At 33.7% G+C, this 64,294-nt stretch overlaps 3 protein-coding genes across 3 annotated transcripts; all 3 read right to left on the reverse strand.

The window, feature by feature from the left end:
* Positions 1–9,102: 9,102 nt before the first annotated feature.
* LOC146924095 (flocculation protein) lies at positions 9,103–15,110 on the reverse strand. Its single transcript, XM_085709126.1, has 4 exons — positions 14,475–15,110; positions 14,279–14,394; positions 10,931–11,174; positions 9,103–10,766 (listed from the first exon to the last, which is right to left on the reverse strand). The coding sequence occupies exons 1-4, from the start codon at positions 14,865–14,867 to the stop codon at positions 9,438–9,440; spliced, it is 2,082 nt and encodes a 693-aa protein (XP_085565252.1). The 5' UTR covers positions 14,868–15,110; the 3' UTR covers positions 9,103–9,437.
* Positions 15,111–19,387: 4,277 nt separating this feature from the next.
* On the reverse strand, positions 19,388–22,536 carry LOC146924096 (Microsomal signal peptidase 25 kDa subunit (SPC25)). Its single transcript, XM_085709127.1, has 5 exons — positions 22,351–22,536; positions 22,083–22,234; positions 21,237–21,318; positions 19,857–19,999; positions 19,388–19,724 (listed from the first exon to the last, which is right to left on the reverse strand). The coding sequence occupies exons 1-5, from the start codon at positions 22,429–22,431 to the stop codon at positions 19,628–19,630; spliced, it is 555 nt and encodes a 184-aa protein (XP_085565253.1). The 5' UTR covers positions 22,432–22,536; the 3' UTR covers positions 19,388–19,627.
* A 1,508-nt stretch (positions 22,537–24,044) lies between these two features.
* On the reverse strand, positions 24,045–30,593 carry PXN (Mitochondrial substrate carrier family protein). Its single transcript, XM_085709128.1, has 11 exons — positions 30,330–30,593; positions 30,152–30,229; positions 29,442–29,516; positions 26,973–27,103; positions 26,834–26,888; positions 26,608–26,718; positions 25,658–25,726; positions 25,495–25,587; positions 25,299–25,367; positions 25,035–25,089; positions 24,045–24,555 (listed from the first exon to the last, which is right to left on the reverse strand). Exons 1-11 carry the CDS (start codon positions 30,408–30,410, stop codon positions 24,362–24,364), a joined length of 1,011 nt encoding a protein of 336 aa, XP_085565254.1. The 5' UTR covers positions 30,411–30,593; the 3' UTR covers positions 24,045–24,361.
* Positions 30,594–64,294: the final 33,701 nt, after the last annotated feature.

A 64,294-nucleotide genomic window follows, 5' to 3' on the forward strand; every position in this document is an offset into this window, starting at 1 on the left:
TCATGTGCTACTAACTCCTTTCATTTCATGTTTCATCATTTCATAAGCATCTCCATTTCATCCCATATTCATCTCTATTTTCCTTGCAATTTAATTTGTACCAGAGTTAGAATGTAAAGATTTAGGAATTCTTGTAATATTTTACTTTCATGCTTTTAATTTCTTGGCAAAGAGGCCATAGAATGTATCTAGGGTATGATGTAATAAGGACAATGGACTCTAATGATGTACACCGACACAAGCACCGACACATGCACACACATCACTATATAGCTAGAATATGCATGTTTAGATGTATGTTTAGGATTGTATGTTTAGATGTATGTTTAGGCCTTATACTTAGAAAAATCTTTTTTCCAAAAAAAAACTTGAACAAACTTCACTCAAACGTTTTTCACAATAAACCTTGGGGTCAAGACCCCATTGAATTTTCCTTTTATTTTCTTAATCAAACTTCAATGAAAAATAATCAAACTTTGACTTCTTTTACAAAATGACTAATCAAACCTCACTCTTTTCGTAAATTCTCATGCCTTTAAGGCCTCTCTCTTATTCTTCAAATTCCATTTTCAAACTTAAAATCAACCAACAAAAACAAAAACATCTTTGGAAGAGAACTACGGTGGATTTGATCCCTTAATCGGGTACGTAGGCAAGGAACAATATTCCTTCAATTCAACTAAAATAAAAATCCAAAAACATTCTTCCCCCTCCAATTCTTCACTTAGCAAACTTTAGGTGTAAATATCATTTCAAAATAGCATTTAAAAATAAAGCGCGCGCGTAGAAATTAAAGACGGTTCCTATAGGATACTATAGTCGTTATGGGTGCCTAACACCTTCCCATAGCGAAAACAACTCCCGGACCTCGATTCTCAAGGGTTTTGCTTACTTTTTCCCTTCCCAAGAAAAAATAAGATATCACCGGTTAAAAGGTTCAAACGTAGTCAATGTTTGACACCCGAAAACCAAGATAAAACATTTTCAAAATATCAACATCACTGTATTTTTTTTTTTATCAAATCAACATCACTGTATTATTTCTCCAAAACACTCTTGCATACTTACACTGCACTCATTGTAGAATTTAAGTGCTTATATCTCCAAAATCAAATAAAAAGATAGTCGTCCATAGTTATCATGATAATATATTGACTTTGAAAAAAGGACAATTATTCCAAAAAAAAAAGGACAATTATGAAATTTTATTGAGTTTCATTTTTTATATATTGTTAGTAGATTAAAAAAAACAAAATTTTTTTTAAAATTTTCCTTCAAAAAAAAAATTCAAAATTAAAAGTATTCTAAAGAATTATTAATTTTGCATCCAAAAAACAAATAAATTTGTTATATCCATCTATCCATGGAAGTGCAGATTTGTTACAATTTTTTTTTTAGAGAAAAAATTGTCTTCACCTTTTTGTTTTTAATTAAAAAACAAATAACATTTTGAAAAGTATTCTATAATTCCATATTATTTGATTTTAATTCAGTTAAAAAAAAATTAGATTCTATATTTATCCGCAAAAATTTGTTAGATTTGTGATGACCATTATCCATAATTAATTTAAAAAACAATTAAATTAAATTTTGCAAAATGACTATTCTGCACATAAAATTAAGGAGATTATGAGTTTTAAAGAGGACGATTATGAAATTTTGCTATACTTCAATTTTTATATATTGTTAGTAGATAGATTACTCTAAAAATGAATGATATATAAAATTGTGTAATCTATTTAGATTTCACCAAATAAAAGAATGAGTGTTAAAAAAAGAAATATAGGGTTACTAGCATTTCAAAACATTAGAACTTTGTCACAAAAAAGAAAACCTGTGAAGGGAATGCCTCATGTTTAGTGATAGTAATAACGCCTTTGTCGTTTATGTCACTCCGACTCTTTTGTGACATTATTTTTACAAGGTATAAAAACAAGAATTCCTCTCCAACATGTGTATATATAGATTCAAAAATTAAAAAAAAAAAAAACGAGTTTGTGAGATGATGATTATTCCCACTTATAGACACTTGTTCACGATATCTCTCATCCAATATAAGACTCCTAACACACCCTCTTACGCTTAACAATATTGAGCTTCATACAATTCTTTGAATATGCACTAATATCATTTTAGATTATGGTTGAGGTGATGATTATCACCACTTATAAATACTTGTTCCAACAATTTCTCATCCGGTGTGAGATTTTTAATAGAATCAAATGAGCTAAACTCAAATTATGTTAATTTTTTTTGTCAAGAAATTATGTTAATTTAACTTGTTTAGTTCATAAAACAACTTTAAATAAGAGATATATGCATTTTTTTTTATTAAGCGTGTGTTTGGTTTCACTTCTAGAGATGTCAAAATTGATTTTAAAAGTGTATAATTGATCCTGACATGTTTGATTGCCTAAGAGTGAAGTTAAATTTGTCTTCAAAATACATTCTACGTGAAGCTATGATTTGTAGCTTTTGATTTTAGAATTAATTTTTACACAAATTTATAGTCAACTCACATTTACATGAATGTATTTAAACACACACCACTTTACTTTTCATCTAACTTTTAGTCAAAATCAATTTCACAAAACCAGTTCCCTCAAAATCATTTTTTATCATTGCAAAACCAAACATACACAACGTTGATTTTAGAAATTGTGTGGCAAAGCTTCATGTACAAGAAAGAAAAATAGACTCGCTAATTTAAGACAACAAATTATATGGTTGAGGAGTGAACATGTACGAGCACCAAACTTGATATACTGCATCTGACTTTATGCTGCAAACTATTAAATGAAGATAACAACTTTCTCTCTTAATTCAAGTTTAAGAGAGATAAATCAAAAGATCCATCTTGTTGGACAGCGTGATATTTATTTGATAATAAAAATAGATAAAGGTTACACATTCATGCCAAGTTCGCAAACGTGGTCCTTCATAATTTGGAAGAACTACGTTTCACGCTCATATCTAAAAACTATACATATTTTTGAAAGTATACTCTACTTTTCAAAATATATAGTTTTAGATTTGCACATCCAAATGCCCCTCAGGGTGGGGAAAGTTTTAGCCCTAATTTAACAAATGACGTATTGCATATGGTCCCTCCCCTATTCCATCTAGCCCAAAACGAGGTGGATGATCAATTGTGGATTTGGATGCTTCAACGGCTGCGCCTGTTTTCTCATAGAATGTTACTATTACTAGTGTGTTTGTGAGAATTTTTTTTTTCTGACCCTGTTCCCAAAAAAAATTTCAAATCTGACCCCCTATGAGACTTATTTCCCAAAATGACCCACTTTCAATTTTTTTTTGTCGTTTTCCTCATTCCCGCCATTTGAAACGGCGGGAATGAGCCGCCACTGACACATGTCACATCGTTACAGGTTTGCTTCTTTTTTTTTTAATTTTTTATTTCGGTCCCGCCATTTCAAACGGCGGGAATGAATATTTAATTATTTTTTTTCGTTTTTTTTATTTTTTGACCAATATTTGTTTATTTAAAACACAAATAAAAACATATTAATTTATTTAAACATATAATACATAACGTTATTAACTATGAAGCCCGGATACTCCAAAACGGAGACGTACCCGTACCGGATACGTATCGGATACCGATACTCCACGGATACTCGCGGATACGCACCCACGAAGTATCCGAATTAATTATTTAAATTTTAAAAAAATATTTTAACGGATACTTATCCGATACTCCGCAGATACCCAATGATACTTATAAGATACTTCACAGATACGTATCCTAGAAAAAGATGAAGAGTAAAAAAGTGAGACAATGTTGTAAACATTCGGTGGAGATATATATGATTCAATTTTAGATATGAATCACTAGAATTGTTTCTCGATGAACCGCTTAAAATTATACTTCTTGTGAATGAAGGTAACGAGAGAGAGATGATTCAGTTAATCAACATTAGATAAAATTTGTGTTGATTTCTTTTAATCAATGTTTATTTTCTTAAATTATTTTACATACATATAAGTTTTAGTATAAAATTTTTGTTGATGTATCCTAGCCGTATCGTATCCTAAATTTTGAAAAATTTGCGTATTCCCGTACCCGTATCGTATCGTACCCGTACCGGTATCCCTATCTGGGCTTCATAGGTTATTAACTATCGGTTATTTATACTCGGACAATTTCTCCTAATATGACCGGTATGCCGACACAACCCACACTGTCTCGGTGTCGGAGTCTCCTCGTACCCGTACCGGTATCCGTATCTGGGCTTCATAGGTTATTAACTCTTGTCCTGGACTACTTTGAAAGCTGTGTTGTAGATGTAGTAAACACTCGTTTTTGAACACAGCTGGAATAAGGGACCGTCGTATGGGAGCCAAATCGTCAATAAGGGACCGTCGTATGGGAGCCAAATCGTCAATATTTTATTGGCTCCCATACGACGGTCCCGTGCTTTGCCATAATTCAAACATGCGAAGACTAAAGAAAGGTCGACCCAATAGTACCCACATAAGGACTGAAATGGACGAGGAGGTGGTAGAGAAGACTCTGACACCGAGACAGTGTGGGTTGTGTCGGCATACCGGTCATATTAGGAGAAATTGTCTGAGTATAACTAACTGATAGTTAATAACGTTATGTATTATATGTTTAAATAAATTAATACTCCATCCGGTCACTATTATAAGCAAATTTCTACTTTTTACATTCATTCAATAAATGATGTATGTGGCCTACAATATAGACCACATACATGATTTATTGAATGAACCTAAAAAGTCAAAATTTGCTTATAATAGTGACCGGAGGGAGTATGTTTTTATTTGTGTTTTAAATAAACAAATATTGGTCAAAAAAATAAAAAAAACGAAAAAAATAATTAAATATTCATTCCCGCAGTTTGAAATGGCGGGACTGAAATAAAAAATTAAAAAAAAAAGAAGCAAACCTGTAACGATGTGACATGTGTCAGTGGCGGCTCATTCCCGCCGTTTCAAATGGCGGGACTGGCAGAAAACGACAAAAAAAAAACCACCAAAAATTGAAAGTGGGTCATTTCTGTATTTTTTTTTCATAGGGGGTCAACTTTGAAATTTTTTTGGGAAACAGGGTCGGAAAAAAAAAAATTTCTGTGTTTGTAGCACACTTTGCATTTGTGATTTGGAAATTGATAGTCATAGGAAAACATAGCCTTGCAGAGATTTCACGGCCGTCTGTTTGCTAGATACCTTTCCTAACTTATCCTCTGTGGGTTGTTCATTAATGGAGGAAAATTACTCTAAAAAGAACTAAAAGCTACAACTATCACTATGCTAACAAAATTAATTTCTTCATTCATTCATTTGATAATGATTACAATCACCATTCACTTATTTATAGCATTTGCATTCTAACAATTTCACCTATGACTCATCCTAATAGATCCTTCTAGAATGCATGACTCATCACCTAATGTAACTTGGACCTATCCTAATCAATTGAGCTTAGCTTAGGTCATTACATCCTCCCTTGATTTTTGGCCAAGAAAAAATTTCATTGGCTAAAAACTTTTCATGGTATAATATACGTCGAGATATATAGCAATGCTCTCTTAATTTTCATCATTAACTCAAGATAATGATGTAATGACCAATTTGTAAAAAGTTCTTACCATAATGTATTGACTTTAGAGAAATTATTGCTCCATCCGTCTGAAAATAATTATCACATTGATCATATTATTCACATAATTTACTTTGATCATTTTTTTTACTAATATATAAAGACACATGTTAGTAAATAAGATGTTAGATTTGTCTCAATGAATATTTTTAAAATATAAACTTTTATAACTTTTGCTGATAAATAATTAAAAATATTATTGATCTAAGTTGTGCATTAACATGTATGAAATTTAAATTGTGACAATTATTTTGAGACAATATATAATTGAAAATTTCTTGGTGAACATATGTGTGGTTGCTATAAGGAATTCAAGGAAACTCAAATATATTCTGGTAAATCCAAAGTTTTAAGTTTTTGGAATACTTTTTATATTTTGGAAAACTTTTGATAAGTTTGTACCGGTATAATTTTAAAAATTTATCCACCTATAAACTGTGGTTTATGTAAGATATGGCATATGAATATAACTGTGGGGTAAAATCTTAGGAATTAAGAGGTCCAAAGCAATATGATTGTCAATGTTGGGACGTATAAGGTGGCCGGTCACAAATACTATGAAGAGGTACTTGGATTAAGACAAGACCTTAGACCCATTAGCTTAAATTTGGAAACCACAATTGGCATCATACGTGGGTGGCTTTCTTTCTTCCTTCCTTCCTTTGGGTTCTGGAAATAAAACCTTGACCATAGTTGAAATTGTCATGTTTTATCATTTATATGAAAAAGGTTACGTATGGTACCATTTCATCAGGACCACGCCCTCCACTCATTTTCATCTTCATAGGCCACACACTATTGATTTTTCTATACTAGTTTGATATTTAGTGAGAGGAATTAGGATAAGGGATGATGATATATGACTGTTTTTCTTCAATTCAACTAGAAACCCTAATATTTTTATGATGTGGACTCCGTTGATACTCTTATAGGTAGCGCCAACAAGTCAGTGTTCCACAACCACACAAAATGAAGATGCAACATCTTCAATAAATATTTCAGGCTTTAGGTGTATGAATAATCTCTCTTACTTGTTCAACATTATTTAACTCATTCATAATCGATGTGAAACTTATGACTCACATTGAACCCACCATCTTCCCCTTATACGTGAGCCACGTGTCACATATATGCACCACCATCACAACTAATGGAAGACACCTCTTGGCTACCACTTGTTGGGAGTCCTTGTAGAGGGGGGGGGGGGGGGGGGGGGGGGGAGGGAGAGAGAGGGAGAGAGGGAGAGAGGGAGAGAGAGAGAGAGAGATAGAGAGAGAGAGAGAGAGAGTACATCTACACTTAAAACCTTAAGGGTTTAGATATATGGACACCTCTATTATAAATTCAACATTTAGCTTATTCATAGTCAATATGAGACTAATCACACATTTGAACGTGATAATGATTATTGGTGTTGGTTGAAATTCAAACACTTTAAAATGTCCCACGTTGTCTAATATTTTAAAAGAAGATGGACGCCAAACATAACATGGTATGGGTTGATGACGATGGAGGTAATGGAATGATGAAACTAAGAAACCTAATTTGTTTAGGGCTATGAAAAGAGGAATTAATTGTGTCCGCTTATTTTCATTAAATTAGATCATACGATTGTAGTTATTTGTTCTCAATTCTTATATTAACAAAGTGTCTTAACCAGAGTCTATATATATATATAATCGTGGGAGTTTGAGAAAAGTCTACGAGTTATAACAATCTTCACTTAGTATTTATTTTTGTTTTGACAACAATTGTGGTTTTTTTTTTCTTCCGACTTTAAAGTTTTTTATGTCGTATTCTTGTACTTTGATTGTGTTCTTTAATTTATCTTTGTTGTGTTCTCAACATTTGGAACCAAGAGCTTTGGTTCACCGTGATGTATAATTTTTAGTATGATTTATGGTTGCATCATTATTTGATATTATAAAAGCGTTGTTTAGGAAGGTTATAGCAAGTAAAGACTGGTATTTAGTGGTGTATTGTGACTCGGTTCTCTTTCCACAAAATTGCTTTGTCAAATTTTTCAAGTGTTGTGAAGTTTGACTTGGGGAAATTTAACCGAAGAATCAAGTTTAATTTGTTAGTAAATACAATTAAAGTATGTGTTGATATAACTAGAATTACTGATGCTGAAAGGAAATATTTTCAACATAGACAAAGAAAAGTAGGGGAACTAGATATCAGAACTGCTATTACAAAAATATTGAGCTTCGAAGAAGTTTGCCAAAACAAATATGTTTGAAGAAAAACAATTGAATAGTGAGGATATCACTTCATCATTTGTGTAGAAAACCATGCAATTATTCTGTTGAAATGTGGAAAACCTGAGTGTGTAAGGTATAATTGCCTTGTTGAGCAACATTAGAAAAAGCTTTGGGAGAATTCTAAAAACCTGATGGTGAAACTTTCTAATAATTTAAAATGTTATGTCCTGCCGTGGAAAAATACAACTTATTGTTATAATATTAGAAAATGCCCATCAATTAACATTAATTCAAAGTGTATTATGAGATTACGTCGGTGGTTGAAGAACTTCTTGCTGACATAAAAGTTGTAAAATAAGTTTTTAGCTCTATGAAATTTTTTAGACGTTTATCTTTAAGTGAAGTTTCCTTCAAAAAAAAAAAAAAAAAATCTTTAAGTGAAGTATACTCTTTATGGTAGAGTATGATAACTATTTTGAATTATGATTGTCAGTCATATGATAGAAGCAGAATATGTACCAAATCAAGATGGAGATTGTTGGTGTTGTTTAAATTGAGCATTTCGAAGATATTTCACATTTTCTAGTATTGTATACATAGGTTCTAATTCTTCATCAAAAGACCCATTAGTAATGAACACAGTTTATATATGAGTCTTTTCTTTCTCATACTCTTGTTTTATAGTGTTGTGAGCCTTTTCTTTCTCATATACTCTTGTTTTATAGTGTTGTGAGCCGTAGATTATATGTTTAGCTTTCAAGAGTGCAATTGTACTACAATTGTTGGATTTTTTTTTTTTTTTTGTGGTGGCCGGAGTTCGAACCCCGGACCTTGCATATTTTATGGTTTGTTCCTACCAGAGCTAAGATCACGAAGACAATTGTTGGGTGTTTGAGAGAAGTATATGTGTTGTAACAATTTTCACATAAGGTTTTTTAATAGTAGTCATTAAACAATCGGGATTATTCAGCTTTAGATTTTCTACGTTATTTTCTAATATCGTGATTGTGTTCTTTAATACATTTGTTGTTTTTCCTATGAGACGAATGACCTAAATCATGAGTCCCGCACAGACAACTTGAGTACTTTGACTGATAAACTATACACGGTTGAAATTTTGAGGAAGAGCCCCAAAATTCAAAGTCTATATGTTCCAACATAATCAGATATTGATTTAACTTGACTATTACAGGTCGGAGAGTAACCATAAAGGATTTCTAATCTATTAAAGATCAATAAAGAAATACTACATAGGAACATGGCTCGGGCCATGAAAATTGCACTAATTCCATTAGGTGATCAAGCAATGACACTTTCTAGTTTTAAGTGAATGATCGATGGCCACTCTTTGCATACTACACATGGTTACTCTTTGCATACTACATGGTTACTCTGCAATTTGGAGAGTAACCATAGAGGATTTCTAATCAATTTAAGATCAATAAAGGCATACTGCATGGGATCACGGTTCAAGAATCGTGAACCTTGCACTAATTCCATTTAAAAGGGCTACAACGCATATCTACATTTTCTGGACACGAATGAGATTAACAAATGAAAAAACACAATTGCATTCCGAACCGTAACTACTTGGAATCCAAGGAGGGGCCACCCTCATCTGAAAAGGCACCACCTGCATCATTGGAATTCTTCATTGCTTCCAAAATTCCGTAGTTGCCACATGCCTCCGAATCACCTTCATTTTCTCCATTGGATACCCCAGATAATGATACTAATCCCATAGCAGCAATGCTGTTTGCAATTACATTTATATCTCTGGTTCCTGTGTAAAGACCACGACTGCCAGCAACAAGTACATTGTTTTGGTTTTCATCCAGATTGGTTAAAATTGCAGGCAAAGGGTTCATCATAACCTGTTGGTTACCCTGGCTCGAACCACTAATCAGCAACCTTAGAGTCTCTCTTGCACCTTTCACCACAGCATCAGATTCAGAAATCAGTGGGTTCACAAGATTTGGATGCAGTGGTGGAATACTAGTTGACATTGCAGGACCAGCACTCACAAGATAGCCCTGCCCCGAAGAACAGACATCAATTATTGGAACATGAACAATTGAATCACACATTAGTGGTGTGAAAGTGGGAATCTGTTGAGAAGTTGGTAACGACATCCTCACTAACGGTTCAGGAAAAAAAGGAGGAAAGTCCATTGAGGAACCAAGATTGAGAGGCTGTATTGGTTGAAACAGGCTAGCAGCAAGAGTGTTGGGTATAAACGAGGCACCTGAGGCAAGAGGCTGTGATCCAGCAAATGACACAGGAGATTGTGGAAGTGCTGCTGCAATGGATGGAAAGGTAGAAGAAATCCCAGGTGGACACCAACAATAGTAGGGGGAAAAAAGAGGGGACACTACAGGGGGGACTTCCCCACCTGTTCCAAGGCTTGATGGCACGCTATACATTCCTGCTGATCCCATGAAACTTGGAGAAAAGGCAAGAGTTTTTGTAACTTCTGAAGCTTTGTCATGGTCAGAAGTTGATGATAAATCCAAGTTGTCAGCTGCTAGCGGCTGGGTGTCACCACGGCGCTTAATCTTCTCCCTAGCAGCAACTCTATGGGAAGACATGTTTCTTGGGGGAACCTCTTTAAATGAACTTGACCTCGGACTAAGAATACTCTGGTAAAGCATTGAATCTCCCTTTGTCGTCTGTACAATATGTCGAGATCGAGGAAATTTTGATGATGATGATGAAGCGTGTGAACTTTCAAATGCAACATCACAGTATGTCGAGGAATTTACAGACGTCGAAGCATGAGCTGAACTATCATGACTACTCCCCGCTGTTGACCCCACAAGAAAAGCACGAAGCTGAGTTGCAAAACAATCAATACGCGACTTGCTAATGCCACTCAATTCAGCAATTGATGGTTTCCTCTTGAGTAAATCCTTCATCTGATTTATTGGAAAATGAGTTCGATGAAAAAATATAAAGAATCAATGATAGAAATATTCAAAAATCACCAGAAAAAATGATAAATTGTGAAGAATGCAGACTAGTTATTGTATGATTCATATCTAATAGCATGCACTAATTAAAAGCGAATACCAAAAATTACCTTCAAGAGTAATTCAACTCCTAGCAGCTTAGACTTTTCAGAGCACCAGAAGAAAAATGTTCTGTCATCAGGAGTGGTAACATGGAAGGATCGGCCAGAGCTGTCAGTTGGGATTCCCTCAACCACGACAGCAGAGCATTGGGATGTGCTAGAAAGAGTAAATAATCTCTCTGTTTTACCATCATCCCCAATGAATGAGAGACGAAGATCAGAACTTGGAAGTAGAACAAGTGTCAAGTTACCCCTGTGAACAAGTAAAGTTGAGATGTTACCTTATAAATGTGTAATTAAGAAGATAACTAAAAGAAGAAACCAAAAAAAAAAAAAAAAAAAAAAAAAACTACACCCTGAAATTGTGATGCAGAGCCTTCAAAGTCCAAAACCTTAGCCCACAAATTTTTTTATTCTAAAAACATCTTCCAATTAAGCATGTAATTTTACATCATAAATAAAAGACAAAAAAATGTACTAATATTAATATTTCCCCCCAACAAAAGCACAGACTGTTCCTCAAAAAAAAAAAATAACACAGACTACTGTTTTCATCACTAGAAACATAAAATATAACCAAAATATTTTCTGATATGTAAGCTAAATCAGGTATAGAAACCAAATGAGTTTGTCAAAGTTAATTAGCTAACACTATTTTCCTTAAGCATGCCTAAAACCAAGGCATGTCCTAATAGAAGTTGAAAATCATTGGTATCTTTAAGAACAAGTATTTCTATTTTGTAACAGAATACTAAACACAAAAGTTTAGGGCACAAAGCTCTTGGCTTCCAAATGAAAAATCATAGTCAGTGACCAGAAGGAATATTTAGATAGAAATACAGCCACATAATTAAAGAAACCAATCTACATTTCCTTAACAAATTGAACCCTTTTCACCGTAAATTTTCCTGAGACAGAGTTGAACCCTTTTCACCGTAAATTTTCCTGAGACAGAGATAATCCTAAATACTCTAATCAAATGTTTTTCAAAGTTTAGTTTAGAACAGACATTAAAAAAATAGAATCCAATAGCAAATAAAATTCAAATCAAATCTGGCTAACACAGACAATCTTTGTTCAATCAATCATATTGATGAAAAATTTAGGATGGGAAGGGGTTCACCAAAATAACATAATCAGCATATCAATTTAAACATGTATAAAATGGAATATCATATACACAGAAAGGCACAGAATACACAGAAAGGCTCAGTATACAAATATGCAAATAAATGACATAACACTAATTTGCATATAACCTAGTCAATTAGTTAATTTACTCCATACGAAAGTGTCAAACCTATAGTGAAGTGATCTAGAAATCCGAACAGTAGCAGTATATATATAGGATCATGAAACTACCTTTACTTCCTCTTATTTCAGAGATCATAATAGAATACGTCCAGTTACCTACAAGTCAAAAGACATTTTTACTTGGAAGAAAGAACATATTACCATCAATGAACTAAACTACAGACTCCAGTAATCACTACAGATTAATTAAAAAAAAACCTATATATTTCAATAAGATTATATTAAAATGAGTGATGAAAAATAAAAAGCATACAACTACAAAGAGATTTTCACATTGTGCTGTAAACATCAGTAGGAAGTAATGGTAAGCAAAGTTGCTACATAATAGATATCTTAGTTGGCATATAGAAAAGGTAAATGCTATTTCAATCTTCAAAACAGCAACATGGCAAAACAAAATGCACAAGTAATTGGCTATAACAAGTAGATAAATCAATTACAGTTATGGATTGGCTGCCAATTAAAGTCAGTGTTAAGGAAAGGTCTACAAGGAAAACAACATTTTTGAATCTTAAACTATTAAAACATAAGCGGAATCAATAAAAAAAAATACCAGATAGAACAACAATCAAGCCTTATCCCACTAAGTGAGGTCGGGTACATGGATCAAATTACGCTATAATGTTCCTATCATAAACCATATTTAGGTCCAACTAAAAAAAAAACTACAGATAGAACAATGGAAGTATATTAATTAGTGGCTGCTGGGAAACAGATTCAGTGTAAATAAAACTCATTAATCCTAATGTTTGTTATAAAAATCTAGATCAGTAGATCTATAAAATAAGGATTTCAGTTTGCACAAATCAGGCCTACTTCTGACTACTTTTCTCTTCCAAAACCAAAAGGTCCACAAGTGAAACCAAGTACTGGCCCATTGCCCGGCCCTGAGTTCCTTTGGCTGAGGATTCTACATAATCTGAACATCTACGGACTTATCACTGTGAACTCTGTTCTTTCTTATGAAGCGATCATACCTTAGCTTAGGAAATGAAAGAAAAACAAAAGCGAGCAAGGAATAATGGTGGCCCAACATGTGATGTAAAATTAGGGGAACAGGGAAAAAACTGCCACAATTCTGATATTTCAGCAATTCATAACAAAAAAAATGCAGAAGCGCATATAGGAAACCTATGAAGAGTAATGTATTCGAATAATACATACATGCATGAGTTGAAAGTAACATGGGGGTCTTATTATACTCTACGGTCACTCCACCTCATCTCATGTGTTGTCTTGTTCTAGCAGGAACTATATAGTTAAGAATCCCTGATAAATAATGCATATAGTTCTCTCCTTGCTAGTAGAGGTTTCTAATAGTTCTCTCCCAGATTTCCATCCCAACCTCAAGATCATAGGACAACATCTTCCAACAGTCATCCCTCTTAGCTCTGCCCAGCAAAACAAACCTGCCACCATAGATAGGAGGCTAGAGTCCTATACTTGTTTATATTAATATGCTGCTACCAGGGTGTGAACTGTGTGTGAAACCAGCATCCGTCGAAAGGCACGCCAATAAAGGATCACAACTCCCTATTTGATCAAAGGTTGAGTAACCAGTAGACACCCTCACAATTTCCAGTCGCTGGCATCTCGTACATAGGTTATTAATGATATTTATTTAAATTAATATGTGATATAGTAATTTTTTTTAACTGCCTTTACTGATATAAGAACTAATCAAGCTCAGACAAACAAAAATGAATTTACTAATGTCAATTTAGCACAATGCTACTCCTATGGAAAGCATTATGTAAATAAGTTGCTAAACGAACGCCATAAAATTATACTTTTATAGTTGAAAAGATTTGTCCCTTTCACCATAACACAGACACTTCAAATCGAAGGTGTGTCTGGTGAAGACGTGTCAGATGACCGAGTCTGGCATAGACACTGACATATGCGATTACAATTACTTGTGCTATTTTCTAAAATTTTCACAAATTATCGTTAGTGTCAACGTGCCAGTGTCTGTTTCATAGGTCCCCTTCATATGGGGAAACAATAGTGAATGTCCGCACAGTTTTCAAAAGGTATTATTACCTATTAGCAGTCGGACACAAGCGAGTCCCTTCCTTGCTGATCTTCCCAACTCGAATCGAAACAAGCGGCAAACAGAAGCATCTAGCTAACATCCCAACTTCCGATGGCTCAAAATGCTGCAAAGAACACGAAGACACTTTATAACAACCATCACACGGTCACATCATTCATCATCAAGCCTCAAGATGAACCTAACCTGAATCAATTGAGTCAACAACGGATCTTCAGAAACGCCAGAAACACTATTCATCTTCAACAACGGTTTCAACCGTTCATCAGCTCGACACGCTCCCATAACTTGCATATCAAGCGCTTGCAACCACTGCATCAACCGATCTTCACAATTCGTCGTCTGAATCAACAGATCACCATCAGATTCATCAACAATAATATCCGTCAACCGCTCCGTCAATCCAATCTCACTCCTCGAACCACCATCACCACCGCCGCCGTCATTTCCCGTCGATGAAATACTCACACCGGAACCACCTCCTCCGTACGATTCAACAGACGAAGAATCGTTCAAATCGTTGAAATCAAAACCCTCACCGTTCGATGATTCCAAATCTCGTTCCCTACGATTGGCCATATCAAATTTCAAGAAAATTATCCAAAAATCAAATCAAAACAAAATCCGTAACCAAACCCTAGCTTTCGTTACAAAATCAGAATCAAATGCTTCGAAATCGTTGTCGAGAAATCACGCACAGTACAATGAAGAAGATTGCGTTGTAAAGGGTTTTAGAGAGAGAAAGAGATAGCAACAACAAAACGGTTTTTAGAGAGAGAAATAATATCTGCAACAGGTGGTAGTGAGAGAAATGATCGAAACAGAGATAAAAAAAGTGAGTTGTTGCATAAATAGTAGGCGAGTAAAGGTGACGTGGCGGATTTGAAATGGATTATAGAGTGAGTTTTGGGTTAGTTTGAGTTCCAGAGGCAGTGGTTGGTGGGGTCGATCTCCCACGTAGGATTTAAGTGGGTCCAATATGTGAAGATTAGGGTGTGCCACATTGGAAGCTATGCTATGGCCGACTTTGTTTATCTGAGTTGGTTGAAAACGACAGCGTTGTGTAAGGACGGTGATACTGATTGATGGGGCCCACTCGATGGGCCTACCCTGAGAAATTTTTACAGGCATCTATTTCTTTTGCAGATAGTAAAGACTAATTTGATGTCACCTCATTTTTTCCTTGGATCAAATTACTACTACTCCCTCCGTCCCGGTTTAATTGACTTACTTTGATTTTTCACACAGATTAAGAAAAGTGTATAAATAAAGGGGAAAGTGGAATATATTGTATTGGAAATGATAAAAGTAGTATTATTTAGTGTTATATTGTATTGAGAATGATGAAAGTTGTATTGAAAATTGAAATGAGTCAGTTATTTTGGGACACTTTTTTTTAAAAAATAGGTCAGTTATTTCAGGACGGAGGGAGTAGTTCATAGGTTATAAAGAGTCAGAAATTAATTGTTTTTTTTGAGGGAAGTCAGAAAAATTAATTGTTACCTCCTTCCCGTTTTATCTGAGTCAGTTTGGTTTTTCACACAGATTAAGAAAAATGTATAAATAAAGGGAAAAGTGAAATATATTGTATTGGAAATGATGAAATTAGTATTAATTAGAGTTATATTGTATTGGGAATGATAAAGTTGTATTGAAAATTGAAATGCCTCAATTATTTTGTGACACTTTTTTTTAGAAAATGGGTCAGATATTCCGGGACGGAGGGAGTATCTTTTTTAAAAAGTTTATAGATTAATTTGAGTATTTTTTTTGGTAAGAAATATAATAGAATCGGGTCATAATTTTTTTTTAGGGAAGAAGACCAGATTGACTGTTATGAAAATTTACCAGAAGGATGGTGTCGTAGTTCAAGAAAATCTTAGCTCAAAATATCAGTCACAAAGAAAATTAATAGTCATATTAAAGTCTTTTATTTTTACCAGCATATTGCATTCTTTGAAGACTACAAAATATTTGAATTTTAATATCAACATTATTGCTGTAATATATAAGAGAAGTGTTTGTTATTGATGCTCGAATTGTAGTTCATTATAGAGAAAATCTTTGCTCAAATATCAATTAAAAAAGGGAAATGTTAGGGCACTGGTTAATGCATTAAAATTTTGTAATTAATTTATAATAAAGTCAAAAACAATTTTTTTTTATGGTAATAATTCCCTTTTATGGTATGTTAAACCAGTGCTCCCAAGACACCGGTTAGTAGGACCCATTAAAAAAATCATCTTTTAAGAGAACATAATATTTGAACTTTTATTTTACATTATTAGGGAAGGTATGTCTCATAGACTTGCTTCTTAATGTTATTTGATCATGAAAAATTGAAGCTACATAACATATTCAAAAAATGTGATATGTTGCTTAAAAAAAAAACAAGAACGTTGTGTATTTAATAATTGTTAATTAATAGTATCTCCTAAATAAATATAACTTTTATGAATTATTTTTATAAATAAAACTGGTTCATCTTTTTTCGGTTAAAAATTAATTCAATTCAATTTCTGTAACCAACAAATTAGTTCATACAAACATTCATCAAAATTAAAAAACAAAAATTATAAAGGGTGGTAAACAAGTATGACATCCTTTCTCCCAAAAAAATGTGACATTCCTTGCTCCGTATTTTTTTTATTTGTTTGGTCTAGTGGTTATAAATTTATCTCTTAAGATAAATAAATGGAGAATTCGAGATTTGAACTCTGACATCTGTATATTGCAATGTCGTTCACAAGTGAGTTATACTCACGAGAACTCATATTACATATCTCACAAGAATTTTAGTTTTAATATTTGTTTTTTAAGAAAAATTTGTTCAATTCAATTTAACAACAATTATTTTTATCTCAAAAAATAATTGTTTTTTTCCCTCAAAAAAACAATTATTTTTATCTTAATAATACTTTTAAGGCTTTTTCCTAAAAAAAAAAATACTAAAGTATAAGTAAAGCTGTCTTACACCTTGCGCAAGTGTGTTTTTACCATTAGATTAATAAGTTATATCGTATCTTATTCAATTTAATGAATGAATCTATGGGCGGATGATAAAAACTAATTTGTGTACTATAAAATCGGCTTACTTTGAACTATTTATTACATGTAGAAATAGATTCAGTAATATAGCAAAATTCAAATATATATCATAATGACAATTAATTTAATCCAAGAAAGAGGTGTTAAATAAAGAAATGCACATCAAGCACAAAATGACCAAATGGTATCCCAAAGTTTAACAAACTCCACAATAGTTCACATAGACACAGCAATTACCTGTAATAAGACTTGGTGGAATGGTGGTCCAGTGGCTTAAGATGATCTCGCTTGTCTTATTAATCTTCTTTTTACTTATTTTCTTCTTTTTTTTGTGTGGTTTAATGCGAATCATTCCAATTTTAAGGAGTTAAATTATTGTGGTAGGGACTGACTGGATTACTATAATATATTGATCAGGGGACCATTGATGACATGTATGGGCCCTCGTTTCCACGGATATCTCTTTCTTGTAGGTCCCTCCAATGCTACTTGCATGAACACATTTTGCTTTGATATTGACACAATTGTGTGAAGCAAAACCACAAGGAAATCGAAACATAAGATAAAAGAGTAGCAGAGAAGAATAACAACACACTATATTGTTTACTTAGTTCGGTCCAATATTCATCTACTTTAGGAGAAGAGAACAGCTTTTTGTCTCGCCGTTCCACTGATTAAGAGAGTGACTTTACAAAAAGATTCCAAAAGAAATTACGAGAGTCGGTCTTTAAACTTAATTCTTGTGGCCAAGAGACTAATGATTTTTCTATCTAAGGTGTTTACAATTGTTTCTCAACCCTAGTTTCTATCCTCAAAAGGAATCAATCTTTAGCCTTTAATTCATAAGAATTTTCTCTTGTGGTAAACCCTAGTTTGCCTCAATCTCACCTCTCAAGTGTTTCCACCCCATGAATTTCTCTCCAAAAGGCATCGACAATTTCCCAAGAGTTCATTCTTATAGCTCTCTAAGATTCACATTTTTTTTCACACTTAAAACTGTGTTCAAACTGCCAATTTATAATTAACATAATAACTAAAGAATTTTTTTAATTATCTTCGAAGAATTTTAATAAATAATACTGTAATGATAGAGTACCATTACAGTATTTGTATCATGAAAATTTCAAAATATTTATCTCAAAAATCTTACTTAGATTTAAATGGTCTTACATCCAGAACTAAATACACCTATCACCGGGATGTTGTCACCTTACATGTACCGGAGCATATGGGTGCATGCAAAAAGACTCCATCACACTCAAATTAGTAACGACTTTAGTAGAATAATAGTATTAGCGAACAAAGTATAGAATTTTACAAGCACATGAACATCTCAAACTAGTTCTGATAGGATTTCTCAATAATGAATCTTTTATAGAGACAACATCGAATCACCTTTGGAATTCAATTTGGTATCGATGGAGATTAGATCGAATCGCCTTGAGGGCAAAAATCAAACTAAAAATCAAATCGGCGAGACATCTTCTAGATTATTATAGTTTAACTAGTTTAATTTATTCAGGCATTATGATTCAACCTAATACTACATGTGGGATTGAAGTTTGGTTGAGAATGCCATCGGAGGAAGAGGATGGTGACAGAGGGATTGGAGATATAATGGGAAAGGAGAGGGGCCAATTTGTAATTTCCAAAAAAATTATAATCTAAACTATTTTTTAATAAAATAAAAAATAGACGCAAAGGTTCAGAGTAATGGTGTACAAAAAGGACACCACCACCTTTGGTCGAAATCATGGCCAAAACTGGGCAGTTAAAATCCATGGATGACACTCCTCCAATGCAAAAGCAAAGTACTCCAATGAAACCTTGAATCCAAAGTAGATTGATAGCATAAGATTAGACAGACACCTCAAGTTGAGATCCCCCAAAATGAAAGCACTTAGTTAAACTAGCCACCCAACACAAACCTTTAGGATTAGGGTTTTTCCATAGATAGGGGTTTTTCCATAGATATCAACCGAGGAAGAGAGAGAGAGACCAAACTATTTATTTTTCTACCAAGCATAGTCTAAATATAAAATATTATAAGATAACCATCAAATGGATTTCTTTATAAGAAAAATTAAAAATAACCATCAAATGGTTATAGGAAACTTTTCCTGTAAAATAAACCGATGAAAAATGGGAATTAATTGTGTTCTAAAGTTACTGAAAGCTTAATTTACTCACTTTCGTTCTAAATGTTGAAAATGTATAGAAATGTAAACCACATCCAAATACATGTTTATACTCATAAAAGCTCTTTGCAGAACTAAGTTCATGACTCCATATCACTTGCTCTTCTTTGGTTCTTTCGTATATTGAGCGATTAGAGCTTCAACATCCTTCCAGAAGAGGCCCTCAACCAAGACACCATCCTTAGTGAACCTGGAATCCAAACAAAAAACAGATTGATGCATTTTGATTACCAAAAAATCAGTGCACGCATTAATACTGATTCATATGTCCGGTGTCTATGTGAACGATTTTATAAAGGGATGAAGGGAAAAAGAGAAATACCACTGGGTAACACTTTTGGTAAGATGTACTGGTTCGTTTGCAGAAACTGATTTTGGATCTGCGCTTTCTATGGTAAGCGTATACATGTCAGAAAATCTGGGTAATTTGGAGGAAACTACCAAACCGGTACTGGTAAAGGAACCCTGTAAAAAATAAGATATAAAAGCCAAGTTGGAACACACAATACTCATAATTAATGTATGTCTTAAACTTCTGCCGAAAGAATAAAATCAAAAGCATTACTTGATTTGTTGACACAGTTCAAAGACAAACCTAAATCATTTTTAGATAAATGAAAATAATATATTCTATCACCAGCAGCCACTACAAAGACAAAACATGAGATATCTACAGTCTACACCACACAGTTTGCATCATTACATGTGACACTAATCGATATATGTCATAACTTACCCTCTTTAAATCACTATTGAAAAATGAAGCAACATCCAAATTAAGATTCAAGGCAACTAAAACCATAAAGAACTTTAATAGTTTAGGTCAACTCAAATTTCATATGAAAATGAAAGAAAGTTGGAATAACATAGATAAAGGCAAGTACTATCCTGGTCAAATTCTCAACCTAAAGACATGCCATAATCTGCATAAATAGTTTGGTTGCCATGTTTTTAACCCATGGATGTGAAAAATCATCCTGCTGCAAATAAAAGGATGTAGAGAACATGATAAAGTGATACCAGATTATATTTACCCAGAGGATTGCTACTCTTTTTTCAACACTCACTCTAACATCCACTCTCTTATTGGGTGTAATCAATGTGAGTCCTACACTTTGGGAATGGGTTTCACATAAAGTGGTAGGATCCACATTGATTTCATCCAATAAGAAAGTGAGTATTGAAAAGAGTGTCCCATAGCATTCATTTATTTGCCCATACATAATAAAATGTTAAATGCAACTAAATATCAAATAAATATTACTCGCTTATCAAACCACGATTAGTTTCAGCTATTTGTCAACTTCGTGTAGCCCTGTTTAACATGGGTGCTTCATGTTTATCATGGTTATTGAGCTGAAACAGTCATCTTCAAATAAATGTATTTGTATGTATCTTTATGCCTTACTATAGCACAGTCCTAAATAAACTAACCAGACATTAGCATTATTTGTCTCTCCAGAAGACCAAAAGAAACTTGCTAATTGAAATAGTAAGAAAAAGATATACTCTTGTCTCAATCCCTCTCTCTAACAGACACAAAATGGCACAGAATAGATTATAGAAATATGACAATTTTTAAATGTTATTTCTATGTGTTGGAAGTGGATTAAAACGGTCAGATTAAACAACAATTGAATCAGTGCACAAAACAGGGGGCCATTTAAAGGAACATGCTTTAGCTAAGTTCACAGAAACTTACAGTCAGAGGATAAGTAAACAGAATGGCATTCTTCTCCTTAGTGTATATGATCAGCTGCAACACCAAGTTGAAGACTACATACGTACGAGAGTCAAGGATCAAACAACAATGAAGCAGAAGAATGAGTAGACTTACAAACACAAACAATCCCATATCCCTTTTCACATAAATCATCAAATTCATTTAGCCAAAAACCTCCAACTTTCAATTAAAACAACTACCACATCGCACTCTACTTCAAAAAGGTTTAATTCCAAATATTTCATTTTCAACACACACACACACACACACACACCTTTCAATTTGAACACACACTCCTACATACAAACAAGAGTTCTCATTTTGAAAAATCCTTAATTTAGATATTTACTTATACAATTATCCCCATCCAAACCATAACAAAAACAGTATTAGCAACCACAAATCACAGAAAATAGAAGTTTGTTAAAATTCCACTAGGCTACAGTGATATAGTTCTCCTATAATTGTTATTTCACAACACTATTTTATTTATTTCTAAATCGCGTATTGTGAAACAATAGTGGTTTGCTCTGTACACCGACAAATCTGATCAAAACCGTAACTGACACTGGCACAACATCGACACAAGTGATCTCATTCAATTATGCCATTTTCTTAAATTAGTACTGGTATTGACATGTAGTGTCGTCTCTGGTGTCCGTGTCTGTGTAAGTGGTTTGTTAAAACACAGCTACCCTATCCGCTATTTGACAACACAAAAAAAAAAAAAAAAATTCCAAATTTTCTCTCACTAGGCATTTTGTTATAAATTAAACACACACACATGTACACACAGTGAATAAATAAAAGGTAAGGAAAGGATATAAGGCAATGCAAGCAAGAAGAAAATCGCGATTCTCCGGGAACTTCTTCTTGTAAAACTGAGCAAAAAGAGCAATGACGATGATGACAGACCCAAGCAACAACCTAATATTGCTCAATTTCACATCCTCAACATACCCACGACCCGTTATAACCTACAATCCAAAATTCAATCCCAATTAACAAACAAAAAACTCAATTAAACACAAAAACACAACAAAATTCATCAAAAATCAACAAGATCAAAAAAATTAGGGTTTAGCGAAGGAACCTCAGAAGCAGACTCATCGAGAATGTGCTTGATTGAATGGTGATCTAACAGATTCGCTTTCTTCTGTCCTTTGGTTGCCATGTTTCGAATTCTTCGCTGAGACTTCGCTTGACCCAGATGAGAAGAAGAAACTGAAGAAGAAAAAAAAAACTGAGAATTTGCGTACTGAATAAAACCTTCGTTTTTATGTGCGTATTACACACTTTCTTTCTCTTGTAACTTTTTTTTTTTTATTGATTGTTACATCAGAAAGTGACGATGCACGTCATTGTAAGATTTTGGTCCAATCACGTTTTATTATTTTTGCGTTGGATCAATACTAATATGTGATTGGATAGATTATGTGGCGAAATACCATTGGATGGAAGTCTAATTCTATTAAACTTGCTCAAAAAAAAAAAATCTATTAAACTTATTTTTTTGGTTACAAGTCTATTGCATATTTACATTATCCTTCGAAAAAAAGTCTATTACATATTTTATTTATTAATTTTTTAAAACTTGGTATTAGGTCCAACAAATTAATTCGAAAAGATATAATTCCATCGTCCACTTTTATGACCTCGTGTAAAGTCATAATATAACTCTATATGGACTCAACCCACGGAAATTGACACTAGAGAATTATATTTTTTATTCGTAATTGAATGAGACTAAAAATTAGAATAAAACTCAATTGCCACAATAATGAATTAGGGAAAGAAAAATAACGAAGGATGGTAAACATTATATTTGTACAACTATTTTATGAGAGAAAAAGAAGGTTACCATAAAAGTTATCACAAAATCGTTGTACCAATATTACTACTCCAATATAAATAAGTTTTACATATTGTTTTTTTAGGAATAGTTTTACATATTGTTTTTGACAAACACAAACTTAAATCATTTTATTCATCAAAGTAATAATACATGTTAAAATATAATCATATGTGTTGTGATAAAGACAATGTCATTCAAGTTAACAAATGAACAACTTTATTAGTTTGTCGCCAAATAAAACTTTACCAAACTTTGGTAAAGAAAAAAAAAAAACTTTCTCCAAGCATTTAAAATAGTACTAAATTCTGAGGTATGACACTAGCTTGCTATTTAGTTCTATTGTCACTCGAGGAAAACTCAAATTCAAAAGCCACACTTCCCGCAGGTAATTTTTTTTTAGAGAAAACGGTGTAAATTAACTTTGCGCGAATGGTTAATAGTGTTTGTCCTTTTCTTTTTAGTAAATCATGTAATTGGCTTATGATAGCATATACAAGTTTTGGGGATACAGAAAAGTTTTAAAACAATGTTTCAGTTCTCACTGGTCTGTTCAACCCATTCAACAGAGTGCTGGCCAGGCCATATATGACCACTTCGAGTCACTAGCAGGGCGAAAATATATATATATATATAGAGTATGTGAAAAGTGAAAACTAATTCGACCTTTAAAAAATTCAAAGAATAACATGAAAATTATCATATAATACTTCAATCACATTTAATTGATACTAAAAAATATCCCCCTCATGTTCTATCCAAAACCCTTCATTCAAGCACATACACACGTATTCATGCTATTGAGGGGTGCATGGTTACTTCTTTATCATCCACTAGCAAGATAGTAATTCGGAACCAATCATTATGCAAGTACCAGCCTACCATTTGACTATAGTATGGTCTGTTTGATGGACACGATATAGAATACTATACAATTTGATGCCAGAAAAAATACTACAGCTTTCATTTATTGAATATAGTAGAATTTTACAACAAAAGTGAGAAAACAAACATTATAAATGACATACAAGTGACTTAGCATGTAAGTTTAAACACGAATTTTTCCATTTGGAAGCATGTCTTAAATAATAATCATGTTTAAACTTTAAAGCCGTATTTTAATCTCCTATTCATCAAGTAACAAATCTTCCAATGACACAGTCTATTTCCTATGATTAAATTGAATATGCTAAATGAAGATGGTTCGTGAGTAATGAATCTGAGGGAAACTAAAATACTTGATTTGCCAAATTCACACAACCTTTGACTTTAAAGTGTTGGGAACATTCTTTGCAAGCAAGGAACGAGTCTGCTCGACTAGTTTCTCTTTCACCATAAACAAAACAGCTGCAGCAAGAACACTTTGTACAATTTTGGTTCCCATGCCTTTGTAAAATCCATTAAACCCTTCATAGCGGATCATCTTAATAATAGCATCCTGTGTACCTGAATTTGAAGAACATACTGTTTCAGAGTGTAGTCAAAGAATATAAGGAGTAAAAACATTTTTTTGTCCCTATATCACTATAGTCTTGATCTAGTCTACACATGAATTCTATGATGTTATTCACTATAGTCTTCATTGAACCTATATGTCGCACCAACACTTAAGATTAAAGGCATGTCCGAGTGTCTTGGGCACCGACACGACACTGACACTTATAATTACATACAATTCCTTCTGTTGTGTCCGGTGTCCGTGTTAGTGCTTCGTATTACCTAACACCGTTCAAATTATTAAGGAGAAAAAAACATGGATGCCATGCCACATAGTATTTCCTTATGCTGACATAGCAACATAAGCATATTGGGAGGGAAACAACAGCAGAAGCATTTATAACAATGTCGAACAAGAGCAATAATTATAAGAAAAGATTATGAACCATATTCATGGTATAATAAGAAAAGATTGTCGCAACTTAAACCTTTATAATTGTGTCTCTTGTCTCCATTGTTAACTTGTCTAGCTTGAAGCCTTGCCTGCGATAGCAACAAAAGCAACAGAACAGATTCAGAACAATATTTTGGATGCACTTTCCTCGTTTAATTTTGTCAGCTCCTTCTTCCTTATGTTTTTAAGAATAATGATATAACGACACAATGTAATTAAGAAATGAAACGTATTGATTATTGACTATGGAGTATATTAACAAACACAACGCAAAAAATGGCATGAATGCATGATAGACCTTCACAACAAGAAGAGGATAAGTTACAACTGTAGCTCCAAGCTTAGCGACAGCTCCGAGAAGAAATATCTAGTTACACAAAGCAATCTTTAGTCTGACAATGTTGCGAAAATTTTAAAACTTACGTAATAGAAAATGTGAGTGAAATTTTTCATGTGATTTTAGTTTTACATACGGAAGTGAAATGAGAAAATACCTCTAAAGCAGTTACGCTACTGCTAGCACGTCTTTTTTTCAACTTCGCCAACAAGGTTTCATACAGCATGAACTGTATAGAAGGATTGCTTACCTGAGATATGTAACAAAACAACAAATCATTAAAACTCCCTTAGCATGAAAAAAGTTAACTATCAACGTACCATGACCAATGTTGGTAATACACCCTTCCAGAAACCCAAAACTCCAGCCTCGTCATAAACTTCTTGAATCTGCAAATATGTATTAGATTGTTCGATTAGACTCAAATTTATGAAAGTGTAAACTGTTGTCTTGAATAGTTGACAGGAACAAGAGAAGGGACTCTTCCGAAAATTCAGTATATGATAAGAGAGAAAACATTATGAGTATGAATTATTGATCAATTCATTGAAATACTTTCCAATCACCTAAACTGATTGATATATAAATGATGCAAAAATTAGCATACTAAGAGAGAAAACATTATGAGTATGAATTATTGATCAAATCATTGAAATACTTTCCAATCATCTATTCTTTCTTTTCTTTTTTTAAAGCAAAGATTATACGGCAAAAGCCTCACATGGCAGTTTTGACATCCCAACTATGTTGGCCCCCCATAACTACGCAAACACCTATTCTAATTGATAAATAAATGCTGCAAAAATTATCATACTAATCAAGAATCTTAAATCAAGACTATTGACTAAAAGCTCAGGTCACCAAAAATCTCATTGGCAACTAGGACCTGTTTGGATTAACTTATTTGAGCTTATCTACTGACATAAACACTTGTGATACTATTTGGGAGAGCCTATGGAAACAACTCATGACATGATATAAGCTGTTTTCAAATTATCTCCATAAGCACTCCGGAATAGCTTATGCAAACAACTTATAGCTTATATGCAAATAGTTTGACTTTATTTTATCTTTTGTTATAGAAATATCTTATACATAAACACTAATATGATTAGCGCTTATGCTATGAGTGTTGAATTAAGTTGTTTATCCTAACAGGGTCTAGCCAACTAGCATAACTTAACAAAACTGCCACTGAATATACCATACTAGTAATAGTTCTTTTATAATAAGATTACAGAGGCTATCAATAAAGATAGACTTTACCTACCACATGGCTAGTTCCATAAGCAAGGGGCTCAACAGTAGAAAGTGATGTTTGTTCAACGGCATCTGACAACCTTGGATCAGGGAGAGTTTTCCTCGACTCTTTTCTATGCGTCTGCACAGTAAAAAGCACTTTTTATGTGAAAAAATAAATAAATATAAAAAATGAATTTAAGACTTGTGTTTATATCATATTCTAATAGAGGTGAAAATGTAATAATGCTAATCACCTGCATACGAGTAACAACTAGCCATATCGGATTTGTCAACAGCACGTTAACGCAGCTGAAAGAAAAATTTATCAGGAAATTGAGTCATACCATGCGAGTAATTCAAGTAATTTGTTTTTACTTTCAATGTAAATTTTACCCGGATAAAGCAGCAACAATAAGTGAGGAGAACATTCCAACTGATCCATCACCACTGCCTAGTCTCATATTCTCTAGTGCAGCGGCTTCAGCTCTATTCCTGAATATTTGATAGAAATAATAGTAAACACCCTGTATCATAAAATTGCAGAAATTAAAAAAGGGGAAACTTATATATAAAGAAATTGAATAGGTTGCCAGAAAATTCAACAACCAGGATCAATTACTTATACAATTTAAATTCATTTTGATTTAAGAAATACAAAAAGAGTAACATCGCAGACTGTCCAACATCATTAACAAATTCAATAGCAAGAATAATCTATGATAACTCAATAGGGAACTATTCTTTTGTTCTTTTCAAATTTGTCTCATTAACTTTGCAGAGTCGAAGGCACTATAGATTTTCGGCATAAGTAGGCTTTAAACTTTACATGAACCTACACCACATTAAGTTCAGATCAAGGTTATCAACATCTAGATTTAAATAGTAAAATCGTAAGATTTTACAATCCTGCTCAAACCCTCCAATATGAATCGGGTGCAAGATCCCATTTTTTTAGCAAGATTGATGCGAGATCGTACCAAAATTGTTTCTGGCTTGTGAAATCGCAGGGTTACTCGGAGCTACTCGGGTCATGCACAACCCGGTTTTTGATTGCTCTGTTTGTGTTTTAGCTCTGTTTTTTTAATCATTATTGCATTCATGATTAAGCTTTGAGTAGTTTCTTTCATGGACTTTGTTGTTCTATTTTTAAACTTGTGAACTTACGCACTATATATATAGACACACACTAATATTTTTTGTTTTGGTGGAATCTTACGATTTTGCTATGCCTTCCTGATCCAACGTAATCACATAGGTAAGATCTTTCGATCCTAGTTGCAATCTTGCAACCCCCTCCCGATCTTGATGAAAAACTTGATATTGACAATCTTGGTTAAGAGGACTGTTTTCTGATTGATTGGGTCATTATGCGAGTGAGTAACAGAGAAAAAGACATTTGGTTCTTAAGCTGCTTTGATGGACATCATATTTGAGGTCTAATAAATTAATCCAGTCATTTTAACAATTTGAGCTTTGACTACTGTTCAACTATAATGACAAAGACAAGGGCTACTAAAATGAAAATTTGGTTAAAACTTAATATATAAGTAATTGTAATCTAAAGTCTAAACTTGCCACCTGGAAGTATGTGTGACTAAGGGGTTGTTATGGGGGAAGACTTGACTAAAGGTAGTAGGTTGAGTTGCACTAACAACATCCAATTGTACCCAAAACATAATAGCTATCTGAACAACTTTTTCTCCTTTTTGGTTTTACTCCTCTTTTACCGAATAATGATGCTAGAACCAAGAGAAGCTTCCCTGCTTTTCTCACCATAATAAAGGCCCTAACACTTGCCAGTGAAAGTAAAAAGTCTTGACTACTCTTAAAATCAAATGTATCAATGAATTCCAGCAACACTTCCTTCAAATTAAGATTTTCCAATCCCCAATGAATTTATTGAACTTTAAATCCTTATTCTCTCCCTATAGTGACAACCACTTCACAAAGATTTCCTTGTCCATCATACCTAACTAACCCCTCAAATAACCTTCTACAATAATACGGGTAGTAAACTTGGAGGGTTGGCAGTTGACAACAAACATGAAAAAAATTGTTGAAACTTCATGACATCGAATGGATTAACAATGTGATAGTGTTATACTTATTAGTTATTACTAGTTCATTGCTCATGATGTTGGCCGCAGAGAACTTCAAATTACATGATTCTAGAGAAAATTTAACATGTGCACTAAATTGACTACTTTTATTTTCCCTTTCCATTATTAATCTTGCTCTTAGCAACAAACAAAAAAGTGTTAACATCTTCAAAACAAATCAGATACAATAAAACTACTGAATAACTATCGTTTTCCCACTTCTTCAACAACAAAACTAAATAAATCAAGAAATGAATGCAAAAAATACGACAAATTGTAAGATTACGAAGTTAAGAAGGGGCAATATGACATGAAAATCAACACGTAAGTCAGCATTTCAGTCCTCGAAATTGTCAGGGTCAACTCATTTTAAAAATGTAGGAGTCGAGCAATTTAGTCCCTCAAATTTACGAAATAGCAAATTACTAGTAGTTCTTCAAATTAAGGAACTCCGATCAATTTAGTCCCTCTGTCAAAATATCTATTTAATAAACATCCATCTATATCAATAAACGACCTATATATTGATTGATTTCAATAACAGTCTCTCGCTACATCACGACAAGCATAAAACCTTTAAAATGTGGTGCTAAATTTGATAAAATGACAAAATTGACTAACATTGTTCAATTTAAGGGACTAAATTGCTATTTCGCAAATTTGAAATACAAAATTGACCGATCCTTACAATTTCAAGGACTACATTTTTTATTTACTCAAAAATCAACATATCTCCAAAAACACTGAGCTAAAATGAGGTCACCTGAGATGTAGCTGTACCGACAAGTGATGGCGCCAAGCCTCCATACAACCTCTCCCATCCCTCTTGTTTCACAACCTACAATGCATTGACATAACCACAATCACTAAACAACTAATCCCAATATAACAAAAATAAAAGAAAAAATTACCAACTTTCATTCAGTCCAAAAAACCATTATCAAATTTCCGTTTTTCTGTGTATGTTTTGTCTCCACTTTTGGAGGAGCCAAAATTGATATGTGCAGAATTTGAGTGAATTGATTATGTAAAATTGATCCTGTCTAAAATTGAGTTGAAGGTAAAATGATCTATGTTTGGATACATTCATATAAAAGTGAGTTGAACAATAAATTTAAGTGGAAAAAAAAAAATCAATTCTAGGATAAGAACCGATGATTTCTAGCTTCAAGTAGAATCAATTCTAGTGGCATAATAAATTCTACACCTCAAGAATCAATTTTGGCTCCTCCAAAAGTGGAACAAAAAATACAAATTTTACCTCTAGAATTGATTCTACTTAAAGCTACAAGCTACAGATTGTAGCTTTTGATTCTAAATTGATTTTTACACTCAATTTTTTTTGTTCAACTCACATTTAAATGTATTCAAACATAAATCACTTTTACCAAACAATTGACTCAAAATCAAATTTTCCTCACGGCCAAACATTAACCAAACAATCACATGATCTTTGTTAAAAAAGCCATAAACCTGACACATTTGTTGAAAAGTTCCAAGATTCTTATTGCCCTTCTTCGGATCACGATCAGTTTGTTGACGAGTATTCACCTATAGATCACAACACAAAAACAAATAAAAAATCAAATTTTTTTCACATCTTATGAAACCCAATTGAGAAAAGATTGAAACTTTGAAACGAAAATCATACAGTTTGAAGAGGGTATGTAATAAGTTGAGCAATGATCCCTCCACCAGCTCCAGCCAATCCATTGATCAAAGCGTCCGACATGTTTTGAGGATGTTTTTCTTCTTGAGAAAATAAAAAAAATCAATTTGAGGATGTTTTATTTTTCTCAGGAGAACATTGTATTGTATGAAGAGAGAAAAGGGTAGTTTTCAATTACTTGGGAGTTTGAAGTAGTTGTTGTACATGGTCGTACATTGTTTTTGTTTCAGTGTCAACGTTGCGTTTGGGAAAGGAAATTATGTTAACGTTGTTAATGTTGGTTTGTGATTTTACTACTGTACCCTTGATTGAAGGGGTATATGCTTATGTAATTTGCTTTGGTACAGACGGGAGAAAGAGCAGAAATGGGATTCTTTGATGACGATTTCTTCTTTGAGATGTGTGCTTTTCACGATAAGCTATAAATTTTTGACAAATGATTCGATAACAATTTAATGCATGTTTGGATTGATGGTGAGTTGTCCGAACGAGCCACCATGATTATATGAGTTTAGATTATGATTAGTTAATTATGATATTAATTACTCATCCGTCTCATATTAAATGATACAGTTGACTCAGTCACACATATTTAATTATATATTAGAAAAAATTATGAAAATTTAATATTTGAAAAAATTTCATCGAGACGAATCCAACATCTTATATGATAGTATTATTTATCTTTGTATATTAGTAAAATAACATAGTCAAAGTATGTCAAGTCAATTATACACATTGTCAACTAGGTCATCTAATACATGATGGAGGAAGTATATTGATTAATCATTCTATATTTAAACTATGTTAATAATCTATCGAATCTCTATTATATATATTTGCGCTATTTTTTTTTCAATAGTACACGTGTCATTCTCTCTATGCTAATTGTCATTAATTGTTTTGATCTTGGCATATGTTATGGTAGTATCACTGTGTTATCATTGATTTTATTAAGAAAGGGTTTTAATTAGTGAATTCTTAAAAAGGTATCAGATCATTGTTTTTATTAAGAAATGATTTTAATTTTTGAATTCTTAAAAAGGTGTGTATGTAAGGGATACAGAAACGGTACAATAATGTTTGACGTATATATCATTAATTAAAAATCTTTTTTTTTTTGGGTACAAATTAAAAATCCTTTTATTTTGTATCTCTTATTTATCTTCATCTTCATCTTCATAGTAAACATTTGCTACGGGTGACATGTTTATTTGCTTATCAACATGGACTGCTTGGATTATAAAATAAAACGGTGTATTATTATCAAAGTTGATTTTACAAGTGTTTGGAGTGAAAGGAAAATTATTTCGTGTATTTATAGAGTAATCAATATGCAAATCACAAATACGATTCGAATTTGGAATGTCATTGAATAAAAAGATTACAGGTGTTTGAAAAGGCATATTCATTCACTCATTTTTTTCTTCATCTCTATTATATATATTTGTACTATTTTATTTTGATAGTACACATGGCATCCTTATATTGAAAGGTGCATTTAATGTTTTGTGTAATTGGTACATATTATGTGATTTGTGCAAGACTTATGTAATTAACATGATTATGCAAGTTGACTAAAAGGCTTATAATGACAAAAAAATAAATGGAATATTTTATTAAAATTATTTTTGCTATTTAATGTGTTACTAATTTCATTACTAAATTAATGGCATAATTGATGTGACTTACTTGCTTCTTTTTTCCTATAAATATTGTTTGTCCGTCTCAAACATCTTCACATCATTTAGAATTCATACTAAAATTTTAAAATTATTCTCAAAATCTCTCTTTTATTTTATTGAAACACTTTTCTTCTTAACATATTTTTATCATCACTCTAATTTCAAAAATTGATTCAATTTATGATATTACTCCACTACATGTTGTATATATCCATGTATTTTGTTCAAATTCACATATTCATCCTATGATACCCTCGAGTTCTAACGGCTTATGACAAGATATGTACCAATTACATGTTGGTACATAATTCTTAATTATCATCCAATCAAATTGTAATCAACACATCATCATATTAAGTTAGCCAGTCTTGAGTTTTTTTTCCTATATATAGTCAATTTGTCTTTCATCATTTGTATATGCATCTTCCTTTCGTACAAATTGTTTATAATATCATTTATTTGAAATGCAAATATTTCTACCTCCTGACCAATTCAATTTTATTGATTTCATTATTATCAAATTGATTTAGGCACCTTTTTTTTTCCTTCCGAATTTTGATTCCCTTTTATAGGTTTAGCTGTCGGCTCTGTTAATTTTAGGGTTTTCATCCCCATATATATTTACACCTTTTGAAAAAGTTTGCTTCACGTTTTAATGAATTTCATTATTTTTCTATTAATTTGAAGCGACGTAATTGAAAGACGTTTTGAATCAGATTTCTTCATTCCAAAACTATTTTTTTTGCCACTATTAATAATGAGAGATATTTGAAAGGCATGTCAATGTTTTGTTCTTCCAACGTTGAAGTTGTGCATATAAAAGAGAATTCTTCCTTAAAAAAACAGAGAATTCTCAAGTATTTTTGGGTAACATATTAGTTGATAGTTCTCAAGATATTATATTTTTATCTTACATTTTTGTGGTGCAAACTATTCATGTATGTTGTAGAACAAGACCGACCCCTGCGAAAATGTAGAAAATTTATTTTAGTTATTTTTTTTCAATGAATTTTATCTAAACCTCACTATTTTCTTTATTATTTTCATTTGCTCCTATTCAAAAGAACTGATTTAATTTATTAAGTTTTTTCGTTTCTATTGTCAATCACTCATTTTCACTAAACATGGCGTTGATATATATTATTTCACATAAATTATTTTAACATCAAATCTCATCCATTCATTTCATTTGATAAATTAGTTCACATGCATCAAATACTCTTTATCACCTAATCAAGCATTCCATTTTTATTTCCCCATATTTATTTATTTCTGCCATCAACACATACTCAAACTTCTTTGTTAATTTTTTTACAAATTGCATGATAAAACACATACTTATGGTTGTCTGAGTCACTCATCAACATCGATAATATTTATTTGCCTTTATTTCATACCCATATCTTTTTATTTATTTTAAAATTATATTAAAAAAAAGACAACAATCTCGGCTAAACTATCGATATCTCTATCCGTATCCTTATCTACATCTACAATCTACATCTACATCTACAATATAAACAAGTGAAACCATTTTCATTCAAAAGTACATGTGGCATGTTATAGTCTCATTCTAATTAATGTCAGGCTAATTAATGCTAGAAAAATTCAAATTTCCATTACATGGTATATGCTTAGCACCTGGTATTTCAGTCTCAACACATACTTCCATATACTGCCTCTATTTTAAGAAATCATTCGAATTATTATTACGATCAAAATGATATCTAGAAATTCAATTGCCTGATATCAAATCAAACAAAAAACTGCCCATAAAAAAATCAAACAAGAAACTATCAACTGCCAATTAATGAAATTAAATTCAAATTATTCAACACGTATAACAGTCCTAAAAAAGAATGTTGACAATTGGTCTAATTCAAGACTATCGTTGAATTGTTTCTCACCTATTAAAATCAAATTAAAACCAAAATAAAATAGTGAAAGGTAATGATTCTTTTTGTCACAAAAAGGAAATAAAATTAGCTCAGATCTTTATCTCCCATCCTATTCTCATCACTATTACTATTTTTCAAAAATGGTTTTGAGAACGGTAAGAAGATCAAGAACACCTTTAGTTCCTACAATTTCATCAAATTTTATTGTTGATTGCATCAGACCGTTCCCCTTCATCATGGTTTGTGACTATGGTTTAGGATTTTATTGCTAATAGTTGGATTTTTAGCTGTACAGGAGAAAATAAGAGGGAGAATGTTAGTTATCAAATAATTTGTTGAGAAATTGATTTTGAAGCTGAAGAAAGGCATAAACGAAAGGGATCTTGAATCTTCTCTCATGATTTATATTTTGTTCCAATTCTCTCATGATTTATATTTTGTTCCAAATAATTGTCTACTATATATAATTTTTGAAAATGCTTCATTTGAGACATTATTTTCATTATCTAACGATATGATCTTATTCATTAAATTTCTTTTGCTATTAATGTACCATATTTATTTTCCCATATATTTGTTTGCGGATGACCATATTGTGTTTTATCTTGGTTTTCGGGTGTCAAACATTGATTACGTTTGAACCTTTCAAACCGGTGATATCTTATTTTTTCTTGGGAAGGGAAAAAGTAAGCAAAACCCTTGAGAATCGAGGTCCGGGAGTTGTTTTCGCTACGGGAAGGTGTTAGGCACCCATAACGACTATAGTAACCTATAGGAACCGTCTTTAATTTCTACGCGCGCGCTTTATTTTTAAATGCTATTTTGAAAAGATGTTATTAAACCTAAGAGTTACTAAGTGAAGAATTGGAGGGAGAAGAATGTTTTTGGATTTTTATTTTAGTTGAATTGAAGGAATTTTGTTCCTTGCCTACGTACCCGTTTAAGGGATCAAATCCACCGTAGTTCTCTTCCGAAAATGTTTTTGTTTTTGTTGGTTGATTTTAAGTTTGAAAATGGAGTTTTGAAGAATAGAGAGAGGCCTCAAGGGCATGAGATTTGTAAAAAGTGGGGTTGGATTAGTCATTTGCAAAAGAAGTCAAATATGATTATTTTCATTGGATTTTTTATTAAGAAAATAAAAGGAAAATTCAATGGGGTTTTGGACCCCAAGGTTTATTAAGAAAATAGTTTGAGTGAAGTTTGTTCAAGTTTTTGGAAAATTGATTTTTCTCTAAGTATAAACCCTAGGCATTCATCTAAACATACAATCCTAAACATACATCTAAACATGCATATTCTAGCTATATACCTAAAGTGGTGTGTGTGCATGTGTCGGTGCTTGTGTCAGTGTACATTATTAGAGTCCATTGTCCTTTACATCATACCCTAGATACATTCTATGGCCTCTTCGCCAAGAAAATTAAAAGTGCATAAAGGTAAAAGTACAAGAAATCCTAAGTGTTTACATTCTAAATTTGGTATGAAATATAAATTGCAAGAAAGTTAAACTAGAATATGGAACGAGATGAGCTTATGGGATACATGAAACAAGAAACAAAAGGGTTAGTAGCACATGACAATATCAAGAAGTAAAATCAAGTAAAAATTACTATAACAAAAGCAAAGAAATTACCACAAAAAACATAGCAAAAATGATGCAAAATAGAGCTAAAATCCTACTACAAAATGCAAGGCTCACATGACTTATAATCCCCATGTTTTAACGCATTTTTAAAGACATGAACTCAGATTGTAAAATGGGAATCAAAGGGATGCGATAGACCATGCATTTTAATGGCGAATTTAAGCATATTTCGCATTATTTATTCACAAACAAATCTTGCAAAGCAAGCAACTAGGCACAAGGCACACATTCAACAAAAGACATACCCACAGTAGCAAAAAAAACCCTCACAACATCATATATCATGAATTACCAACATCTATCAAGAAATGGAATTGAAACTAGGCAAGAAAACCACAAGTTTTTAGCATAAAATCTTACAATTAAAGCAAGAAAAAAAAATCCACCCTATTTTCTATCAATTTTCAACGCAACACATATCATAACAAGACTACAAAAAAAAAAGGAGTACATATGAATTAATTTGGAAATTTTTTAAAACGTTTTAGGCAAACAGGGGGTGCAGAAAGTAACACTGGGGGGTGAATATAGCGAAACTGGATGAACAAAAAGAAGGCAAATGGGCTTTGAACAAGCCTGCAGGGTTATGGGTATGGAGTTGGAGCGGGTATGGTCATGGATCATGGGTTTGGATAGCATAGGCACATGGATAATTGACTAGTGGCATGAGTATATAAAAAAACACACAGATCACTTCTTCCTTTTGCAAAAAAAAACGTGTTCTTCCCTCTTTCTCTCTCAGTTCATCAACGACTAAACCCCTCTCTTCCATTCTTAATTCTTCACCTCCTTCTTTAAAACAACAAGGTTTGCTTAACCGATCCAAACAACACATGGTCATGGCTTCAAACAAAGTTCAAAAAGGGAACAACTCAAATAATCAATCAAAACACTAATTCTGGATTTGCAAAGCTGCTTTTCATGCAAAATACTCAAACAACGTAGCAAGATTCTCACGTTTCAGGCAGATTCAAAACAAATCAGTGCGAAAGATTGAAGGGAACGAACCTTGGAGCTAGATCGGAGATGAACGAAACACGGCGAAAAGCTTCGGATTCACTTCTTCCCTGTTTTTGCGATGGTGTTTTTGGCTTGCTTCTATGGCGTGGATTCTCTTCTTTTACTGCTTCTTCTTCTTTGCTTCGATCCAATTTGCTATTCTCACTGGATTCACGTTTTCTTTCTTCTCACTTCGAAATGTTCTGCTCGCGAGAAACGGATGCGTGGACGGTGGAGTCTCTGAAATTCCACGACGGTTCGATCTGGATGCATCTTCTTCCTTTTCTTGTTCTGGACGAATTTGTTGTTCGTTGGGATTGATGGAGATCACGAACTAAAAGGACCACTGCTTTTTTGTTGAATCCGCTTAGTTTGGAATTAGGATTTGAACTTCTCCTTGAAAAAAGAGTTTCGGATTTGAATGTTTATGGTTTGGTTACCGATTTGAAGCAGAGAACAAGTGAATTCAGATTGAATCACAATTGTTTATGCCACTTTGATTCGAAACCTTGAATATTGTTGCGAATTCGAGAGATATTGACGGTTTTGGTGTGGAGGAAACAACTCCGGTTTGATTCCGTTACGGATAGGTGGAGTTCGTAGGTATTGATTTTTTGATTGTGTTGATGATGAATTTCAGGAATAGTGTGAGGTTGATGATGAATATGAGTGAATTGATGGAGGTTGAAGGTTGTTGAGGTGGAAGAGAGTGGTAGTTAGAGGTTGAAGGTGGTGGTTATGGAGGTTGTTAGAGGTTGAAGGTGGTGGTTATGGAGGTTGTTAGAGGTTGATTGTGGTGGTGATAGTTGGTTATGGTGGTTAGAGTGGTGGAGAAAATTTGTTAGAGGTGGTTAGGGATGAGAAAGTTAGTTAGAAAGGAGGGAAAATTGAGAGAGAAAATAATTAGGAATTTTGTGATTTTTTGTGGAGTTGTGAAAATGATTGAATGTGAAAAAATTGACCAAGACTTTGACTTATATAGGTGATGAAAGGGATGCTTGGACCAATGAGGAAATGCCACATGGACTTGGACTCTAACAAACTCTTAAGGACCAATAACATTTGGACACATGGCACTTGGACTCTAACAAACTTAAAATGGATTAAAATGTAAATAACAAAAGTGCGAGGACTAAAATGAAAATTAAAACTAAAATTGAATTGAAAAAGTAAATTGAAAATTAACGTAAAACGAGACGATTAAAAACAACAAAGCAGATTAAAACGAATCAGAGATATTATGTGAAATGACCAAAATGCCCCTGAAGGCTAAAAATGACTAAAAATGACTCAGATGCAATTTTGAAATGGATTTTTAACAGGAAATTAAAGCAAGAACTCATACAAGCAAAATTAAAAAACTCAGAGACAATTTTTAGAATTTTAAACAGGGTTTTAACACATGAAAAGACTAAAATGCCCCTAGGGGCAAAACTGACTCAAAATGACTTCAAATGCAATTTTAAAATGAATTTTGACATGGAATGAAACAGAGACTTATTCTAACCAAATGAAAAGACTCAAACAAATTTTTAAAAGACTGAAAAGAAATTTTATCACATGAAATGACTAAAATGCCCCTAGGGGCTAAACTGACTAAAAAATGACTCAACTGATGTTTTCTGAAATGAATTTTGACATGAGGTTGAAACAAGGACTTATACAAACCAATTTAAAAGACCCAAACAATTTTCAAGGATTAAAATGAGTTGAATGCAGGAAATGACTAAAATACCCTTTTTCATGAATTTTGCAAATAAAATTGAAATAAAATGCAGAGAAAGATGCAATTGATCAGAGACAGTTCAAATGACTTATAATGCAAGAAAAGAAGAATTGAGTTAGTATTTTTAGGTCCAAAATTAGGGTATAACAGCTGCCCCTATTTAAGTTTCTTTGTCCGGAGAGTCAAGAGACGAAGTCTTAGAGTTGACGGGACGAAGATACTTAAATATTAACATTTGCACTGCTTTTGGACATAAAAATACGTTTTCAGATTTTCAAAAACATGAATGCCATGCAACATTTCATTTATGAATGCAAGACAATCGAACCGGAATCTACAGGCTGTGTCACACCACCAAGGGATTTATAGACATCAAGGTAGAAAGAACGGGCAACAAATAGACAGGTACAAGCTGTTCTTTGGATCGAACTTGCCACTTGACCGAGAGATACAAACAAGAGACGGGTACAAGCTGTTCTTTGGATCGAACTTGCCACTTGACCGAGGAGATACAAACAAGAAACAGGTACAAGCTGTTCTTTGGATCGAACTTGCCACTTGACCGAGAGATACAAACAAGAGACGGGTACAAGCTGTTCTTTGGATCGAACTTGCCACTTGACCGAGGAAATACAAACAAGAAACGGGTACAAGCTGTTCTTTGGATCGAACTTGCCACTTGACCGAGGAAATACAAACAAGACACGGGTACAAGCTGTTCTTTGGATCGAACTTGCCACTTGACCGAGGAAATACAAACAAGAAACGGGTACAAGCTGTTCTTTGGATCGAACTTGCCACTTGACCGATATCACAACATGTAAGTTGGTGCAAACTGTTCTTTGGATCGAACTTGCCGTTTGACCGGAAACATAGACATATAAGCAGGTACAAGTGGTTCTTTTTGGATTGAACCTTGCACTTGACCAGTAACAAGATACAAATTGAAAGTCTAGTTTAACAAGATACCAATTGAGGGTAAATTGTCATTGACTTGATTTGTAAGTAGACATGACCATTTTTGTTGGCCCATAAGTAAATTGAGAGTAAATTGACATTGATTTGAATTGAATTGAAAGTTGAATTTGACATTGACATTGACATTGGCTTGGAAATTGAAATTGACATTGGCATTGGCATTGGATTGGCATTGACATTGACATTGACATTGGCATTTGACATTAACATTGACATTGACATTGACATTGGCATTTGACATTAACATTGACATTGACATTGACATTGACATTGGCATTTGACATTAACATTGACATTGGCATTTGACATTAACATTGACATTGACATTGACATTTGACATTAACATTGACATTGGCATTTGACATTGACATTGGATATTGGATATTGACATTGACATTGACATTGGCATTTGACATTAACATTGGAGTTTGACATTGACATTGAAATTGACATCGACATTGACATTGGAATTGACATTGAGATTGCTTCAAATTTGACAGTTGAAATTGAAATTGACAGTTGGAATTGAAATTGAAATTGAGTTTGACATTTGGAATTGAAATTGAAATTGGCATTGAATTTGACAATTGACAGTTGGATACGCAACATGTATGTATGGTATAGCAACATTATTGGATGTATAAGCAAATAAAATGCATGATTATGCATGTATGAATGCTTGAAATGCATGATTGGCTTGTAATTTGACAGAGAAAGTTTCGCAGAGATAGACAAAACATTGGAAAATTGGGCACGTAGTGGCTCGTGCTGCAATCATATTCACAGGGGAAAACCTCTTTGGAGAAACCGTCGTTGAGACGTATCAAGACCATGGCTGGGGGCAATAAAACTTGTAAAGGGGGGATCCTTGGAAAGATTCTTGGATACAGGTCGCCGTTGCTAGGCGTGTCAGTGCTGGGTAAATTTTGGATGTTCGCATCTGTGGTCAATGCTTTTCAATATTTCATTCTTTCATTTTTCATTTTCAAACCCCATTTTTGCCTGAACCGCCCTTTCGGGTTTTCGATTCACCGGGGAGTAAATTCTTTTCATTGCCCCATTTTTGCCTGAATTGCCTTCATAGATTGTCAATCAGCGGGGTGCTCATTCTTGCCTAAGCCGCCCTTTCGGGTTTTCAACTTAGCGAGCTTTTCATTTTCATTTTTTTCAATTTTTCATTTTCATTCTGTTTTTTTCATTCTTGCCATTGACCACAGATCATCCTGGGGAGTAACCTGCTTGTAACATGTATTGAAATAGACATTGACACTCATTCATTCATGCATGTTTCATTGAAATGTACCCTATTGCTCAGGTTTGCTTTCAAAATAGACAGAAAAAGATTTTTCAATTTTCAAAAATGTTTGTTTCAGACATTGATATTATCAAATAGAAAGAAAATGTTTTGTATATAGCATTGAAAGTAGAAAGAAAAAATAGAGTTTCAAACAATAGCACAGGCTCAAATTGATGTAGAAGAGTGAAAGTCAGCCAAAGGCATGACTTCACGGATTTACAAAGCTTGGAAAATGGTAATTTTATTGGTTGGTGATACATTGAACACGATGACCGCTACATTTCATAGAAATTTTGAATCCACAAGTACAGAAGCCTCTGATGAAGAAGATCATTGACAGTTGCAGATGCCCCAAGGGGTGATGGTGATTTGCCAGATATAGTTACTTGTCTTTTATTGTCAACCTCATTTTTGCATGAACCGCCCTTTCGGGTTTTCGGCTCATCGAGGCGCTCATTCTTGCCTGAGTTGCGTACAATCTCAGCGAGCTTTTTCATATTCATTTTTTTTGTCCCTAACTTTTGCCTGGATCGCCCTTTCGGGTTTTCGATCCACCGGGAAGCGCATTTTTGCCTAGGCCGCCCTTTCGGGTTTTCGACCTACCACGCTGTTCTTTTCTTTCTAAACAAAGTATTTCTTGACTATATCGGCATTAACAGGATTTGGAAGCTCAACACCATCCATGTGTGTAAGAATCAAAGCACCACAAGAGAAAGCCTTCTTGACAACATAAGGACCTTCATAGTTAGGTGTCCACTTGCCCCTTGGGTCGGGTTGCTGACTTATCCTTCTTTTCAATACAAGTTCGCCTTCCTTGAATTCTCGAGGTCAGACTTTCTTGTCAAAAGCATTCTTCATTCGTACTTGATACAACTGTCCATGAGCCATAGCATCCATACGTTTCTCTTCAATCAGATTCAACTGATCATACCGACTTTGACACCATTCAGCCTCAGTTAACTTTGCTTCCATGATTACCCGAAGAGATGGAATCTCCACTTCCAGAGGGAGAACTGCTTCCATACCATACACAAGAGAGAAAGGAGTTGCCCCGGTTGAGCTGCGCACTGTAGTTCGGTAACCATGCAAGGCAAACGGTAGCATCTCATGCCAATCTTTGTAAGTAGTGACCATCTTCTGAACAATCTTCTTGATGTTCTTGTTAGCGGCCTCAACTGCACCATTCATCTGAGGTCTATAAGGAGAAGAGTTGTGATGCTCAATCTTGAATTCTTCACATAAAGCTTGCATCATGCTATTGTTCAGATTGGAACTGTTGTCAGTAATGATTTTATTGGGAACACCATATCGACAGATGATGTTATTCTTGATAAACTTGACAACCACTTGCTTGGTCACATTTGCATAGGAGGCAGCTTTAACCCACTTGGTGAAATAATCAATTGCCACTAGAATGAAACGATGTCCATTGGAAGCCTTCGGTTCAATTCTTCCGATCACGTCAATGCCCCACATAGAGAAGGGCCATGGGGAAGATATAACATTGAGAGCGTGTGGAGGCACATGAATCTTGTCAGCATAAATTTGACATTTGTGGCATCTCTTAGCATGTTTGTGGCAGTCACGCTCCATAGTTATCCAGTAATAGCCGGCTCTTAACAGTTTCCTTGACATGGTGTGACCCGAAGCATGGGTCCCGAAGGTACCATCATGTACATCATGCATCAACTTCTCAGCTTCTTGTTTGTCAACACATCTCAGCAAGACCATGTCATAGTTCCTCTTGTATAGGATTTCTCCGTCCAGAAGGAATTTGCTAGCCCATCGTCTCAAAGTCTCTTTATCCCTGTTGGAAGCACCAGGTGGATATTCACGATTCTGCAAGAATTGTTTGATGTTGTAATACCAAGGCTTTTTATCATTCACATCTCTATTAGCTTGACCTGGCATATTTTCAATAGTAAACACATGAGCGGGTCTATCAAGACGCTGCACCTTGATCACAGGCACATCATTCCAGTGATTCACACGAAACATGGAAGACAAAGTAGCGAGAGCATCAGCCATCTGGTTTTCATCCCGAGGGATGTGGTGCAATTCAACCTTTGTAAAGTATGTCAACAGACGTCTTGCATAGTCACGGTAAGGGATCAGCTTCTCATGATGAGTCTCCCATTCACCCTTTATCTGATTAATAACAAGTGCAGAATCTCCATAGATGTCAAGGTGTTTGATTCTCAGGTCAAGGGCTTCTTCAATGCCCAAGATGCATGCTTCATATTCAGCTATGTTGTTTGTGCATTCAAAAGTTATTCGAGCGGTGAAAGGAATGTGGTGCCCCTGCGGAGTTACAATGATGGCTCCAATTCCTTTACCATAAACATTAACAGCTCCATCAAACACCAATCCCCATTTGCTATTGGGATCTGGCCCTTCATTGATCAGTGGCTCTTCACAGTCTTTTGCTTTCAGGTACATAATCTCTTCATCAGGGAAATCAAATTTAATTGGCTGGTAATCATCAAGAGGTTGACAAGCAAGATGCTCAGCAAGGATGCCTCCTTTGATTGCTTTCTGAGCTTTGTACACAATATCATATTCAGACAACAACATTTGCCAACGTGCGATCTTTCCAGTAACAGCAGGCTTTTCAAAGATGTACTTGATTGGATCCATTCGGGATATCAACCAAGTTGTATGATTCACCATATAATGACGCAGGCGTTTGGCGGCCCAAGCTAAAGCACAACAAGTCTTTTCAAGCATTGTATACCGAGTCTCACAGTCGGTGAATTTCTTGCTCAGATAGTAGATAACATGCTCTTTCTTACCAGTCTCATCTTGTTGTCCGAGAACACAACCCACTGAATCATCTAACACTGACAGATACATAATCAATGGCCTTCCTTCCACTGGCGGGACAAGGATAGGTGGTTCCAACAGGTATTCTTTGATGCTATCAAAAGCTTTCTGACATTCATCATTCCATACAACAGGCTGATTCTTTCTGAGCAATTTGAAAATTGGTCCACAGGTAGTAGTCATGTGAGATATAAATCTTGAAATATAGTTCAGACGCCCGAGGAAACCTCTGACTTGCTTCTCAGTTTGAGGGGCCGGCATCTCTCTGATGGCTCGGACTTTGTCAGGATCAACTTCAATGCCTCTCTGGCTGACAATGAAGCCTAGCAACTTTCCAGATCGTACACCGAATGTGCACTTGTTAGGATTCAACCGCAGCTTATACTTTCTCAATCTTTCAAACATCTTTTTCAAATACACAACATGCTGCTCTTCATCACTTGACTTCACAATCATATCATCAACATATACCTCAATCTCTTTGTGGATCATATCATGAAACAGAGTTGTCATACCCCTTTGATAGGTAGCACCGGCATTTATCAAGCCAAACGACATTACTTTATAACAGAACGTTCCCCATGGAGTGATGAAGGACGTCTTTTCTCTATCCTCAGGAGACATTCGTATCTGATTATAACCAGAGAAACCATCCATGAAGGAGAACACTTTGGATTGAGCCGTACTGTCAACAAGCACATCTATATGAGGCAATGGGAAGTTATCTTTTGGACTGGCTTTGTTCAGATCTCTGTAATCAACACACATTCGAACTTTCCCATCTTTCTTTGGTACTGGTACGATGTTGGCAATCCACTCAGGGTATTCAGCTGTCATGAGGAAACCCGCATCAATTTGTTTTTGTACTTCAGCCTTGATCTTAAGAGCCATGTCTGGACGAGACCTTCTCAATTTCTGTTTGACAGGAGGACATTTAGGTCTTGTCGGTATCCGATGTTCCACAATCTGGGGATCTAGACCCGGCATATCTTCATAAGACCATGCAAAGACATCTGGATAATCATGGAGAAGCTGAGTAATCTTCCTTTTCACTTCTGGCTCAAGTGCAGCACCAATCTTGATCTCTCGCTTGTTTTCTTCAGTACCCAGGTTGATGAGTTCAATCTCTTCCTGGTGAGGCTGAATGGCTCTTCTTTCCTGCTCAAGCAGTCGAGTGATCTCATACGGTATCTCTTCATCATCATCCTCATCTTCAGCTTCATATACAGGGAATTCAAAATTTGGAGGAACCATAGGGTCACTGTGTTCAACGGGTTTATTATGGTTCAATCTGCATAATATGATTGGGATGATTTTAGAAAAAGTTTTTTCATGCAGATTTTTGAAATTAATAAGAAAAATACAGATGTTTTGGTTTTTTCTGGCATTACCATTATTTCCAAGAAAAAGGCACTAAAAAGTAAAAAAACAAAGAGTCGTGAAAAAAACGACAACTTTTATTGATAACGGCAATGCCGAAACAAACACGCCCTTACAATGATATCACTTTCGCCTTGGGCAGAGCGAAAGGATTGTTATTTTGAAAACAAGAAAACATGAGCAACAAGACACATTACATGGAAGCATGCATGACTAAGGGAACATCAATGGCTTCCCAATTTCTCACAGTGCCTCCTGGTATAACAAATGTAGGCACGTGACTTCCTTCAGCAGCATCTTCAGTAATAGCGTTGATGAACCCAGCACTGTAGAAAGTTCCTGTTGAAACGCCTGAGGTTGGAGAGAATCCAAGGCCCTCTTTACGCTTGTTTTCCAAAATCTGAATCACTTTGCCCCAGCCAGCAGCCTGCCCTTCTTGACCTGGAGAATCCTGAAGCACTGGCACAATCACACATACATCACTGACGGTCAAGTGTTTGTCATCCATCAGACTCTGGATATCATCTTGCACCACACGACAGCCCATAGGATTTTGGAGACATTCTGAACAGGAAGCATGATCATGTTTGAATAAAGAAGCTTGACACAGTTTGACATGTAGCGGTACCAAGGGAGTAACGACATTGCGGACATCCAGCATGGTATCCTCTTGAGGAACATGAATCCTTTCAAAAGCCTCGATCATGTTAACTGCAGCATGGTTTGGAAGCGGATTGTCAAGAACATGAGGAGCACTATTCTCGAAAGTCAACCTTCCCTTTTCTATCAAATCTTTCACAATATACTTCAGAGCAAGGCAACCCTCAACATCATGGCCTTGAGCACCCTGATGGAATTCACATGTTAGATCCTGTCGGAACCTGGGAGGCAATGGATTAGGCGGAGGCTTGCCCGGTCTAGTGACACAGTGTCCCTTGGCCAGTAGAGTTGGGAGCAGATCAGCATACCGCATAGGTATCGGTGGAAAATAAATCCTGGGCCGAGGACCCTGTTGCTGCTGCTGCTGCTGAGCAGGAGGCTGTTGTTGCACCTGCTGGGCGATGGCATTGACGGGCACTGGTGGTTGGCCCGGTGGCAGAGGATATTGCTGGTAGAATGGCGGGAAGAAAGGATGCTGAGAGTACTGCCTGTAATGATAAGGCATAGGTAATTGTGTAGCCGCTACAGATGGGTTACCAGACACCATCCCCACATCAGATTCTTTCTTCTTATGATGACCATTACCATACTTCTTTGATGCACTGTTTGAAGATTCACCTTTCTCTAGGACAATAATACCATCTCGGACGGCCTCCTCTAGACGCGTTCCCATTGTAACCATATCAGAGAAGTTGTTTGGGGCAGAGACTATCATTCTCTCCTTATATTCCTTCTTCAGAGTCTTCAGGAATGTCTGTGTTAACTCTTCCTCATCAAGTCGAGGAGAAACACGGGCAGCTGCCCCTCTCCACCTCTGAGCATATTCTCGGAAGGTTTCATCTGATTTCTGAGACAAGGCTTTAAGAGAGTCTCTATTTGGCCTCAGACGGGTATTGAATTCATATTGACTCTCAAAAGCAGCAGCCAGATCCTCAAAAGTATGGATGTTGTCCTTACTCAAACTAGTGTACCAATCTGCTGCATCTTCTGTCAAGCTACTCTGGAAGCAATGGATCATTAGTGCATCATTGTCGGCGTAGTTAGCCATCTTTCGGACATACCGGATAACATGGTTGTGTGGACAAGAAGTCCCATTGTATTTGTCAAATTCTGGCTCTTTGAATTTCTTAGGAACCTCAAATCGGGACACCAAGCATAGATCACGATCTTTAGCAGGAGCACCATTGTTTCCTCGGCTAGCCTTGACCTCACAGAGTTCTCCAGCCAACTCCATCAACTGTCTTCTCATAGCTTCCATTGCGGGATCTTGTCCACGCGGAGTATCGACATCAATTACCTGTTGCACAGTGTGTACAATAGGATCGGTAACAACGGTAGTCACCTGAGGCATAGCAGTGGACACAGGAATCTGTCCTTGTCCAGCAAAACCAGAGACACCAGCAGCAGTATTAGGAGAATAGTAAGCTGAGAGACCATAAGGACGGCCATTGGGCATAACAAAACGAGCATCAGTAGCCACAGTAGATAGTGGGATAGACGGAATTGCTTCAGTAGAAACTGGGACAGATGTGGCCGGTTGTTCTTGTGCAGCCAGCAAAGCAGACATAGTGTCATGAGCCTTAGCCAAGTCTTCTTTCATAGCAGCCAATTCGGCACGGAGCCGAGCATTTTCTTCTTCAAAGTTAGCCATGATCCTTCTCTTGTGAAATCTTGTTTGGTGAATTCTATCTGGTTGATACACTTTGCGAGCACGAGCCACTTTTCAGACTGCGGCGGACAAAACCAGGAGGCAATAAGCACGAGAGAAGCTTTTTTGTGACCAGTGAATGCATATGATGCATGATATGCAAATGCGAAAAGACTCTTTTTTTGTCAGAAGGCTTGTCAAAGTGGTTTGTGAACATCACAGAGAAACATGGTTTTATTTGGAAATCTTGAGCAAAACTAGAAGTTTAGTTGAGATGGTATCACTTGGTGTTCACATCCGTGATGTTCAAAAGATGACTTGTCTAAGTCCTCCGATAAATGCATGGGAAAAAGGTTTATGCATGTATGCATGAATGCATGATTATGTTCAAGTTCGGAGAAAACATAGTGGGTTGAAGTTCAAAGTCGAGGAGTCATGGGTGGACACGGTGTCCGGTGAAACTAGGGCTTTAGGATAGTAGTAACCGGGTTCTAAAAAGGTTCCCAAGTTGCAACCTCTCCGACATATATCACGGTGGCACGAGACAACCCTCGCTCCATGATTATACGTGGAAGGTCTAACTTGAGTGTAGTATCGCGTGACGACTAAAACTCGAGACAACACTCGGTTTAGCCTCCGCACTACGTCCTAGAAAATGGCCATGGATGGGTTTGGTTATCTACGGTTCATAGCGTCATAGAACAATTAGAAGTAAAGTGCCTAAACGCGACAACACGCACCGACAACATCACCCCTAAAATGCCTCAGCTATGTGGGATTGATCGCATAATCCAAAACACGAGGCAACCCCCGGAATGAATTGTCGATTATATCCCTCCTAAATCCTAAGTTCACTCAGCCCGGGTGTAGGACTTTTGATATTCTCACCCCACACGTTTGCAAGAATTTAAACATTTATTCACATAGGAAAGCAAGTAAAAGAAGCAAGTAAAAATACAAGTGCAAGCGTGGAAATAAAGACTAGGCGTAACTCTCGAATCTCCCCAGTGAAGTCGCCAGCTGTTTTATCTTGGTTTTCGGGTGTCAAACATTGATTACGTTTGAACCTTTCAAACCGGTGATATCTTATTTTTTCTTGGGAAGGGAAAAAGTAAGCAAAACCCATGAGAATCGAGGTCCGGGAGTTGTTTTCGCTACGGGAAGGTGTTAGGCACCCATAACGACTATAGTAACCTATAGGAACCGTCTTTAATTTCTACGCGCGCGCTTTATTTTTAAATGCTATTTTGAAAAGATGTTATTAAACCTAAGAGTTACTAAGTGAAGAATTGGAGGGAGAAGAATGTTTTTGGATTTTTATTTTAGTTGAATTGAAGGAATTTTGTTCCTTGCCTACGTACCCGTTTAAGGGATCAAATCCACCGTAGTTCTCTTCCGAAAATGTTTTTGTTTTTGTTGGTTGATTTTAAGTTTGAAAATGGAGTTTTGAAGAATAGAGAGAGGCCTCAAGGGCATGAGATTTGTAAAAAGTGGGGTTGGATTAGTCATTTGCAAAAGAAGTCAAATATGATTATTTTCATTGGATTTTTGATTAAGAAAATAAAAGGAAAATTCAATGGGGTTTTGGACCCCAAGGTTTATTAAGAAAATAGTTTGAGTGAAGTTTGTTCAAGTTTTTGGAAAATTGATTTTTCTCTAAGTATAAACCCTAGGCATTCATCTAAACATACAATCCTAAACATACATCTAAACATGCATATTCTAGCTATATACCTAAAGTGGTGTGTGTGCATGTGTCGGTGCTTGTGTCGGTGTACATTATTAGAGTCCATTGTCCTTTACATCATACCCTAGATACATTCTATGGCCTCTTCGCCAAGAAAATTAAAAGTGCATAAAGGTAAAAGTACAAGAAATCCTAAGTGTTTACATTCTAAATTTGGTATGAAATATAAATTGCAAGAAAGTTAAACTAGAATATGGAACGAGATGAGCTTATGGGATACATGAAACAAGAAACAAAAGGGTTAGTAGCACATGACAATATCAAGAAGTAAAATCAAGTAAAAATTACTATAACAAAAGCAAAGAAATTACCACAAAAAACATAGCAAAAATGATGCAAAATAGAGCTAAAATCCTACTACAAAATGCAAGGCTCACATGACTTATAATCCCCATGTTTTAACGCATTTTTAAAGACATGAACTCAGATTGTAAAATGGGAATCAAAGGGATGCGATAGACCATGCATTTTAATGGCGAATTTAAGCATATTTCGCATTATTTATTCACAAACAAATCTTGCAAAGCAAGCAACTAGGCACAAGGCACACATTCAACAAAAGACATACCCACAGTAGCAAAAAAAACCCTCACAACATCATATATCATGAATTACCAACATCTATCAAGAAATGGAATTGAAACTAGGCAAGAAAACCACAAGTTTTTAGCATAAAATCTTACAATTAAAGCAAGAAAAAAAAATCCACCCTATTTTCTATCAATTTTCAATGCAACACATATCATAACAAGACTACAAAAAAAAAGGAGTACATATGAATTAATTTGGAAATTTTTTAAAACGTTTTAGGCAAACAGGGGGTGCAGAAAGTAACACTGGGGGGTGAATATAGCGAAACTGGATGAACAAAAAGAAGGCAAATGGGCTTTGAACAAGCCTGCAGGGTTATGGGTATGGAGTTGGAGCGGGTATGGTCATGGATCATGGGTTTGGATAGCATAGGCACATGGATAATTGACTAGTGGCATGAGTATATAAAAAAACACACAGATCACTTCTTCCTTTTGCAAAAAAAAACGTGTTCTTCCCTCTTTCTCTCTCAGTTCATCAACGACTAAACCCCTCTCTTCCATTCTTAATTCTTCACCTCCTTCTTTAAAACAACAAGGTTTGCTTAACCGATCCAAACAACACATGGTCATGGCTTCAAACAAAGTTCAAAAAGGGAACAACTCAAATAATCAATCAAAACACTAATTCTGGATTTGCAAAGCTGCTTTTCACGCAAAATACTCAAACAACGTAGCAAGATTCTCACGTTTCAGGCAGATTCAAAACAAATCAGTGCGAAAGATTGAAGGGAACGAACCTTGGAGCTAGATCGGAGATGAACGAAACACGGCGAAAAGCTTCGGATTCACTTCTTCCCTGTTTTTGCGATGGTGTTTTTGGCTTGCTTCTATGGCGTGGATTCTCTTCTTTTACTGCTTCTTCTTCTTTGCTTCGATCCAATTTGCTATTCTCACTGGATTCACGTTTTCTTTCTTCTCACTTCGAAATGTTCTGCTCGCGAGAAACGGATGCGTGGACGGTGGAGTCTCTGAAATTCCACGACGGTTCAATCTGGATGCATCTTCTTCCTTTTCTTGTTCTGGACGAATTTGTTGTTCGTTGGGATTGATGGAGATCACGAACTAAAAGGACCACTGCTTTTTTGTTGAATCCGCTTAGTTTGGAATTAGGATTTGAACTGCTCCTTGAAAAAAGAGTTTCGGATTTGAATGTTTATGGTTTGGTTACCGATTTGAAGCAGAGAACAAGTGAATTCAGATTGAATCACAATTGTTTATGCCACTTTGATTCGAAACCTTGAATATTGTTGCGAATTCGAGAGATATTGACGGTTTTGGTGTGGAGGAAACAGCTCCGGTTTGATTCCGTTACGGATAGGTGGAGTTCGTAGGTATTGATTTTTTGATTGTGTTGATGATGAATTTCAGGAATAGTGTGAGGTTGATGATGAATATGAGTGAATTGATGGAGGTTGAAGGTTGTTGAGGTGGAAGAGAGTGGTAGTTAGAGGTTGAAGGTGGTGGTTATGGAGGTTGTTAGAGGTTGAAGGTGGTGGTTATGGAGGTTGTTAGAGGTTGATTGTGGTGGTGATAGTTGGTTATGGTGGTTAGAGTGGTGGAGAAAATTTGTTAGAGGTGGTTAGGGATGAGAAAGTTAGTTAGAAAGGAGGGAAAATTGAGAGAGAAAATAATTAGGAATTTTGTGATTTTTTGTGGAGTTGTGAAAATGATTGAATGTGAAAAAATTGACCAAGACTTTGACTTATATAGGTGATGAAAGGGATGCTTGGACCAATGAGGAAATGCCACATGGACTTGGACTCTAACAAACTCTTAAGGACCAATAACATTTGGACACATGGCACTTGGACTCTAACAAACTTAAAAGGGATTAAAATGTAAATAACAAAAGTGCGAGGACTAAAATGAAAATTAAAACTAAAATTGAATTGAAAAAGTAAATTGAAAATTAACGTAAAACGAGACGATTAAAAACAACAAAGCAGATTAAAACGAATCAGAGATATTATGTGAAATGACCAAAATGCCCCTGAAGGCTAAAAATGACTAAAAATGACTCAGATGCAATTTTGAAATGGATTTTTAACAGGAAATTAAAGCAAGAACTCATACAAGCAAAATTAAAAAACTCAGAGACAATTTTTAGAATTTTAAACAGGGTTTTAACACATGAAAAGACTAAAATGCCCCTAGGGGCAAAACTGACTCAAAATGACTTCAAATGCAATTTTAAAATGAATTTTGACATGGAATGAAACAGAGACTTATTCTAACCAAATGAAAAGACTCAAACAAATTTTTAAAAGACTGAAAAGAAATTTTATCACATGAAATGACTAAAATGCCCCTAGGGGCTAAACTGACTAAAAAATGACTCAACTGATGTTTTCTGAAATGAATTTTGACATGAGGTTGAAACAAGGACTTATACAAACCAATTTAAAAGACCCAAACAATTTTCAAGGATTAAAATGAGTTGAATGCAGGAAATGACTAAAATACCCTTTTTCATGAATTTTGCAAATAAAATTGAAATAAAATGCAGAGAAAGATGCAATTGATCAGAGACAGTTCAAATGACTTATAATGCAAGAAAAGAAGAATTGAGTTAGTATTTTTAGGTCCAAAATTAGGGTATAACATATTGCTACTCAATGTTCCTCAAATTTACAAAGAACTTATCGGATTTATAACTAAAGTATATCTCAGTTTAATCGACTTTAATTCCTTCCAGTTTGGTTGTGTTTCTTCTAATTGGGAGGAAACTCAACATTAACGAAATTTCTTTTATCGGTTTTGTTTACAATGTGTTCATTATTTTGCAGAGACCTTTATAATGTTGAGAACAAAGTAGTTTCCTATCTTTATAATTGGGAGGAAACTTTAGTTTTTTTGGTAATTTGTCATTTACTCATTTTATACCACGAATCATATGTAATAAGTGTGTATTTTAGTCTTTTTAAGGCTTTTGTTTATTTTTCTTCTTTGTGTTGTTTGGATTAGTGTTACATTATAAGAATTTTGAATTAGGGTTTCATTTTTCTTTGTTGCAGCTTCTCTTCTGGATTATTAAGTTTCTTTTTTGACATATTCTAGATTCTTACGTTGCAAAAGTTTTTCTGAATTTTATTACTATGATTATTTCTGAATTTTGTTAAAAAAAAATTCTAAATTTTTATTGCAACTTTATTTCTGAATTATGTGTTCTCACGGAATTTCATATATTTTATTTTCAGTATTAAATAAATACAAACATTTGAAGAAAAAAAAAATTCCTATTTTATTTTTTTTTGAGGGAATTCCTCTTTTATTTAAATGCAGTTTTGGTCGAACCAAACCGTACACCATCGATTCAGTTTGGTTCGTTTTCACTTTTAAAAAATGATAAAACCCAAACCTCATTTGACTTTGAAGAGCATGTAAATGGTAATTTAAAAAAATCATTATAACAATCAATATTTTGAATAAAACACGTTTTCTCAATAATATAAGTATTGTACTACCTCTCATACAAACAAAGTTGTAAAGAGTGTATATACACATTAATCAAAATATATCTATTTTAAAAGGGGCACTAGCCAACAAATGTGTATTTTTTTTTATGTTAATTTTAAACCGAACCTCTACTAGATAGAACTAGAAAATTAGGTGTAGAACATATACAGTGGCTAGACCTATGGGTTTTTAGATGCAATATTGCACATGTTAAAGCAACTGAAAGTAATAACTTCTTATTGAAAACAACTATTATTTATTAAAAAACTACACATTTAATATAAAATGCACAACAATTATTTATTACTAAGACCCATTTAATATTTTTTGAAGTGTTGAGTTTGAGAGATTTTTTATTTTTTTAGTTAAATAGGGTTCAATTATGAACCAGCTGCATCACTTTATAAATGCATAAACAAAAGGAAACAAGAACAAAAGGAGTTGGGGGATGGACCGAAACCTTCTCAATAAAGCTAAGCAAAAAGCTGAGGGGCAAACACCAAACCAAGAAAAAAGTAAATAACAAGAAAATAAAAAGTAAAGAAAACCAAAAGAAAAATAAAAGGAACGAACTAAGAGAAAGTCCTTGAGTTATTCTGGTAACATATATACTCCTAGAGTTTTAAAGATTAAATCTTATTAAGTATTAATTATAAGAGCAAGTGACATGTACATAGAGACTCATTTAAGCAACCAAAAGGAGAGGTCCATTGTGGATGCTCTAACAATCGATTAACTTATTGATGAAAATTTTTGGTCGAAAATAATACAAAATAAATGCTTGCTGAAATTATCAATTTTTAAATATTATTGTTATTATTATTATATTATTATTAATAATAATATACTAATTAATAAACAAAATAAATGTTTATTAGATATACTAATTAAATGTATCAATTAAGTTTGGTAACTAATTTTATATTTGATATTTTTTCGAGTTATCATGAAATTGGTATAAAGCTTACATCACCGCTTAGCAGTGACTAATCTTAGTTGGAAAACCTGTGGGATACATAAGACGAGTTCTCTCATCTCAACCGAATATTTTCCATACACATGAGGCAGAAATTGAACTGCTATCCATACTTACGAGGCTCTAATCTATTATCAACTTGACCATTTTTTCCTAGGGTCATAGCTTACATGTTAATTCTAGGTGTTCGTACAACCGGTTCATCCTTCAATATTCCATTGAAAATCAATGAAGCATTGATACATGGATTTGAAAAGAAAATACGAGACCTTAAAATTGATATGAAGGCAGCAGAGAGAATCAAACACGAGACCTTAAAAGTAGTCCCAGGCCAAAACAAGTGGGTTAGATCAAACTTATTCATTGTGTTCCCTTATTGACTTTGTTTATCCAAATAATTTGGAAAATATATAGATCTCCAAAAAAATCAAGAGCGAGGGATACTTGCTCAAACTTTGGACCCATTTGAGCACTTTAACAATATTATTCTATCGTTGTTTCCAGAAAACGAGAAGGAAAATATTAGCTTTGATTCGGTTTGTCAATCTGACCAAAATAAAAAGCTACAAAGCAAATGGTATTCACTTGAGTTCTTGAATGATATTAACAGTTGCATATTTCAAACCACAAATTAAGATTTAAAGTTGGATGTCCGATAATATTGATGAGGAACATATATCAAGGTATTGTGTTTCAAAATGAGAAACCCCACATCTTCATCCAAAACCTTAAGACAATATGTATATTACTCATCTCATTTATATGTTCATAAATATCAAATCTTGCTTGCAATATAGAATTTTTACTCACACATGACAAATTAGCATTTCTCCCTTAAACGTGAGACTCTCTATGTCTATGATATGATGAAATAGTCAAATAAGGCCAGAGGCACAACATGGTAAAAAAGGTGGCTTGGTGGTGGTTTCATAGAGATGTGTTTTTTTTTCTCATTTATTTTATGAGAAGAGAGAAATTAAATTAGAAAAATTATTCGAACTAGAAAGAAATGACAAGGAAAACGAGTGAGTTGTGGGTAGTTTTATGAGTTTGTTGAAGGAGTTGGATATTACTGAGTAATTATTCTACCAAAAATATTAGACTCATTAAAAATGTCACATCAATTTAAAATGTACAATAAACATGTATTTTTCAACTCAGCATAACACATAAACGTTTTTCCTTTGTCATATCCCACTAAAGACTAAAAGTGAAGGAACTTAAAGTAATAGAGGTTAAATAAAAAAAAGTTATCGCCTTGACAAATAAAAATTGCATGAAAGCGAACGACTTCCAAAATATAATATTTAACATAAAAAAATTAAACAAATGACATTCAAAAGCTAACAAAACAAATCATCATAATTTCGGGACTGCAAGTGTAACCTACATTGGGTTGTATCTTTGCATTAGGCTAAAAGAAACTAGACAAATGATATCGACACCACAATTTCTCCCAAATTATTTAGGCACACGTTTGTGAATCATCTCACTTATATCTTATTCAATATCTACTATTCCTTTCATTGTAGAACTTTAACTCTTATTTTACACGATAACATATCTCCCTCAAGTGTGACATTCTCTGTGTCCGTAATTACGTGACATAGCCAAATAAGGTCAAACCGATGTACAACATGATCAAAAAGGTAGATTAATGGTAATTTACTAAAAGTGTGTTTTTGTTCCTTTATTTCATGAGAAGAGATCAAAGAAATTAGAAGATGAAAAATAAATTTGAGATCGAGAGAACTGATACCGGTTAAAAAAAATAAGAATTGTGTATTTTGTCCATGAGGTTATAAAGAACGAAGTAAGTTGCAAGTGATTTTATGAAATTATTGAAGGAGTTGAAGATTTTTGTGTAATTAATTTACCAAAAAGTTAGATTGCGTTAAAAAAACTAATTTACCAAAAAGTTAGATTCGGGTAAAAAAACGCAACAACATATAAAGAATTTACTAAGCACATATTTTGTTAACTCAGCAAAACACTTAAGTGTTTATCTATGGTTAAATTCCACCAAAGATCAAAGGATAAGAAATTTAATATCTTCGAGATTAATTAAAAAATATTGCATGAAAGTGAACAACACCCAAAAACATAAATTTGATATAAAAATTAAATAATTGGCATCCCAAAACTAACGAAACCGTTTATCGTAATGTTGAGAGTTCTAAGGGTGTCTACAGTAGGTTAGACTATCACATTAGGCTAAGTGAAACCACACAATTGTGATTGACATCACATCATTATCCAAAACCTTAAGGCATCAGGTGTATTGGTCATCTTACTTATATGTTTCTCAACGTCTACTTTGGCATCCAATAATGTGGAACTTTAAGTCACAATTTACACATGAACATATATCTCTAAAGTGTGAGACTCAACGCGTCTGTAATTTGTTGATAGTCAAATAAGGTTAGACGAAGGCACAACATGGTTAAAAAAAATGGATTAATGGTGTTTTTGCGGAGGGAAGTTTGTGTTCCCATCTTTCATGAAACGAGAGAAATAAATTTAGCAACAATAAAATTAAATTAGAATATGAAAAGAAATTTGAACATGAAAGAAATGATAAGGGAAAAAAATAGTGTTGTTTTTTCCATGGAAGTATCGAAAATATAGCGAGTTACTGACAATTTTATGGGTCAGTTAAAAAGTGTTGGAAATTTAAGAGTAAATATTTCACCAAAAAATAGACTCGGTTAAAAAAATGCCACATCTTTATAAAATGTTTAATAATCATGTACTTTTTCAATTCAGCATAACACATTTGTATTTTTCCATTCGCATGTTCGTTCACCCAAAGACCAAATATGGAGGTATTTGATATAATATTGATTGGATAAAAAAATTGTATGAAAGCAGATGACATCCAAAAACTTATACTTGATATAAAAAGTTAAACAAATGAAATTCAAAAACTAAAAAAAAAAAAATTAATGTTTAGAGTTCTGAGGGAGTCTACAATGGGTTGGACCATCACATTTGACTATGAGAAACTCCACAAGTGATATTGACAGCACATCTTCGCGTAAAATCTTAAGACATTAGGTATATTGTTCTTCTCGCTTATACGTTACTCAATGTATATTATTGCACACAAGTTTAACTCACTATAATGTTTAGAGTTCTGAGGGAGTCTACAATGGGTTGGACCATCACATTTGACTATGAGAAACTCCACAAGTGAGATTGACATCACATCTTTGCGTAAAATCTTAAGACATTAGGTATATTGTTCTTCTTGCTTATATGTTACTCAATGTATATTATTGCACACAAGTTTAACTCACATATGAAACATAAACATCTCTCCCTTAAGTGAGAGACTATTATCTATGTGATCTGGTGAGATATCACATAAGGTCAGAGACACGACATGGTAAAAAAAAGTGGGTTGGCGGCAGTTTCATAGAGGGGTGTTTGTTTCTTTCTTTCATGAGAAGAGATAAAGTAAATTATAAAAGAAAAGAAGATTAAAAATGAATTTGAACTTGATAGAAATGAAAAGAGAAAAAAAAATAAGGAGTGTGCGTTTTATTCGTGAGAGCATAAGAAACATAATGAATTGCTGGTGATTTTATGGATTTGTTGAAGAAGTTGAATATTACTGGGCAATTATGCTACCAAAATATTAGATTTATTGAAAATATGTACATCTATTTAAAATGTCTACCGAATATGTATTTTGTCAACTCATCATACATATACATTTTTCTATTGCAAGATCCCATGAAATACCATAAGTGAAGGAATTTTAAATGACAAAAGTTATTTTTTTGTGCATGAAAGCTAATCACATTCAAAAACTAAAATTTAAGATGAAAAATTAAACAAATGACACTCAAAAAATAACGAAACAAATCATCACATTAGGCTAGGATCCTACAATGGATTGTATTATCACATTAAGCTAAGATCAATCACAGAAGTGAGATTCACATCCTATCTTCTTTCAAAGTCTTAAGGCATTATGTATATGAGTCATTTCACTTATATGTTTCTCACGTCTACTCTTGCATACAATACGGAATTTTAACTCACACTTGAGACATTAACATCTCTCCATTAAGTGTTAGGATCTTTGTGTCTGTAGTCCACCACCAAGAACAACTCTCGCTCCCCCACAACGTCGAACCCGGATGTGATACCACCGTTGGGCTTTCTGTGGGAGCCTACGTTGATGTAGATCGACAATTTGGATAAAGAGAAACCACACAAGTGATAATGATACAACCAAAACTCCATCTAAAATTTTAAGTAACACCTGATACATCACAATATTCCCTCCATCAAATATAACAACATTCTAGCCCGTGCTTGGCACGGGTGTCCATACTAGTTTTTCATAATAAAAGAGGGGTGACGCCCGATTCTTTGGTGCACTAAACAAAAGAAATTAAGAGGGCTGAAATTGCAGATCACAGATTCCATGAATCACGCATGAATCATGTTCTTCATTTTTAGTGTTTAGGGGGCTATATATACATACCACTATTTACTCATCTTGCACATTAATTCATCATTCATCTCTCACCATTAGCAGATGCACACACAATAGCAATTTTTTATTCATGGATGCATCTTTTTTTGTATTATTATCACCTTTGAAAGAAAAAAAATTGTCGAGCATTTTGGTATCTCAACGGTGTATGTTAATGCTATTTTATTGGGAGTTTAAGGTTATATAATTGTTGTGCATTTCTATTTGGATCTAGATGTATGTTTCTCTTTAGCTATGTAGTGAGTTTGAAATGTTCAATTTAATTTTTAATCTTCAGGTGTCGAAAAGAAGTTTAAAAAGCCGGAGAAGAGATACCCACTTCATTTTGTAAACCTGTTGATAATCGAGGAATAAAGACTGATGGACTTAAGTAGTTGTTCATGCCACGATAGCAACCACTCTAATTTTTTTAGAGAGGCGGCCACAAAAGGAGCACAATACGTTGTGTGAAGACGATCATCAAAAGTTTTGCTAGGATTCACAATTTTACAAGTTTTTTTTTTTTTTTTACAAAGATGGTCATATGTTTTTACTCCTACAAAGATGGTCATATGTTTTTACTCCTACATTTTCCATGTGTGTTTTTGTATTCTGATATATGGAATGAAATCAAAATAACAATTCTATGTAATTTTCTATTTGAATGTTGATATTAAATAAGAGATTAAGAAAAGATTACGAGGTTGCTGAATTTGTTTTAATGGTTTTCATTGTAGCTCTTTGACAAGAAGTTCTATGAGTAGATAACCAGGAACATAGTTTAGCAAATATAGAGTCTGTATTTTTACATGTTCTTTAACTATATGGCTGCTTAGTCCGATCGCTTTTTATGGAAAAACCTACACCATAAAATGAATCAGTAATATGTGAAAAATAAATTAAGCGATTATTGCTTCTTCTTTTTTTTTTTTTTTGTAGAAGAGAGTAGTAAAACATTGATATGCACCTGTAAAAAATATAGAGGGCAAAATTATTTAGTGAACCACGTTTTTAATCATTTTTCTTTCAGCTGCGCTATTTATCGTGACACCTTTCCTCACAAATGCATCACAAATGCATTGTGAATATGTGGTCAAACTTTCAACGAGAAGAACGACCTTGCATATTGTTTTAAATTTTTTTGACATTTTTCTTTTATTTTGATCAGAATGTGATTTTTCAAGCATCTCTCTTTATCCATCATCACCTCTTTAGACTGGTGTTGTGCTTTTTAGGTTTAATAGAACGTTTTCCTTTTTTTTTTTACGTTAAGATTTCCACGCTTACCAAAAAAAATTAGTGTAATATTTGTCGAAACTTATATATTAATTTGGCAATTATATTAGTTAAAACTTAATTTAAAGTTATTGTACAATCTTGACTATGAAATCGCCATCATATTAATTTGGCAACATTATGAATTCATTGTCCTATTTCTTTATTTTTATTGATTTCTTTAACTAACCGTGATCTCTTTTTTTTTTCTGCGTACAAACTAACAGTGATCTTTATTTAGCTAATAATGGATACTCATTTTTTTTTTATGGGTAGGGATACGCATTTTTAAATTCAAAATATCAATTTATATTAATATATCAATTTTAATATCTATTTATACTACGATAAATATCTTCACCATTTTCATATCATGTTTTGTTAAAATGATATATTAATATTAATATAAATTAATATCAAAAATGCGATATTAAGATTGAAAATAGATTAAATAGATATTCAAATGGTAAGACACTTTGTGATGCATTCCCGAGAAAAGTTTCACGATAAATAGCGGTTGAAAGAAAAATGATTAAAAACGCGGTTCACTAAATAATTTTGTCATCTATATTTAAATATATATTAAAATATGTCCAAAAGATATTTAAGAAAATTGAAAATATCTTCACCATTTTAATTTCTATTTATATTAATATATCAATTTTAAATGGGGTTTCCTTGCTAAAAATGTGATTTTGAATCTCCTTTATAACATTAAGTTCTCTTATTTACGATTGGATGTAATATGTTTATTGTCTTACAATAATCGGTTTAAAATTAGGGAAATTCTAACCGGTTTAAAATTTCTAAAGTACACACAACACCTCTTCTTTCTAACGAGCATTAAATACTACTCCATCTCATAAAAAGAGTTTTCACTTGTGATTCATTTGGCAAGGCAATCTATGTAGATTAATTCGTTACCTTTATTATGTCTTTTCATCATTAATTTTTGCTTTGTTATTAAAATAATTTAGGGTTAAATATGTTTCTGGTCCCTATAAAATTGTAAACTTTTAAGTTTAGTCTTTACCTAATTTTAATAGGTTTTTTAGTCCCTACAAAAAAAATTACTTCTAATTTTAGTCACTGTTACAACAAAGTTTGTTTAATTATCCTTAAAAATTCTTGAACGATTTGTTTGAGACAAGTTTAGAACACTATGAAAGATTCATTTACTAAAATTTAGAATTTTTTAACATGAAACGAATTAAATATGAATTTTTTTAAAACGACAAAAGTTAAAGATAAAATTAACAAAATCTGGACGTAAAAATCAAATTTTGCAACAATTTTTTGCAGAGGAACTTTTACTAATTTTCTTAACACGTCTGCAAAAAAATTGTTCAAAAACTCAAGAGTTTAACCATAAATTAAACAAATTTGAATTGAGGAGAGACTAATACTGAGTGCAGGGAAAAAAATTAGGGACTAAAATAACAATTAAAATTAAGTAAGGACTAAACTTAAAAGGTCCCAATTTTATAGGGACCAAAAACATATTTAACCTAATAATTTATTTCAATATTTTAATAATTATAGCTAGGAAAAAAAATGGTTTCAAAATTTACATTAAGTTTTGTCTTATTGAAAGCCATTATATAGTGTTTTTCTAATTACACCACATTAATTTCAGGTTACACCCCAAAGTGACAAAAATACCCCTACTTCCTTTTCAAAATTTCACTCATTATTATCATTTTAATTGATTCAGGAAGACGAAAATCTCTAAGTACGTGATCTTAATTTACCCACACATACGTAAATTAAATTCACGTGCAATTAAAACCAAACAAAAGAGGTAAACGTGAACTTAATTCACGTATAAATAAAACAAAACGAAACTGATCTCAAAAAACTGGACATGGATATGCATACATAAGTACAATATCACCGAATCAATTGATGTAAGCAAGGCAAATACAAACAACACGCATCAAACGGGGGATGCCACAACATAAGAAAGACACCCATGGAAAATACAAAGCAAATTCTTGACGGAAGACCCATGGAAAATACAACTGAATTGAAATTCAAGTGCATACGTGAATTTAATTAACGTACACCCACTGCTACGTGAATTGAGTTCAATTGGGTGTTAGTTTGTTTGTAAATTTAAAAAACCACATTCATGAAATTTGCAGCCGTAAAAAAAACATAAAATCTGCTAAAAAATTCGCTTAGTTTTGCGATGAATTGGAATGTTTTGTATCTCAATTTATAATCTTTTAACAAGTTTCTTCTTCTTCAATGAATGTATGTCACACAGATGAATTGTCGGATTGAAAGATGAAAATATAGGGTTTGTAAAACTAATATGAGACTAAGGGCTATTCCGGTATTATATTAAATTATTAAAGAAATTTGGGTGTAACTGAATATTTCAGGGGTGTAACTAGAAAGAGTCCATTATATATTCTTAAGAATTTGTGTAAGGAGTTCGAACGAATTTATGACACATGTGTTTCATTTAAATCCACTATTGTTTCCTTTTGGTGAAGATTGATATTGTGTTGTTGAATTGTGTTACTAGCTTCGTTTACAAGAAGGATGAGATATATTTTTCACAACTTCAAGGATGCCATGTAACTCAAATTGAAGAGAAATATAAGATTTTATCAAATCTATGGTTTGAAGAAGAACAAAATATGTAAGAATTTGAAATGATAGAGATTGAATAAAAAACATAGCATCAAAGTTAATGACAGTCAAAAAATAAATTTTAGATTAAAAAATTAAACAAATGACATCTAAACACTAACAAAATAATCCATCATAATGTTGAGACTTCGGGAACGAGTCTACATTGGGTTGGACCATTATATTAGGGTAAAAGTAATCACACAAGTGATATTGATACCATGTCTTCACTTAAAATGTCTAAGAAACATGTATTTTGTTAACTCAGCATAATACATCTATATTTTGACATTGTTAGATCTCATCAAAGACCAAAAATGAAGGAATTTGAAATAATGGAGGTGGGATAAAAAAATAGCATAAAAACGAAGGACATAAAAAATTTTTTTTTTTTTAAAGTTCATCATGGGGGGGTCGTTTAAACTAGGTTGGATAATCGCATTATGCTAGGAGTAACAACAAAAGTGAAATTGACACCACATCTTCATCCAAATTGTTGACGCATTAGACATAAGGGTCATTTAACTTATATGTTTCTCACCATCTACTCTTGCATCTAATGTGATATTTTAACTCACATATGACTTATTGACATTTCTCGCTTACATGTGAGACTGTACATATGTAATCTGGTAACATAGTCAAATGAGATTAAGGAATGCATAACAGGGTAAAAAGATGGGTTGGTGATGAATTAATAGAGGGAGGTTTTTTTTCATTTCTTTCATGCGAAGAGAGAAAATAAATTAGAAAAAAAGACAAAAAAAGAATTTGAACATGAGAGAATTGATAAGGAAAAAAAGGAGTGTTTGTGCTTTGTCTGTAAAAGTATATAAAATAAACTGAATATATGGTAATTTACGGGATTGTCGAAGGAATTAGAGATTTTTGAGTAAATATTTTACCAAAAAAATAAACTAAATAAATAAAGCGCCACATTATTTAAAAAATTCTAATAACCATTTATTTTGTCAAATTAGCAAAACTCATATAGAGTTTTTCATTGTCAAATCTCACCAGAGACCAAAAGTGAAAGAATTTTAAATGATAAAGGCTGAATAAAAGATTTAATATGAAAGTGAATGATATCCAATAACCAAAATTTAAAATAAAAAATTAAACAAATGACATTAAAAAACTAATAAAACAATTTACCATAATGTTGGGATAATGTTAGGACTTTTGGGTGAGCCTACACTAGGTTGAATCATCATATTAATTATTTTATTAAGAAATTAGACTCAATTAAAAAAAAAAGTCACATCATTTTAAAATTTCTAATAAGTATATATTTTTATCAACTCAGAATAATACATATGCATTCTTCTAGGGGATTCTACACTGAGTTTGATCAAACATTATATTAAGAGAAACCACACAAGTGAGATTGATATCATATCTTCGTCTAAAACCTTTAGGTATCAGGTATTTGAGTCATCACACTTATATGTTGTTCAAAGTCTACTCTTCCATTCAATATATATAGAACTTTTTAACCCACACTCGACAGATTAACATCTCTTAATCAAGTGCGCAACTATCCACATCCGTAATTACAAGACATATTTAAATCAGTTCAAATTAAGGCACGATTAAACAGTTTGGTTGGTGGTGGTTTCACGAAGTGAGTTTTAAGTTCTTTTCTTCCATAAGAAGAAAGAAATAAAATTAAAAGGAAAAAAAATATGGAATTGAAAAAGGAATTTAAACATGAGAAGATAGGAGAAAGACAATAAATATTATGTGTTTTGTTTTCTTAAAAAAATAAAAATATTATGCGTTTTATTGTGGATGTATAGGGAATAACGTGAGTTGTCGGTTATTTTATGGGTTTGTTGAAGGAGTTGGAGATTTTTCGGTATGGACAAAACTTAGGTACAATTCTTTAGGTGCTTTTTGTATGGTTCTTAACTAAAAATACACCTTTTTTTTTATATAACAAACTTTGATAAATTATGGATTTAAGGAAATCATGGTAAATTTAGTTAAGAACCATATGAAAAGCATCTAAGGAATTGTACCTAAGTTTTTT

Source organism: Medicago sativa, chromosome 5, assembly GCF_051527215.1.
Source record: "Medicago sativa cultivar Bolivia chromosome 5, Bolivia_mono, whole genome shotgun sequence".
Taxonomy (NCBI): domain Eukaryota; kingdom Viridiplantae; phylum Streptophyta; class Magnoliopsida; order Fabales; family Fabaceae; genus Medicago; species Medicago sativa.

Excerpts from the sequence above, each read along its gene's own strand:
- LOC146924096 (XM_085709127.1), bottom strand. The coding sequence starts at position 22,431 with ATGGCAACCAAAGGACAGAAGAAAGCGAATCTGTTAGATCACCATTCA. Across the intron at positions 22,235-22,350 it reads TCGATGAGTCTGCTTCTGAG|GTTATAACGGGTCGTGGGTA; the intron begins GTTCCTTCGCTA and ends TTTGGATTGTAG. Across the intron at positions 21,319-22,082 it reads CTTCTTGCTTGCATTGCCTT|GTATGTAGTCTTCAACTTGG; the intron begins ATATCCTTTCCT and ends TGACTCTCGTAC.
- PXN (XM_085709128.1), bottom strand. The coding sequence starts at position 30,410 with ATGTCGGACGCTTTGATCAATGGATTGGCTGGAGCTGGTGGAGGGATC. Across the intron at positions 25,727-26,607 it reads CTTATGGAACTAGCCATGTG|ATTCAAGAAGTTTATGACGA; the intron begins GTAGGTAAAGTC and ends ACATATTTGCAG. Across the intron at positions 24,556-25,034 it reads CAAGAGACACAATTATAAAG|GTACACAGGATGCTATTATT; the intron begins GTTTAAGTTGCG and ends CTTCAAATTCAG.
- LOC146924095 (XM_085709126.1), bottom strand. The coding sequence starts at position 14,867 with ATGGCCAATCGTAGGGAACGAGATTTGGAATCATCGAACGGTGAGGGT. Across the intron at positions 14,395-14,474 it reads TGTTGACTCAATTGATTCAG|CATTTTGAGCCATCGGAAGT; the intron begins GTTAGGTTCATC and ends TGTTCTTTGCAG. Across the intron at positions 10,767-10,930 it reads GAGTTGAATTACTCTTGAAG|ATGAAGGATTTACTCAAGAG; the intron begins GTAATTTTTGGT and ends CCAATAAATCAG.